This window comes from Lytechinus variegatus, chromosome 17 (assembly GCF_018143015.1).
Source record: "Lytechinus variegatus isolate NC3 chromosome 17, Lvar_3.0, whole genome shotgun sequence".
Taxonomy (NCBI): Eukaryota; Metazoa; Echinodermata; class Echinoidea; order Temnopleuroida; family Toxopneustidae; genus Lytechinus; species Lytechinus variegatus.
Window position 1 is genome coordinate 12,284,981 of NC_054756.1, and position 72,089 is coordinate 12,357,069.

The following is a 72,089-nucleotide window of genomic DNA, read 5'->3' on the forward strand; positions in this document are numbered from 1 at the left end:
GATAAACTTATCTTGTTCTAATCACAGAGATTCAAGGTTCAAAACCTCTTTCAGCAAGATAGGTGCATTGAAATTTGACGGTCAAAATATTTTCAAATCATTCGAGTTCGAGAATATTGTTTGATTTTTTTTTAATTATTTTGTTTCACATAATATCAGGATCGCCTTATAATGATTTAGATCATTGTCGATTATCATAATTATAACCTGGGGACGGGGGGGGGGGGGGGGGGGGTGGAACAACATTTTTTATAAATCTTTTTTCTCTCTTATCATGTCATATATTTTGTTAATATTTCATTTTGTAATTGCTGAAACGCATTAGAATTAATTTCTAGTATTTTTTAAGTTTGATGTATAAATGGATTTATTGTATGATTTATAATTATGTTTCAAATAGTTTGTACAAATTGCTTATGGAATGTGATTGTGTATTTTGATTTGAGAGAATACAATAAAACAACCTTTAAAAAATAGCTTTCTTGAAATGGGAGAATTAATGGACTCTAGTACAAGCAATCCAAGCCCCCCCCCTGTCCCTCCCGAAAGTGATATGGGTATTGTCTTGATATATATACATACAAATAAAGCTAATCCAAATCTAGAGGGCTGGAACTTATCAAAGATATATTGTAATTAGGCCGATACAGTTTCCGCGTTCACCATGCGGCATGAGAAGATAATAATAATTTACAAATAGCAACCACTCGTCTTTTGATCAATATACGGGCCCCGCACGTGACCGTTCCACTATAATGGATAATCTGAACGAGAAAATGAAGAATACATTTTTTTATTAGCTTTTATTAAAATTGGTTAAGTGAATAGAAACTGAATCAGTCAAGAGATACCACTGTTTCAGTTTTTATTAATTGCCATATATAGGCCTATAAAAGCCTATATGGCAAATAAAAGAAAATTTTGAGTAGGAATGTACAAAAGAAATCACTCGGCAATTGTCAGCTGAGCCATGCATCAACAAGAGTTTGACCAAATTTTCAAACCTAATCATGTTAAATTCATATTATTATCTACAATCACCTCAGGAATAGATTTATTGAGTGAGCGCTCAAGAATATAAACCTATATAGTGTGGCTTATTGGAATTAGCTTAGATTTAGATTATGATTTCATGAAATACAATAAAACAGTCTAAAATCTATTTCATTTTCATTCTTTATTTTGCACAATTAACAGGGGCCGCGAAACGGTTTTCAAGGGGGGGGGGGCTGAGCCAAAAGTGGGGGCTAACCTTGCTAAAAATCACAATAATAATATGGTCATTTTTACGTGTTTGGACACGGTTTTGGAAAAAAGTGGGGGCTGAAGCCCCCAAGCCCCCCCCCCCTGGTTCCGCGGACCCTGATTAACACTTCTAAAGTCCAATTAGACCAAATAGTGGCTAAAGCTAGTGCACCAATTAACTGGTTATTAGACGAAATGGTGAGTGGATGGACAAACTGCATGATAGACCAAAATGATAGTAGACGAGTTAGTTCATTGGCATTTGTCCAATTGGAAATAGACCATATCACAGTAAAGCAGAAAATATTTTAATATAGAAAAACGTACACAGTCCTACCATTCGGCCTCGTGGACTCTATCCAATTACATCTTTTAAGATGTATATATTTTTCAAATGAATAAATTGTATAAGTCTCATTTTTTCGAAATATTTTTGTGGTCTGATCTGTCGATTTGATATAATCTCAGATTGCATTTGCAAAAAAAAGTAGCTGTATTTATAGCGAAGATCCTCATTCTGGCAAGGTGCATTGGCGTGCAAAAGGAGGGTGGCTTTTGGGAGCATTGGGAGTGATACCCCCCCCAAAAAAAAAAAAGAAAGAGAAACCAAGAAAAGGGATAGGGTCAATATGTTAATGTTCTGAATAATGTCTGAAGTTCTATCCACATTTTTTTTTCTTTCAGAAAGTCCCGGGGGGGGGGGGGCTCGCTCGCAGCTTTTTAGAGATTTTACCCCATATATTCGCCATCTGCCCCCTCAACATTTTTCGTCCATTATACGCTACAGTCAAAGGGTCCGACTGGCCTCAAATTTTAAAGGAATGGTATACTTCTCAAAATTTAATTATTATGGAAACAAATCCTTCTTTCTAACAAAGGTTCCATTTTTTATTATTATTTCGTCACAAGTAATTGGAAATCTATACATGTCAAAGCTCTGTTTAAATTGTAAAATTATAACACCGTTTATCAATTTCACAGTATAAACAACAAAGTCTAATACTTAATATATAATCGTTAAAGTATGGAGCATGCTGTTTGTTTAAAATTTAAAACAAAGTAAAAGATGGTGTTTTGAATTTTGAACGGCGTCTTAACTTTGTAAATGAAGTAGACTGGGTTTGATTTTTCCTCATTCGCTCGATTTGCGTACTGGTCGATCTGGAGAATATTTCTAGAGAAATATGGCACAAAATATACTGTCCATAATGTATTATACTTATTATTAAGTCGAGAAACATGTCGGCCCCTCCCCCATCAACGCTTATACGAGAAAGTCATAAGGTATTCAAGGAAGATTAAATTTTGTTTGACGAAAGTGCAATGGTATACAATATTCTTTGGAAATTAGTAGCTGATAACCACAGTTAAAGATAAATCATTTTCACATTTTGACTTACAAAATGAATCGCTGTCAGGAGAATGAATACGTATACTCCTTGTATCCCTGCCATACTGCAAACCCAGTTCGTTTTCCCTCTTCCAATAATGAGCTGTAAATTTCACATCGGAGATGAAACACAACAAATGGAAACTATTCGAGTGATGAACTCCACTTTGAAGTATGATTCTGTACGCCAGAAAATAGTAATATGTCTGCTTGCTTGTGTTTTCCCGAAGTGAAAAATTATAATATTGCCATGAGAGCAAAGAGTCAGAGTTGTTATTGGCTAGGAGGCAAGGAAGCATCGGACTGACATCTCTATATCGCCCATCATCACGTACTCTTTATTTTCTATATTATATTATTTAGAGTACTTTGTTGGATCCCGAACGATCTCGTAAATGCAGCAAAGTGGGGAAGGTTATTATCAGGGGCCATTGGCGACGGAAGCCAATTTTTTTTTTTAAAGCATAAGAAAAATCAACCAAAAATTTTAGGGGGACACAGGAAACAAAATTGACAAGCAAAAAAGAAAAAAAAAGGTTATCAACGTAAAATTTAGGGGGGATCGGCTTCCGACGCCTATGTCAGGGGCCCGTTTCATAAAGAGTTGCAAATGTTGTAAATTTGTCATTATGGCAACTACTGGAAAACTTGATTATGATTGGCTGAGCCCTGTTACCATGGTAGTTGCCATTATGGCAAAGTTACAATAATTGCAAGTCCTTTATGAAACGAGCCCCAGATTTGTAACTTATTTTGATCATTGATCACTTCGTCAGTATGTTCCTCTTGACACAAAGAAAATCGGCTTATTGATCATTTTTAATTTCCTGAAAATATACAGAGGTCCATTATTGCAAAGGTCCTAAACAACAAAAGCTTGTATTGTAATCATATGGATTAAAAAACACATCCACGAAGAAAATATTTCAAATTCGTACGTAGAGACCGTCACTTTCAGGATATCTGCTAACTTTAGAATTGACGGTGGGGCTATCAAGTGAAATATATACTGTAGAAAGAACACATGATCTATGGATAGATGTGATAAAAGAGGCAATTCAAGTGAAATATATATACTGAGGTATAAAGGGGAGAGTTGTTCACAAGTGACATCACACATCTTTGTCGCATTGCCAATGTGAGGATCTCCATAGAATAGTGATCACAATATTCAAATGCTCATAACTTTCTCATTATTTGTCCAATTTTTCTCAAACTTTTGATGATCTGTTTCTTTGATTTTTCTGTTTTCACACAAGCTATCTTGTTCCAATGGTTTCATTCTCCTTTAATCTCCCTCTTTTCGTAAGTTTGCGGGAATAACTAGTTTCAGTGCTTGATATTCACATCATTATGGGGAACCTTTGATTACAAACTTGTTTTCAAGTTAGAGGTTACTTTTCATTTCATTATGTTTTCTTCTCCTAAAGATTCTTTGTAATTTGTGTTGCTGAAATACTTGAAATGAAAGAAATTCTTCAAACAGTCAATAACAAAACCAAACAAACAATGACTAAAGACCTTATATTCTGTTAAATCCGATTCATTATTAATCAAAGCCTTTAACTTATACTGTTTTTTTTTTTTATTATTGCAGTTCCTTGCTTGTACACATTTGAAATTTTGCACCAAGGTAAATAATTATATTTTATTATTATCAATAGCGTACACTGAATAAAACTATAATCGTATGGCGATTCATTTTGTAAGTCAGTGTGAAAATGATTTATCTTTACCTGTGGTTTTCAGTAACTAATTTCCAAAGTATCTGTATGAAAAACACCCAAATTATTGACATAAAAAAGCCTATATACGCATTAAAAGGCTGAAAATATTCATTTATTGATAAATAGAGTAAATTTCACAAAGCAAAATGCTGAAAATTTCATCAAAATCAGATAACAAATAACAAAGTTATTGAATTTCAAAATTTATAGATATTTTGTGAAAACAGTTATCTACAAATCGTCATGAATATGACCCCCCCAAAAAGAGGTGCTTTACATTTCAAAACGATTTTTTCCAGATTGGGAAATTTGCTTACTTGCAGAGAATTAAAGGAACGAAATCTTATCTTTGAAGGCTCTAGGAAGTCACAGACCTCAATGGTTAAGTCCACCCCTGAATTTTAAAGAGAAAAATCAAACAAGTCTAACACTAAAAATTTCTGTGTGTGTGTGTGTGTGTGTATTTGAGTTGTGTCAGACGTGTATCAATCAGATTATTTACGTCTGGACCGACCTTTCACGTCACCATCCGAAAGACGTGACCAGGGGGGCGTTTCATGAAAGGACGTTTTATCCGACAAGTCCCATTTTATCCGACACTCACCATAGAAACAGTATACCTCTCAGCCAATCAACATCAGAGAAAGATGTCAGATCTGACGACTATAATTGTCGGATGAAAATGTTGATGAAACACTCCCCAGGGCTCGAACGAACCTCTGCATCAATTCCACACAGCTTGGATTACAGGCGCACGCCACAACGCCCAGTTAAAAATAAGATACCGGTAAGAAAGGCATGCATTTTAAAGTTTCGCTCATTTTTCCAAAACAGTTATATATGCAAATCTTAGCATATAAGCAATGAGACAATTGATGGTGTCCACTACTCACTATTTCTTTTGTTATTTTTTATTGTTTGAATGATAATTTTTTTCATTTTATCAAGTCGATGATGTCACCAGTCTGGTCATTTGCATCTATTGCCAGGATCGATGTGCATATACCTGTTTTGTGAAATTAAGCGAAACTTTATAAAATGTCACAGCTTTCTTATTTTACATCTGATTTAGATGAAGTTTTCAGTGATTTTCTTTTCTTATTTAAATCAATTTTTTTTTGGGTGGACTTGTCCTTTAAGAGAGTAGCTTACCATGTGTGTGTGTGTGTGTGGGGGGGGGGTGTGGTGTGGAATGACTTACACATGTATATCTAACTGTCTAAGGGGCGTCGATGTGTAGGGTCTGATCTCGCAGACTAACTAATTTATTTACAACGTGATTGCGCAATTCGCAAGCGAATTAGCCGCATGCAATTTTGGCTAGGGCCTACATCGGTTCCCACTGTATCAATCGGGTAAGCTGCATGCACTCCTCCGAACCAGACTCCAAAGGCAAAGCCAAAGACCGAGGAGGGATACAAAGTTTCGGTACTAGATTTAACGTTAGCATCCTAGCGCTACGTTAAAGATGGCTGATGGTCAATTTGAGGACGCAGATGAAGCGATATCGGTCGTACAAGTGTGAGTAAACTGGGGGAGATATATTAGTCTCACATAGTTAGTAGTCCCATTCGTTCATTTTGTTGTTTTTTGTTTTGACTCGGGGGGGGGGGGGGCCCACTCTAGGCGACACCGCTATACTTACCCACTCACACAACATGCGAGGTTAGTAATACTAAACTCGCACAACGCATGTGATTTCATAGTGGACTTTGACGTTTTCATTCATCACACGAATGTGAGGGAATGAAACACGACAAAGTCCAAACCTTTCAGTATTTCTCCACTATGGAAATCTTTATTAAATGATTTAATTTCGTTTTAAAATAATATTATAAAAAGGAATTGGAAATTATTTATAAAAGTGTTTTTATCGCTTACTTCCAAGTCTCAACCAGGATACTCCGTTCGATCTGTCCTTAGTTACCCTTGATACTGCGGTGGAAAGTACGCAAACAACAATCGAAAAGCAATTTTTCCTATCGAACATTCTCGATTCAAAATCAACAGGTTGCATCTCATGTATATACTTATTGGTAAAGTACGCCATCTTTTGACAAGATGATGAAAGTGGATTGAACGAGCAAGAAAATAATGCTGATCGCCTAGAATGCAGCTAGCAGTACAAGTTGCAAAACCGTAAACAAACGGTAGGCACTTAAGAACCAAGTTTGAAAGGACACTCGTAAAATTACGTCACTCTCGCCGATGAATATTCATTAGATCGTGGTCGTGCGTGTTCAATACAAACTCTCTGCATGCATGCACTCAGTGTGTATTGAACACGCAGGACCACGATCTAATGAATATTCATCGGTGAGAGTGACGTAATTTTACGAGTATCCTTTCAAACTTGGTTCTTAAGTGCCTACCGGCTTGTGAATAATATCGCGCGCCCTCTTTAGGCAAAAATTGATATCCGCGCTGAGCAGGAGGTATCTACGTGAAGATCACGAAAAATGCTCTTATTTTATTTAAAAAAACAGCAAAGAGAAGTCAACAAACGATCCATATGGTTCGGAAAGTGTCATAGCACAATTAGAATTCTTAGCTATGATGTAAAAGTCATAGTTATTTTAGTAAAAAGGGTGTGAAAGATTCTCGTGTACCAGGTGCAGATGAATCCTTTGCATGCAAGATGATTTGAAACCATGGGTGATACTTACCTAGCCTGGAGGCATTTGGGGAATGAAGTCTTCTACCTACGTAGTCACTCCCTTAACGCCTGGCGCTCGAATACATAGGCTCCCACATGCTAAGGGAAAAGGCAACTATACAAATGCACCAGTGGCAGTGCTATTTATGTTTAGAATCTGAGGTTAACACTTCTGTACATGGGTAAAAATATCGGTTGGCAACGTTTGGCAAAAAATGGATAGTTATGGTGAAAAAATATATCAGAAATGTGATAGAAAAATAAAAGTAGAAGAGAGTTTACTCACATTTGTTTTCATCGCCATCTTTGAGTTTGATAACCTAGTTACGTGACGCGTATAGAGGGCGGCAAAATCATGAGCGATGCTAGATTAAAAAGTGCTAAAATGTCCCGCCTCAACCACTGAACTGAAAATACGTATTTCTAGTTCAGTGGTTGAAGTGAGACATTTTAGCACTTTTTAATCTAGCACCGCTTATGATTTTGCCTCCCTCTACAGTGCGTATCAAAAAAAAGTTTACACTTTGAAAAAGCTCTGGGAATTAAAAAATATACAACATGTGGGTAATTTTTTCACATGTAATTTTGGGTTTGGGTCTCATCTATCCAATGAAAGTAAAAGTTTTGACAGAATGTTACACTTGAGTGAGCACTGTCCATTTTTGTAAAGCTCGCAGAAATCTGTTTGCGCAGAAATGCTCGTTTTCACGCAGTGTCAAGGGGGAAAGGGCGAAATCAAACTTACCCTGCGAAACATTTTTCCTACATTTCCCTAGCACTTTTAGTCAATTAAGATAAAACAGATACATCCAAGCATTTTTAAACAAATTTGCCACCCAAATTGACATTTCGAACACTTAGTAAGCACAACTTTTACCCTTTTTGTGCCAGCTGGATCTGAGGACATAACTGAATCTAAACCAAAGTTTACATCAGACATCTCCAGCACTTTTTCACTAAATTTTTGTTATTTAAAGTGAGTTGACATTTAATTGTTCATTTAATACTTGTTTCTCCACACTTTTCCTAAGCTTGACAATGATTAACAAAATGAAAATCAAGCCTAATTCATTTTATGTAAATCACAGCTCAGTGTAAATCAAATATCGTCTTGATGGCCTTGGTGAGTGGGGGAGTGGGGCGGGGCGCAATGCACTCTTCGAAGTGTATTGGGCAAGGAAACAAGTTAAAAGAGGTCAAAGATATCTTCAAATCAATTTTACTTGCTAAATTCTACGTGTTCTTCATGATAAAGGTTTACTTTAATTCGCATAGCTATTTCAAAGTTCTGCGCAAATCATTTTTCACTAACTTTTCAAAAGTAAGTGGTGCTCACTCAAGCGGAAATATTTTTCGATAGTTATATCGTCATTTGCTTAAATGGATCTGTACCAATGTTAAAATGTGGAAAAATCTACAGGATATTACAAATTTATAATTTTACAGGATTTTTTCATAGTGTAAACTTTTTTTTGATATGCACTGTATATGCGTCACGTAACTAGGTTGCATTAATAATGCAACCAATAATGCTGGGATCCACAGCACTCTTCCAGAAGTTCGGGTAAAGGTAAAGGTAAAATAATGGATCAAAGATGGCGATGACAACAAATGTGAGTGTGAGTAAACTCTCTTCTACTTTTATTTTTTAACCATTACTATCCATTTTTTGCCAAACGTTGCCAACCGATATTTTTACCCATGTACAGAAGTGTTAACCTCAGATTCTGAACATAACTAGCAGTTTGGTGCATTTGTTTAGTTGCCTTTTCCCTTGGTATGTGGGAGCCTAAGTATTCGAGCGCCAGGCGTTAGGGGAGTGACTACGTAGGTAGAAGACTTCACTCCCCAAACGCCTCCAGGCTATACTTACCCTAGACAGGAATAGCCGTCGTTTCTTATGATTTATTCAACAATTTCTAACATTTTACTATCATCCCCATTCACCGACGGTAGAGTGTTAGTGTGAGCTCGCATGTGTTATCACACCCTCCCTTCTGTAGATTGACTATCCAGATTTCGATGTGCTTTTTTTACATCGAATTTACACTAAGGATTTATCAACTACAATATTTCAATATTGGTTTCTAATCAATGAAAAAATGTAAAAGATTTATATTAAAAGGTATGAAAATGGTACTTTACCGATGTTTTCTTGCGTCTTGGAAGCCAGAATTAGCCAGGCGGCTTCTAGAGAGTTAAAATCATTTACTGACGTACGGTTACTTTCAATGAAGCCAGGTATTCCTATATATTCACGTGTGTATAGGCCGCAAAAACCTGAAACTTTCACCCCGAGATTTCTACTTCTAAAAGATCTAGCCCTAAATCATGTACATGCATGACATGGAATAAAACTTCATTCCCGACGTTTCTACGCTCTCGTTGTTATTTTTGAACAAGAATTCATCCAAAAAATTTGAAAAATATTGTGAAAAGAGGGAAGGGACTTGCCCTATGTTTACGCTGCCATCTTGTTTCCTATTGTTCTTCGCCAACGTTACTGGACGCAGGGGTCTGTAACCAAATTCACTATATATTCATCTCTTTCCCTGAATCTGATTTTAATTTAAACTCGGTAAATATTGCAGTCCCATGTGTAGATTTTCATGGCAACACCATGGAAGTCTACATGTGGGACTACAATATTTATAGTGGTAAGTTCAAATCAGAGTCGGGGAAAGAGGTGAAAACTCTTCATTTTTCTGATAGTTTTCAACTAAATCAAAGTAATTTCAAGGAATATGGATAAAAGAAGGCCATTTTATGGATTTAAAGACGTAAAATGTGAAATTTTAGCAATTTTATTTTTCAATTTTTTTTTTTTTTAGCAGGAGCGCATGCGACATCTTGTAAACTAATTGACCCATGCCTAGTTTCACCACAGATTAATAGCTAACACAGCTATTGCATGTATACAATGTTAAGAAAAATCTACAATTTATCATACATGTATTGTATTATGGATTGATTTGAGCTCCTCACGGAGAGCGATTCTGAGGAGCTCAATTGAGCTATTAAAAAAAAAAAGAAGGAGAGCAATTTATTGAGCTCCATGAAATTATAAACGTGAAGGACTGATATACATGTAGAGGACAACAATATCATGAGCAGTGCTAACATAGATAAAAAAGAATACTTGCATCGGCCGATAAATATGAATTTACCTGGAATTTAGGTAACATTCATGATATTTATTGGCCGTAGCTTATATTCCTTGCGGGACTTTCCTCCACCTTGCTGACATACTGGGCTGAGAGTGCAAGACTAACCACAATCCGTGCATATGAAGAACACTTCGCACGGCTTAGCCTTGAGGACTCCATGATGATGTTTTTTAAAAAATATTTTGACATTAATACTTCTTCATCATGGAGCCTTGACACTCTTCCCATAGATGCAGAGGCGAGACCTAGATAGCGGATTGGTTTTTAAGGGTGAATTTTATTGATATTTGAACCTTCAAACGCCAAATGCGTATTAACATTCCAAATATTGGTTAATAAAAAAGTGAAAATTTTTAGGTTTCTTACCAGACCGATCTCGTGTAGATCCCTCGATCCGTTTGTCAACAAAGCAAATACGATAGGTCTGATTCTTGAACCTCTTCGTTATGACGTACATTCGATTAGCGATGTTAAAAAATGCTGTTTTGACGAACAATTTATAGATTCAAATTATTATTTGACAGATACTAAAATTTAATATGTGATTATAAATTATTATTGTAATTATGATTATTTTATAATCATGTATTATATTTCAATATTTGCTCACTTTCGTAAATATCTGTATATGTTTATAGCTGGTTTGTGAACAGTTTTCTATAACCTTTCTCTTGTATGCTTATCTCATTTTAGGGTGCACCCACTAAGAAATCAGATGTCTCTTCCTACAGCTCAGATTGAGGAAGGAGATCTCACCCAAAAAGGTTCTAACTTATTCTGATTTTTCTAAGAGAAATATTTAACAATCTTTGGCAAGACTTCCATCATTATGTTCCCTCCATTATATTTGAAAACAAAAAAAATTATTGAAAATGGAAAGGGTTTATACAGATATATGACATATAAAAAGAGATTTAGCAAAGAAAAGTTGGATACCTACCAAAATATATATGGCAAGTTTTGGTCTGTGTGGCATTATGTTCACGCATGGGAATAGTAATATAGTCACTGCATTGGTACAGCAAAGCACAAATAGCACAGATCCGGTATTGCAATTTATCCAAGCTAGGAAGACAATGTACAATACAAGATAGACCTGGAAATTTGACTGCAGAAATTGCTGTATATTTCAGTAGATGCGGTATAAAGGTATTCCAGCAATGTTTTGTGCAGGATTGAGTGTGTGTATTTAATTCCCAATCTCATTCTATTTAGTCAGAAAAATATATTCACTTCACTCTTGGAGGCTAGACTAGTCGCAATATCGGCGTATAATAATCACTGTGAAACCCATTGCTTTTAGCAATTCCTGCTACGTGTAGCTCAGTGAGTTAGGCGACAGACTCACTGGAGATACATCAGTTGTGATCGAGAGGTTCAAATGCAGCTTGAAGTACATGTATTTGTACATGTAGAAAAGAAGAGGAAGAAATAAAGAACAAGAGAGGGGATGTTGTAGGAATTGTTTTAATAATGATATAGGGTATTTATATTGCGCACATATCCACCTTGTTAGGTGCTCAAGGCGCTCCTATATTACCCGGCTAAGCTAGGCGTTCATAGCGCACACAACTTTTTAAGGAATTACTTCCTACCGGTACCCATTTACCTCACCTGGGTTGAGTGCAGCACATTGTGGATCAGTTTCTTGCTGAAGGAAAATACGCCATGACTGGGATTCTAACCCACGACCCTCTGTTTCAAAGTCCGAAGACTAATCCACTGGGCCACAACGCTTTTAGTTTATTAGTGGAGGGGACATGATGGGAGTCTTTCCTAATCTTTCTCATATTCTGTCTTTATGTACAATTTAATCTGTCTATTTAGTTTCTCTATTATATTTTTTTTTTATTTATTATTATTATTATTTTTTTTTGGGGGGGGCAAATTAACTAATTCATGATTAATGATGATGTTGTACAGTGTATGTGATTACAAGTGTCTCTTTTGCAGGAAAGCTGTCCCGTGCTCTCCTCTGATAAAGTAAGAATCCACGTACCTCAAAACCCAAAACTGTTTTTTTTTATATATACTTCTAGTAGGATTCAATTCTGATACACCTTTTTTAACCTTGGATGTATATGTATGTACTGCATGTAAGAGTTACATGTATGTTATCGAAGGAAGCAGTCTCAAACTGAAAAGACACGACAAGGAGAAGACTGCACATATGAGGGATTTTATGACACAATTGTTTTACATATGGAAGGGCGCCCAACAGCTTTGAGTACAAAGTAGACTCTTGCATAATATTGGCATGCGGTTGAATATAATACATTTGGAGAAAAATGATCGGTGGGGTATTATGGAGAGTGCACAGGGGCGACATATTGGAATAATTCTACCCACTTTTCCCTGAAATCTCTCAGATACGGTATATTCTAATTTTGTTTTAGCATAAAAAAACCCTTCTTTTTTTGGCAAAATTACCCCTCGTTATTCCTCTACGATTTCCCTACAATTTCCCCCATATGTTTTATACACAACCCCAAATGACAATATGTGAAATGCTGCTGGGCGCTCTTCGTGTGTTTCCTTGTATATGTTCTTTTGACTTTCCAGTTTTCCCTTGTAGTATAGTTTATATTTATAACTTGATTTTGCAAGAAGTGTTGCATCAAAGCTACCTGTGGATTTATTTTTGTTTGACTCGATAAACCAATGCCATTGGCTATTGCATGCACTAGATAATTTGATGGAATAAGACAGATTTAGAATATCAAAAATACTTGCAAATTATGCTATTTTCAAAGAAAATAGTGGACCAAATAAACAAAATTGGAATTCCAGTTTGATTTTGTATCAATTCAAATGTTTTGCAGTTCAGAATCATCAACAAAAAAGTCACGAACACATGCTAACAACAAAATGTGAAAACCCAGGCATACCAATTGTCGTACTATTATTATGATAATGATTTTTCTTTGTTTTTGGTTAGCATTATTATTATTATTTACTAAATATGGTAATGCCAATGATGTTGTTGTACAATGTTATAGTTTCTATTTCCATTGTTTTCATTATTGTTTCATTTTCTCTATCGCTTGATGAATTCCTAGTGCTTGAGGCATCTTTAGATGAGGCGGAATGGGATGAAGATGATGAAGGAGAAGACGATGATGACTATTATGACTGGGAAGATGAAAGCACAGGTTAGTCAGACTGGACGAGTTTGAAGTAAAAAAATGTGCATCTTTGTGTGGAAGTTTAATTTTATTGTTTGATCTTCTTTGACTCTTACTCTTTTGCTTGGAACCATGTATTGCTGTGAACTTGGCCAAACAAATACATACATGTGCATGTTTTTATGGTGATACCGATGGTTAGTGATATTATTGACAATCGATTATGATTTTCTAGTGATCTCACGATGGTGTGATTTTACTGTACATCTATTATATAAGTTCATGTCCATCTTCTTTTCCTCCTCCTCCTCTTCCATCTCTTCCACCTCCTCCTCTTCCCCCTCCTGCTTCTCCTCTCCTTCCTCTTCCTCCTCCTCCCCTTCCCCTCCTCTTACACCTCCTCCCCCTCTCCTTCCTCTTCCTCCTCCTCCCCTTCCTCCTCCTCTTCCACCTCCTCCTTTTCCCCCTCCTCCTCCCCTACCTCCTCCTCCTCCCCTTCCTTCTCTTCCCTCTCCTCTTCCCCCTCCTGCTTCTCCTCTCCTTCCTCTTCCTCCTCCCTTCCCCTCCTCTTCCACCTCCTGCTTCTCCTCTCCTTCCTCTTCCTCCTCCTCTTCCTCCCCCTCCTCTCCTTCCTCTTCCTCCTCCTCCCTTCCCCTCCTCCTCTTCCACCTCCTCCCCGTCCTCCTGCTTCTCCTCCTCCCCTTCCTCTTCCTCCTCCTCCCCCTCCTCCTCTTCCCCCTCCTCCTGCTCTTCCTCCCCTTCCCCTTGTCCTCCTCTTCCACCTCCTCCTCCTCTTCCTCCTCCGTCTCCGTCTCCTTCTCCTCCCCTTCCTCTTCCTCCTCCTCCACCTCCCCTTCCTCCTCCCTTCCTTCTCTCCCTTTCCCTCCTTCCCTCCTCCTCCCCCTCTTCCTCCCCCTCCTCCCCTTCCTCCTCTCCATCCTCTTCCTCCTCCTCCCCTTCCCCCTCCCCCTCCGTCTCCTCCTCTTCTTCCTCCCTTTCCCCACTTCTGTCTTTTTCTTTTCTTTTTCTGATAATACTTCTACTTGTTCTTCTTCTACGACATGCTCATTCTCTCTTAATCACTATTGTAAGTTAAATACATTTAAAAAAATGTTCAATATCTTTCAGATTTTACAAAGAAGTTCAATGCTGTAAGAGCGTGTAACCCTCAGGTAAAGTAAATACTGTTACTATAAATTGATTGTACACTTTTTTGTTGTTGAAATGCCGAATAAAATAATAATAATATGATTATTTGTCAGGTACTTCAAAGTCATAAGTCATAAGCCTAAAAAACGGACATACTGAAGATTTTTGACATGCACTCATCGGAGTAAAATCACAAGAATGGCCAGAATGCTAGAGCGAAATAATATATGATAGAACCAAGTGACAAGTTTGTCACTAGACAGTTTTATTTTTGCTCCAGCGATCTGGTCATTTATGCGATTTTACTTTGATGAATACATGTTGAAAAGCTTCATTATCATTATGTCCATTTTTTAAAGCTATTTTATAAATACTGGTATCATGTAATAATTTACTAGTGAATACTGGAAGCAGGTGGTCCTTGTACATAGCCTGTCAAAATCATGGAATTTAATACTGTAGCCAATGGGTTTGTCAACTAGGGCCACAAGATATTAATTTTGTATTGGGAGGCTCAGAATGGGATACTAGAAATCTTCCAAGTGTGAGGGCCAATATTGTCAGAATAGTAGATGCCAGCTGATGTCCTTATTATTAAACCAATCCCTATAAAGTGATTGAGTAAGTCATGCCATTTATCACAATCAGTTGTCTTTTATTAAGTATCTTCTCGTTTTTATTGTGTCATTCTTCACCCTATCTCCTCTATCTATTCTTTCATACTTAAGATATTTACTGTTCCAGGGCCCTGTTGCATAAAAATACTATTATTGTAACTTTGCCATCCTATACAATGGTTATGATTTTAAAAACTCTAAACAGCCAATCAGAATAAAGGATTTATGGAAGTTAGCCTGATAAGACGGCTAAGTGTATACCATTATCATTTCTGTGTTAACAGCTCCTAGATCTTTACATTCTTTTTTCACATTCCAATTGTGTGGTCATTCCTGGTGCGTATTTCATAAAACTGTTCATAAAGTTAAGCAAGACTTAATGTATGGCTGGAACATGTTGCTTTTGGAGTCAGCTGCAGAGGGATGTTAAAACCATTTAGCACAAGAAAGGGTCATCAGTCGTGCGTTAAGGCATCATATTTTACAAACAACTACATGAAACACCCATATGCATATTCATCAACTTGCTTCTTCCCATATTTCCTTGTCACACAGCCTAAACCTGGAGTGAACTCAGCCAGTCATAAAGAGGCCTCTTCATTTCAGGTCAGTTTACGAATTCTTTGGTTTTTGTAAATGTTTTTTTTTTGTATGTGTTTTTTTTTTATGGGGGGGGGGGTAACTTTTGCTAGGAATGAGTTCCATCCTCCATTTTTCTCTGATAATCTGTACCCCTTTATACTCTGTTTTTTTTCTTTCCTAGCCCCATGAAAAGTCAATGCACCGATTCGCCAGCAAGATAACGGTTGATAAATACTCCGGTCCACGCTCTCTTTCCAACGCTGCCACCAACTCTCTGATGAAGACGAACAAGAAAGTGGAATCAGACAGGTATTTCAACCATTAATGGCATGGGCTATAAAAACAAATATGACAAGATGTCATGCGTGTAAACATTTACTTGTGTGTTCAAATGGCACTTTTTGAAAAATTCATATAAAATGAATGTGAAATTAGAGGTTGGAATGTTTACTACCATTGGATAGGATATATATCTGACATTCCATATCTGACCAGGAAAGGGTACCGAGCCAGCTCATTTAAAAAAAAAAACGCCATTTATGAAGATAAATATGAATGGATCAACTTCATCAAATGAAACAGTAAAATAGCCCTAATTATTCCGCCAGTCAAAAAATAGTTCCAAGTCACTTATTTAGCTTCCCAATTTGTGCGAAGGAAGTTCAGTAGTTACCATTTCTAGAATCAGTGTTAGATTTCGAGTCATATTCATACATTTTTGTCAGTCAGCAATATTAAATTGAAAAAATTCCGGTTGAACAAATATCTTTAGCCCTCCTGATGTAATTAGGCTCGTGGCACCACAAAGGTCTTGAAGCAGATACAAACCAATAGCGCCATCTCGAGTCCTCAACTACTCATACCTGGCCAGTTTCCTGACCCATAATGCTAGTGCAGTCTAGTAATATAGACCCACTTGAATGATGAAATGCTAAATAACTACTCAATACATTTTTACCGCAATATTTTGGTTACCAAGTAACAAAACAATTACTTTTCTTTTCAAAACATTTTAGGTTCTCTATAGAAATACAATTCTAGGTCACTTTATTCTCTGTAGTATTAGTAGATACATGTGTCTGAAAACGTATATTTTACTTTAATAACAATACCAACATGCTTATATAGCGCATATCACTGCCAAATGCGTCCCTATGCGCTCCATTGGATATTATTACCCTGCCTTTAGCCCCGCAGCCTTTTACAGCGTGGTGGCATTTCAAGGAATAAATTCCTGCCAGGTACCCACTTACCTTACCTGGGTCGAGTGCAGCACAACGTGGACAAATTTCTTGCTGAAGGAAATTATGCCATGGCTGGGATTCGAACCCACGACCCTCTGTTTCAAAGTCCGAAGACTAATCCACTGGGCCACAACGCTCCACATTTATTTATAACACACAGTCAATGAGTCAAATATGAAAACAAAAATACTGAACTTCAATTCATGTTGTATGTAATACTATTAATGAAAAAACACCCATGGTAAAAAAAAAAGCAATTCGTGCAGACAGTTTCAAGACATCTGTAATTGTAAAATCATTTACCAATCTCCTAGAAATTAATATAACACATGTTAGTGTATGGGATGAAATTAAGGGGCTTGATTCTGGTGTTGTAAATTTGTAAAGCAATCTGCTTATATTGTCAATCCTCCTGCTAACAAATCATTTTGTTTGGATTGATGGGTTAGCACAGTTTATCCTGATTCATGCTTAAACATTTGATAATTACTTTGTTGTGTTATGTGAATGTATGAATGCCGAGGAAAACAAAATCAAATCGATATTATAAAAATCAGAATTAAATTTGCTCTTGTGTCTTTTTCAGAGTAAGAATGAAAGATAAAGCTGATAGAGCTACAATGGAGCAGGTAAACCTTTGATATTCCAATACATGATATCATGTCTTTAATTTTTTTTCTTTTTGAATTAGGTTTAGCTGTGAGATACCATAACTCATTGAGTCCTATACATGATTTAACTTGACTAGGGTTATAATAAAACTTGTCCGTAATATTCATATTGTGTTCAACGATTTAACAAAATTAACAAAATAAATGACCATCAACTTTACCCCGCATAGGATTCCTCAGTGGATTTCCTGTTGTCGTATTGTTTAACTTTACAGACTAGTATAGAAGTCAATTCAATCAAACGTTTCTAGGAATGGTGCTGTGTGAATTGCACATTTTTGCAAACAGACCCTGAAAACGGACACTTGAGTTTTCATCATAGCTGGATTGCCAAATCTCTCCTTGATGTTTTGAAGATTGTTATACCCCTGTTTAACCAAGTTTGATTTGGGTGCATAGGAATCTACTTACAGTTTGGCGGTCTGATGTTTGGTCCATTGCAAATCATGTAGATCAAACTACTTCCTCACTTTTTATCCAATGCTCACAAGCCTCAGCAGGCATTTGTCTTGGATGGGACATGTGCAGGACAGATTTCGTTACAGTAATGACTTGGGTATTTGTGTTACCATGCTTACGTAATCTGGCAGTAAATCATGAAAAGTGTTATTTTCATTTGTTTGTATTTCTCACATAAGTCCCCCATGATTCAAAAGATAGGCTATTAATCACCTTAATTGATATTTTTAATTTATTCTTAAATCCCGTAGGTTCTTGACCCTAGAACTAGGATGATTGTGTTTAAGATGTTGAGTAGGCATGTTATTAGTGAAATCAATGGATGTATCAGTACTGGAAAGGAAGCTAACGTCTACCATGCTACGACAAAACTAGGAGAACATAGAGCTATCAAGGTAGGTGGAATATTGTTATGATTAAACTTTATTGAAAATGATGATAATAATATTAATTACATTTATACACAGTATAGTGCTTACTACTAAATTGCTTTACATTGTAGAGGTGTTGTGGCTCAGTTGATAAGTCTGCAGACTTTGAACCACAAGATCCGGGGTTCAAATCCCACCACAGCACTTTTATTCTTTGGCAAGGCTTTAATCTATATGTACGTTTGCCACTCTCCACCCAGGTGTAGTAAATGAGTAGCAAGTAGGAAAAAATACCTTGAATGCTCGAGCATCCAATTAGGCTAGCCATGCTAAAGCCGGGGTAATAGTATGCAGCGCGAATAAACATTTGTATTAAGAGCTATATGAATGTTGCCTGTTATCGTTATTATTGTAATAGCTATTACCCCGGTCATCGGATCCTGGCATGTGCACTCACAATGAATGCACTTCCCCACTCACTGAGGAGCATTCCAACAAGAGTTCCATGACTCAATTCCTAGGTATACTACATGTACATAGGCTTTTGCATCCTACTGGGTATCTTTTTACCCCTGGATGGAGAGTGGCAGAGTGTGGATCTTTGCCCTGTCCAAGGATGCTAGGCCGTAGCAGGATTCGAACACACAAAAATGAGCTTTGTGAATTTATCAAGTTAGAGAAAAGCAGATCTTAAGCTTTAAAATGATATTTAGCCTGTCTGAATTCATAACAGTAAACTACACAGGTACTTGATTGAATGTATAAGAAATTCTGTGAGAATAAGGAAATAACAAGGTTTGCCATTTGATGTTCACTGAGGCAAAGGATATGCATGATTTAATTGCAATCTCAGTGAAATTATAGAAATTGCATCAAGAAGAATTACTCTTTCAAATCATCTAATTATATAAACTGTATAAGTAGTTTCCAGCATTAAGAAGCATTCGTCAAGATACATGCATGTATATTAAAAGATATCCTGGATTGAATATTTAACAAAAAAGAAAATAAAACCAAATTATTCAAAATTTTGGTTGTGATATTTTGATGTTTATTTATTTATTTATCTTTCTTTTTTTTAGATCTATAAGACATCGATTCTGACTTTCAAAGATCGGGATAAATATGTGACAGGAGAGTTTCGTTTCCGACACGGCTACTGCAAGAGCAATCCTCGCAAGATGGTACGAACGTGGGCAGAGAAAGAGATGCGCAATCTCCTCAGGTAATCACCTTCACTTCTTTATCTTACTACATGTATGAGATAAATCTTGCTATTTGTTCTTTTTTTCTGATGTTTCATTTTTAGAATTATTTGTATTTTAGTTTTGCTGTATATAATTACATGTATTTCTAATTACATGTATTTGTAATCTTACCTTTTAAAATTTGTATATTTTCTTTATGCAGGACCATTATGTGAAACAGCCTGCGAGCTGATTAATGTTTCATCCTGTTGAAAGTCGTTTAATAAATAAATATATGAATAAATAATTTATCTTTATTTTACATGTTAATGCTTGTATAAAAACTCCAATATCGTCCTTAAGATACTTGTACCTTTGTATCGCTAATTCAGACAAATTGATGTCGGCTCTGAATAAAGTTCTGCTGTAGAATCATGAGGATGTGGACAACATGTTTTATTTAAAAAAAAAATTACTAATTCCTGTTGAGAACCCCTTCTAGGTAAAAGAAGGTGGCAACCAATGGCATTAGAAATAGACATGTAGACCTTTTTTGAGCCATCCTCAAATTTGTTAGATTTTTTGATACACGATTTCACCTTCCCACTTGGTTTCATTATTTGGGACTTGCAAAACACTACACACATCAATCCACATGTTTTGGCAACTCAGAACTAAATTTGAAGTCATTTCCAAGACTGTAAATATGAATGGACTGATGGTTAGGCAATCACAAAATTAACAGTTTTGAAAACTCTTTGGGCTTTTATATGTACAATGTTAGTCGACCTGCTGTGTGGGAAAATGTTTCAGATTGCCAATGTTTGAATAGAGGAAGACACTAAATTTCCAAGTCGATCTAGATTTCATTGCAAAGTTGCTGTTGATCCTTCAAATTTGAGTATGCATGTATTTATATTGTAGGATATTTGTTATCTGTTTCATCTCTTTTACAGGTTACATAACGCTGGAGTTACTTGCCCTGAACCACACCTTCTTAGGAGCCATGTCCTAGTGATGGACTTTATTGGGACTGATGGATGGTAAGTAATGATAAGATTTATTCATCCTTCCCTCGTGTTCTCCTTCCCTGTGTTCTTTGTCTAATAATAATAATAATGATAATAGGCATTTATATAGCGCCATCTATCTAGAAATATTCTATTCCGAGGCGCGTTGTTATCATTATTACCCCGGCTTTAGCTCGAGCTGCCTTTCAGCGCTCATGCATTCAAGGAATCAATCCTGCCGGGTACCTATTCACCTCACCTGGGTCGAGTGCAGCACGATGTGGATAAATTTCTTGCTGAAGGAAATTACGCCATGGCTGTCTACCATTCTCATGTCTTTTTCTGCATTCTGCTCCTCAATGTTTCTTGTCTATCTCTCCACCTTTGTCCATTTCTCTATAACTCTGCATCCCATCTCATTCTCAACCCCTTCCTCTCACCTCTGTCCATCCCCCTCCCCTTGCTCTCTCACTCTCTCCACCATCCTTGTAATAATAAGATTTTTTCATCCCTCCCTCGCGTTCTCATTTCTGATTTTTTCTGTCTTCCTTTCTCATCATGCCGTTTCTGCTCCTGTCTTTTTCATGTATAACTCTGCATCCCTTCTCATTCTCTACCCCTTCCTCTGTCCATCCCCCTCCCCTTTTCTCTCACTCTCTGACTTTTTCTTTTGCTCTTTGCTTTTACTCTTTTTTTCTCGTTCTCTCTCTTTCTCTCTTTGCGTCTTCATGTTCTTCAATCCATCGCTCTCCATATTTGACGTACATTTAGTTCTGGTATCAGTAGTTCTGTATTACATGTAATGGGCTCACTATTGCATATACAGTGGAAGTAGTATAGCAGTAGCAGTAATTGGTAGTAGCGGAAGTGGCAGCAGTAGCAAAAGTAGATGAAGTGGTAGTCCTACCAAGGGCCCGTTGCATAAAGCTTTTTACCTGAGAATACTGCGGTTGTTTTTACCAGAGTTTTTGCCCTGTGTTAAAGTCAATGGCAGAAATCAGACTAACCTTAGTTTCCAGTTTTTACCAGAGTTTTCTCAGGTAAAAAGTTTTATGCAACAGGCCCCAGGAGAATAAATTCAATTAATATTTAGAACCTTCTTTCAGCACAAGGCTATTCTGTCATAACGTCCATTGCTGCGAATGCTTGTTAAAATCACGTACTTGGCATGTTTATTTTTGTTGACCAGGCCGGCTCCGTTGTTGAAGGACGTGAATCTAAGCGAAGGGAAAGCGAGGGAGCTCTACTTGGAATGTATTCAACAGGTCCGCAAGATATACCAACAAGCCAAACTTGTCCATGCTGATCTCAGTGAATTCAACATGCTGTAAGTGTATCATGGTGGAGAGTGGTACAGCCGTCTTGGCAAATTTATTGAGTTCGTTATTAATATTGTATAGAGAAACAAAATTCTTTATCGTAATGGAGATGATCATGATGGTAGCTAAATGGTGGTGTTTGTTGTTGTTGATTTAGATTTTTATGATAATGATGATATTGAGGTTACATCAAAATCCATTTCAAAACACCTTTTCAGTAATTAACATGAATTCTTTTTAACAAAAACTCTTTTAGTGTCAATTCTCAAGTTAATTTCATTGAATAGACGGTTGAAAGTATGTTTACTAACTCGTGGGATTATGACGTCATTGGCATCTGGACTCATTTATTGTAGCCATGACTTTGGCGCAAATCAAAGTTTACATCATAGTAAAAATACATCCCGATTATCCATGTGTTAAGACATACCACATAAATATGATATCCGATGAATTGGGAAAAGATAATGTTTCAGGCCATATATGTATATGATAATTATGTCTTCATGAAATATTTTTCCTTACATTCATGATTTGTGAGGTGTCAAGTTTTTTTTATGCACACAGTATATCTGACAAGGCTTAGAGTGAATTCAGACAATCTCACCATCATATGTTTATCTTGACAGGTATTGTGCAGACAAGCTGTATATCATAGATGTATCTCAATCTGTTGAGCATGACCATCCCAGTGCCTTGGAATTCCTTCGCAAAGATTGTACCAATGTCACAGGTAATTATATTATAGACAAAAAATAATATAGAACATAACATTTTAATGAATGGGACATCTTACAAGGTAATCAGTCCAAATCCTCAGCTTGATAATTATGTCCTGATGTCCAAAGTGTATAGATACAAATGACTGTTTGTAATTTCTGGCTGAGAATGAGATACATGGCCTGTTCATTGAAGTGTTTTGTTCCATTCATTGTATTTGTCTTCAAATTGATGTCATTCTTTTGGTAAATATATTATCTGTCTTTGCTTCTGTTGGTGTTATATTGTGACATTTTTTCGTAAATTGACAAAAGGCCTATACCCACTTAATCTAATTTCTGTTAATCATGTTTCTCTACAACCGCATTGTCTACATCCCATTTGATCTGCTTAGATTCCTTTTGCCATTGTGTGTAGGTTTAGTTGGGCCTTTTGATTTGATGAACTGTGCCTGAAACAGTTCTCATTGATATACATCTTTGTTCTACACACTACACTCTCAACAGAATATTAACCCCTAATTCTCCGGGGGGGGGGGGGGCATAATGGCCCCCTCGACAATTTTCGCAATATATCTGCCGCGCAAAATTTTTTGACCTCGCCACTCACTGACTTTTAACTTTCAAGTCTCGCGCAAATTTTGAGACCAAATTTGTGACGCCCGGGTACGCGGTTACTACATTACGCAACATTATGTAAGTGCATGCCAGACCCAAAATTGCTCATAAATGTGATTTCATGTATAAATTCAATGCAAATTGTGTATTTAGCCAAAATTCATAAATGTATCATTATTTCTACTTTTACTGATCACACTTAATTAATTTTGCATTGCTTTATGATCAGAATTACGTCTGGAACGATTTCCATCGAAAAAACAATAAAAAGCAAAAAGTAAAAAACAGAGAAATACATAAGAAATTTAAAAATCAATGAAATACATAAGAAATCGGTCTTGAAACCAGAATACTTTTCATTCACAATTGTTAGGAGTGCTGTAAAGAATATTTTCACCCAAAAATAGCATTCTAGGAGCTTTATTAAGTGAATCAGAGCAAAAAGTATGATTTTATGAAAAAATTAGCATTATTAATTCATATATAATAAAAATATATGAATTCAGTGAAATTTACCAATGCGTCTGCGTAGATAACGTCATTCTCTACCATCATGCCAATTTTTGTTGTGATCGCGCAATCCGCGGCTGAGATCTTAAGGGGGGCCATAATGCCCCCCCCCCTTGGAATGACAAGAATCAAAATACCCCGGGAGATTTAGGGTTAAGGAAGACAAGTTTGTGCTTGGAATTATGTTTCTGGATTCTTGTCGCCGTCTTTCGGAAAGCCATACACTCAAACACTATATGATATATATATTTTTTTTATTCCTGTTTAATGACCACTGGTTTTGTCTTTTATGGCCAAGTCGTTTGGCAGGTTTTTTTTCAAGATGGTGGTGTGTAATTGACCGTACTTTTTTACGACTTCCTTTTCGTTTTTTTATCAGAGTACTTCAGAAGGAATGGCGTGTGTACAATGACCATGAGAGAACTCTTTGAATTTGTGACCGATCCCAATATCAACGATGACAACATAGAGCAATATCTGGATAAGGTAATTTCATGAAGACATCTAATCCAGTGCCTTTTCACAGACCTGCCAACCAGTACGTTTTAGGCGTTTTTAGTATGTTTTTGCAACCAAAATACGGCAGTACGTTTTTTTCTTTCAAAAAATGAGTTTTTGTAAAAAAGAAATATATATATATTTTTTCTATTTTTATTTTTGTACAAAATCGTAATTTATTGAGAAAAAATAATCTCTATATGTTTCTATTTCATAAAAAGTACACAAATATGGTTATTAGACCAATGTAATTTCAGGTAACTTTTTTTTTTTGATCATTTTTTTTAAAACCAGGGTGAGATATACACATGTTTCAATGTTGTTTTTTTTTTCATCTGCAAGAGCAGTGCGCATTTTAGCTTGCATTTTACTATTGAATACACTTTTTTTGGGAAAAACAGTTTTTTTTCTTCACAGAATACCGTTTTTCATTCCCAGAGGTTGTCAGGTCTGTTTCAGCCAATCAGAACCAAGTTGTCGGATCTGATAACTTCTTGGACAAAAATGTTGATGAAATGCTCCTCGGGTATTGGGGGAGCATCAAGGAGATCTGAGAGGAGAGTCTAATTGCTGGTTGCCTTGACAACAGCACACCATAATTTTATGATACAGATAATTTGGTAATAATTGCTCGTTGATGGCCACTTAAGAATTGTTATGAATAGTTCTGGGCCCCATCTTGCAAAGAGTTACAATTGATATTGTACAATGGCTAGGATATTTTCAAGGTGTAAATATTTTTTTGATAAGCACCATATTTCACCTTAGAATTAGAGTGCGTTGGAAGAATTTCTATTCCCAAATGATCAGAAATACATTTTTTTGTTGTTGTTGGTAGTCACTGGTAATGGATGCAGAAAAGCATGTATAGGACTACACACAAGTGTGACTGATTGATTGAATGAACAAATGAGTGAATGGATGAATGAATGAATGAACAAATGAATGAATGAGTGAATGGATGAATGAATGAACGAATGAATGAATGAGTGAATGAATTATTAAATGAATGAGTGGATGTATTAATATATGGGCAGATGAATGATGAATAATTTAATGAATGGGTGAATGAATGAGTGAGTGAATTATTGAATGAATGAATGAATTATTGAATGAGTGGATGTACTGATACATGTATATGGATGGATGAATGAATGAGTGAAAGAATGATTGATTGATTGAATGAATGAATGTATGAATGAATGAGTAAATGGGTGAATGAATTATTAAATGAATGAGTGGATGTATTAATATATGGGCAGATGAATGATGAATAATTTAATGAATGGGTGAATGAATGAGTGAATTATTGAATGAATGAATGAATTATTGAGTGAGTGGATGTACTGATACATGTATATGGATGGATGAATGAATGAGTGAAAGAATGATTGATTGAATGAATGAATGTATGAATGAATGAGTAAATGGGTGAATGAATTATTAAATGAATGAGTGGATGTATTAATATATGGGCAGATGAATGATGAATAATTTAATGAATGGGTGAATGAATGAGTGAATTATTGAATGAATGAATGAATTATTGAGTGAGTGGATGTACTGATACATGTATATGGATGGATGAATGAATGAGTGAAAGAATGATTGAGTAAAAGAATGAATGATTGATTGATTGAATGAATGAATGCATGAATGAATGAATGAAGAAATGAGTGAGTGAGTGAATGGATGAATGAATGAGTGGATGTATTAATATATGGGCAGATGAATGATGAATAATTTAATGAATGGGTGAATGAATGAGTGAATTATTGAATGAATGAATGAATTATTGAGTGAGTGGATGTACTGATACATGTATATTGATGGATGAATAATGAATAGTTGAATGAATGAGTAAAAGAATGAATGATTGATTGATTGAATGAATGAATGAATTAATAAATGAATGAATGAAGAAATGAGTGAGTGAATGGATGAATGAATGAGTGAATGAATGAATGAGTGGATGTATTAATATATGGGCAGATGAATGATAAATAGTTTAATGAATGAGTGAATTATTGAATGAATGAGTGAATGAATGAATGAGTGGATGTATTGATACATGTATATGGAGCGATGAATAATGAATAGTTGAAGGAATGAATTATTGAATAAATAGATGAATGAATGAATTGATTAATTAATTACATGTAGTTCATTAATTAAATGAAAAAATAAATCGGCGATGAATGAATAGTCGAATCTGTTGCTACTAAATAAATTTCATTGATTTCACACAGGCCATGGAGATTGCATCAAGCAAGTCCTCTGAAGAGGTCTCGGCACAGGATAAAGTGAATGAAGAGGTAAGAAGCATGGTCTATAACAGAAACATGATACTAGTATTATTATACACCAGGAACATGATAGTCTATATTAGGGCACCCTGGTTAGTCTGCTGGGCAAACCCTTCACTCGAAATAAGGGTCTGAATGTGCAGCCTACTCATGCCTTGTGTACTGAAGGCTCTCTCGCGAACAGCAAGTTTTGTATGTGCTAGTCTTTGTGTGGAGGCACACTTGTTGATCAATGTTCCAATAAGGGTCTGTGCCTGCAGACTACACCCTGGTTTGCTGTGCAAACTCGTCACCTATGGGAACGTGGTCTGGATATGCAGCCTAAGGTCACTGCCAAGGACTTGAGTGCACAAGGTCCTCCTGAAGTTGAAACAGCAAGTTGTATTTGTGCTAGTCTTGTGTGAAGACCCACGTGCGGAAAAAAGTTACAGTCAGGGTCTGTGCCTGTAGACTAATAGCCCCCTATTCAAACACTTTCAGATAATTTTACCATTTGCATTATCAATCATGAATTGTGATCAGTAACATTATTAACACATCACTATGATTTCAATAGGCAGGTTTGTTTAAATGTAAATTTTAACCAAGTAGGCCTGTCACAATTCCATGTTGTTGTGATGATCTTGAACAAGGCAGTTTTAAGTACAGTACAAACGTGTGCAAGTTCATTTAAATAAAATTGAAAAATGGTTGATTTAGAACACTTAAAAGGCACTTAAAAGGATTTTTCAATGTCATCATTTGACCCAGAAAGTGGATTGCCTATTCTGGTCTGAAATGATTCTTCTATGAAATAAGATGATTATTCAACTGATGGACGATGGACTCGTGCATGCATGTTGTCTACTTATATGATATTGAATTAGCTTGATGGGAATATCAAATATATTGCCTGCAACAGAATCATATACATGTGTAGGCCCAAGTCTTTAGACAAGGGCAATATTGTTCTTTTAAGGGCAATATATTTGATTTTAACCAGTCATGGTTTTTGTTGTAATCCAAATTAGACATTTAGAGCAAATATCATGATAATGGAGATATTTCTTTTAAGAATAGAGTTCTATGTTGCCATTTTTATATCGGGATAGGTTCTGCACTTTACCATTAAGACGTACTTGTAATTTTATTTTTAAGATCTCGTGACTCGTTTCCAGCGCCCGGATCCAGCGTTTTTATTATGGCGTATATTGTTGCTGTGCGGATCATTATGAAGCATATCTCTTCCTACGCATCCTCAAGTGCCTGGATGTGGGACGGAAAATGCAAAGGTATATTTTGTGTCATCTCTGCGTAGAGACTGAGCAAAATACAAATGGGATACCTATCCCTTCCAGATATTCTTAAAATCTAGGGCAACATGATTGTTTAAATGACCAGCGCAGATGTCTGGTTCGGGTAATGATGTATTATATTTCTTTGTTTATTCAGGTGTTTCGACAAGCGTTCATTCCTCAGAAACTTGAGCAGGTTAATCACTATATGAAGGAAATAATCAAAGCACAAGAAAACAAGGAACATGAGGTAAGGGGAACCTTTAATTTCATTTGTTTTGTTTGTACATGTAGCTCACATTTGCTGCTTGAATAAAACTTTGATTATTTTTTTTATTTATTTTGATTTATTTATTAAAATATCTTTATACAGGACAACAAGCTCAGACTGACCGTTTTTCAGCATGGTTGTGTTAACATTAAATAACAATATATACATAAAAGATAAAAGTGAAAGTTAGGTTCTGTACAAGTAATTGTCACTAATACAAAAATTGTTCAAAGATAACATATTCATTTTTTTTAGGAATTGAAATGAGAATAGTCATCCTGTAGACAACACAATAACAGTAAAATATAAACTAAGGTGTGTGATATCGTTAGCATAGTAAATAATTCAACAAAATTTATGAAGGAAATTAGGAATCTATCATTGAGTATACAACCTTTGATGTAATACTCAATACGTTTAGCAAAAAAATTGACCTGGTAAACTTTTCTGGTTTGTTGGTAATGCTATACTTAATCTGATTGTATTCAAAACTTCATGGATGTTACGTTTCATATTAATAATAGTGATAAGAAAAGTTATAGAGCGCAGCTAGATATCCACTTGATGATACATCATATCAAGTGGATATCTAGCTGCGCTCTTTAACTTTTTTAACATTATCAATAAAATCAGGGAAAACTATTTTACTTTTTTCCAGTCGAGGAAAAATATGGGAATTTTATTAAAAAATACCCCAAATCGGAAAAATGCCTGAAATGAGGGGAAAATGGGGATTTAGATCAGCCCAAAAGTCGAAAGCACGGTTGTCTCTCTGTTATATTTTGTTGCATATATGGTGGTACTGATTAGTTTTCTACATTATTGTTTTTATACTGAAAATGCATGTAATTCACTGCAACAACGTAGAAAACTTGCGAAGCTGGAAATGGGTTTCAATAATTATCAAGGAATTTTAAACTTCATCAGGGAATTTTGTTTTGAAAAGCTGGGAACCCTGGATGTAACAGAGCTCATATATAAAATTTTACTCTTTATTCACACAGAGAATTTGTTTAATAGATGTGCAAGGAATTTTCAAAATTTTATTTGGGTGGGGGGAGGGGAGGGGTCGGCGTAATCTACACTCTTTGTCTAGTGAGTGATAATTACTCAGCATGCATAGTTAAAAAAATATATTGTTTATAGGGATGAAAAATAATTTCAAATCTTATCATTGACACTTTCTTATTTTGTAAAAGCCCAATATGATCAATGTTGCAGTATCTGTAGCAGTATTTGTTTTCTAGCCTTTTTTTTAGCATTCAGCATTTATTTCCAAATTCATTCAAAAGAACAAAATGAGAACAAAAGTATACATACACAAAGAAAAAATAAATAACATAACAAATAACATAACATTGAGACTGGGTGGTCCTATTCAGAACCAACACGTGCCCAAGAAAGATACATGGTGTACCGTGGAACCTACTACACTATTCTTCTTCGCCATGGAAACCTTCAGAAGTTAAATAACATAAAACTAAGCAAAGGTATCAACAGAACATAACTGAAACAAATAGTTGTGATAATAAAATTATGGTTGGCACATAATTGTAAAAATATAGATACATAGAGTATGTGTTTATACACATTTATGTATGAAAATAGGATTTCTCCAGTCGTGTAGAAAATACACTTTTTTCTACAATAGTTCAATTGATATCAGTTGTAATTATTACAGAAAGTACCTGTATTTGACACAGGGCTTAAATTGTTTGATTTTGTTTACTTTCTCCAGATGTATTACAAGACGATAACAGGACTCAAACAAGATTTGAGTGGTGTACAAGAGGTATGGTCAAATGCATTCTTTAATGAACTTATTAGCCTAATGTCAATTCATCCAATTGCCAACTCGTCTATCATTTGGTCTACCATCGGTTTGTCCACTATCCACATGGTCTAATTGCCAATTTGTCCACTCACCATTTCATCTTATATCCAGTTGGTCCAATAGCCATTTAGTCCATGTAGCATTTGGTCTAATTGGACTAAGTGTTAATTGTGCAAAATGAATGAAAATGAATTGGATATTAGACCAACTGGTTATTAGACAAAATGGTGTTTAGACGAAGTGATGATAGGACCAAATGGTTAGACGAAATGTTGATGGATGGAATGGCATGAGACTTAATGAAAGTACTGTAGACCATGTGATAAGTAGAAGTGTTGGCAGTAGACAATTTGGCAATGTAGAGTCAAATGCTGTGATTAACTTATTTGTTGTTGAACAACTTCTCTTTTTATGTGCCAATACCTGCACTGAACTGAAATCATATAGCATTCAGCGGAGATAGAAACTGCTATTTATATTTCTACTCAGGAGCATTTTGTATTTTATTTGACTTAATCGCAAATCAAACTCGTCTGAACTTTTACAGAGTTGCATGCAGTTAAAGGACAAGTCCACCTCATCAAAAAGTTGATTTGAATAAAAAGGAGAAAAATCCAACAAGCAAAACACTGAAAATTTCATCAAAATCGGATGCAAAATTAGAAAGTTAGGACATTTAAAGTTTTGCTTAATTTCACAAAACATGGACATCATCGACTCTCTCATTTGCATATCGCTGTTTTGTGATTAATATAAGGGAAATTTAAAAATGTCACAACTTTCTTATTTTACATCCGATTTTGATGAAATTTGCAGTTATGCTGTTTGATTTTTCTCTATCGATTCAAATCAACAATTTTCTGGGGGAGACTTGACCTTTAAGCGAGGTGATGCGAGGTAAATTGAGGGGTAACCAAGGGTAACTCTGCATTGGCCTGTGTATAAGCTGCTTCTATTTTTTATGCTGTTTATGATTGCAGAAGGGTCCCTGACAAAGTTCATTGGAAAAAACAATAAAAAACAAAGGTTTGAAAAAATAAATACATAAGAATTTAAAAACAATAAAATACATAACAAATTAATTATATTTTTGCAATTGTTTGCAGATATTTGTTAGAAATGTAATAATTGATACTCCATCAAAAATAGCATTCTTCTAGCTATGTAAATTGATTTAAAGGCAAAAACATACACCAAAAACAAAATTTAGGGCAAATTTCATATGCTTATTTACATAATTAATTAAAAATATAAAGAATGAATTAAAAAAAAAATTATCATACAGTCTTGTAGTTTACATCCGGCTCTACTTGTGTGCAAATTGAACCATTGAAGAGTATGTTTTATATGCCTTGATTTTAGTGATTCCCAGTTTGAGAGTTGTTTTTCCTTTGGCTGCAGCTTTCTGTGTTTGGGCAAAATGCTGGTGTGAGCCAATCTTTAGAGTTTAGTATAGACATTTGATGTGAATGTTATTGCAAAGAAAATTTGTCAAAGCAATCTTCAAGCCCCTCTTATCAAATTCACACTACTAATACTTTATCTGTTCAGGATCCTGCCCTACTTGAAAATAGGCTGGCAGATGAGAAAGTAGAAACAGAGGAGGAGGAGGAAGAGGATATGGAGGAAGGAGAGGAGGAGGAGGAAAGCGGGGAAGAGATGGAAGAGGAGAAGACTGCAGAACGACAACATCACAGACCGAGAGATGAATCACCAACATCTAAAAGAGTAAGAGGGTATTTCATCTCGGCTTTTGTAGAAAGGATTACGAGTATTTTTAGCAATATTGCTGTATGCTGATGATGTTGATGATGCTGATGATGGTGATGATGACCACAATGATAACGATCAAGATGGTAATGCTGAACAAAGAGAATAACTTTCACTAATGAGGAAAATCAAGACAGCAGTATTATTCTACAGTTACACCAATGAACGATGAAAACGTCTTGAGACCGGTTTGAGTTATTGCATTGAATTGAATAAATTGGTTGGGTTTCAGTTTCGTTATTGCGACTGTGGTCTGAATAAAATTTTGTGGAGGTTTCGTGTTGTAGTGGTTCTGTCACTTGACTCTTAAACCAAGTGTTGAGGGTTCGAATCCCACCTGGCACTAATGTCCTTTGGCAAGGCACTTATCCACGCATGTCACTCTCCACCCAGCTGTTAAATGTGTACCCGCTAGGATGTGAACGTCAATGTGATTAGATTGGCACGTGTGCACCGATTAACGGTTGCCTGGCCGGGATACTCCCCAGGGAGTGGATATGGTGCACTTTATGTGTGGAACAGTGATGGATCCTACATGATTGGGGTAATTATTATTACAATGTAAAGCGCTTAGAAACTGAAGTATGAAGTTCTATCTAAATTTAACTATTATTTTTTCATTACTATTAACCGTACAGAAAAGTCACAAAGTATGATTTTTTTATTATTGTTTATATCTTTATGTTCTTCTTTTGCAGGAGAGGAAGAAGGCAATCAAGGAAGAGAAGAGAGAGAATAGGAAAAACAAGATTCCTAAGCATGTGAAGAAGAGAAAGGAGAAGATAGCCAAGGTTCACAGAGGCACCAAGAAATGATCAATCTCAAAAGGATTCCTAACATGAACCCTTTTAATAGCATTGACAGTGACACTTATTCATATTTCCATCAGATGTTTGGATCCCATGCCATCCGTCTACAGCAAGATACATGTACTCATCTACATTTGCTCCTGTCTACTCAAGTCCTAAAAGGTCGCTTTAAGTATTGTGTTGGCATTGAGAACATCAAAAGTAGGTCTTCGGCAAGACATTCATTCCCGTGCGGAAAAGTTGCTCGTCATGTATTGTGTCAAGCATTAGGAAAGCTGCTGAGTTGAGCTAATATACACCAAGCCGAGTTCATAAAGACGATCATGTTCACAGTATTGATTCTTATTAATACACATCAGTCCTGTAGAGCTACAGTTCATCAGGGGGTATTTCACAAAGATGTGAGTATGGCTTAGAGTCGCACTTACAAAGCTTTATAGTTGCATGCTGTATAAAAGGGATGACCACATTGGTCAGATCGTGCCAAGAGGATGCGCGCTACTGCACGTTGATCAATAAGATTGCATGTTTCGTATATATGTACGAAACGGCATCTAGTGCAACTCATACTCATATCTTTGTGAACCCCCCCCCCCTGGTAGATTAAGGGTACTATTGGGATAACGGAACTTGCATTTCATTGTATAGAATGCAAAATATAAAGTCATGTTAAGAAATTAAGAGAGCCAATTTTGTTATCCCTCTTATTGCCATGTTGTTATGAACATTCTAAAAAAAGAAGTCTTTCTTTGCTCGGGAAGTAGGGAAAGCTAAAACTATCTCATGTCACTCAAAACTCTTGAATTTATTCAAATTCAGGAATAGCTGAAACATTTCAATTGGAAATATTGTGAATTTTTGTTTAAAAAAATGTACGATCTTCAGAATGCATGGAATATGTCCTCAAATCTTATCAACATGGCTGTTGTTATAAGTAGTGGATTGATAATGCCAGTGGGCATATTCAATAACCAGATATTGAATTCTTGCTAAGAATGCTGTATTGATAGTGTAGTTGGGAGCGTTTCATGAAAGAACTTGTCAGACGTTTTATCCGACAAGTCCCATTTTATCCGACAGTTACCATAGTAACATTGCTTATCAGCCAATCAAAATTAAGGAAAGATGTCAGATCTGACAACATGTCGGACGAAAATGTTGATGAAACACTCCCCAGGGTAGTATTTCATAAACATTTTCATTCAAGTTGTCAGATCTGTCAACTTGATTTTGATTGGCTAACAAGCAATGTTACTATGGCAACTATTGGGTATAAAACTGGAGTAATTGGATATCTGACATTTACTATTAATAGTAACATTGCTTCTCAGTCAAATCAAGGAAAGATGTCGGGTCCAACATGTCAGACTATACATTACATACTAATGAAACATGCGGGGGGGGGGGATGTTTTCTATGAAAGTTGTCATCACTGACAAGTCCTCTATTTCCAAGTTTTTATGATTACAATCAGACACATTACGTCTCAGAGCCAATCAAAAACCCTGTGATAGAAAACGACTTATATATATTTATATCAATATTAAATATGTTTTCATAAGTAGCCTTGTACAGAAATTGATCTGTTTGTATTTTTTCACCATTTCCGTTTGAGTGAAGATCTTTTTTCTCAATTGGAAACTGCCATCTTTAATGGAAAGGAAGGGAGAGGGGGTAAGAGGGTAAAATGGGAATCAAGAAAGGCGTGAGGTAGAGAGAAAGAGAGAGAGAGTAGGGATAGAAAGGTGTGAGAGGAAATGAAATAAATCAGATACGAGGAAGATTAAGAAAGAAGAGGTGTGATTACAGAGAGTTGCAATTATAGAAAAAATGAACAAAGTGTAAATAGGTAAAGATACAAATCTTTTTGTTAAATGTGCTGTGAAACGCAGTTCAGTACCACCCTTCCATGTCATGAAAATTACCGGGATTTGAATAAAAGTGAGTAGAAGGGGCAATTATTCATTATTTTGTCAACTACAGGAAAAAGAAATAAAGTGGCATCACAATATGTAGATATCGGGAGGATTGATATACATAGTATAGACTGTTTTCACATCACTCTTCTGTCAAAACTAGTTCTAAAACTCAACAAAGTTATATGAATACACTTCAAGTCTTGAAATCATATTTACATGTTTATTAATTTTAAGACACAATAATGTTCCAATGACAGTAAAACGGGAGACGGTGTTCAAATTGGATTGTTTAAGAAAAGGCATGATTTCACAATACCATCCCCTTTCCTAAAAATTTCACATAATAAAAAATGTGTTGCTTTGAGCTTTACAAAGATTTGATCTCATATTGACAGATGAATCATAGTTGACATTGACAAATAAATACATAAATTGGTGGAAAATGATAAATTATGAATGAGAAGTAATCATCACTTCCTAGATGAGTTTCTTGATTTCGTCGTAGAGTACGAGCACCAGGGCACCTCCGGTACCACGGAGAACGTTCGAGAAGGCTCCCTTGAAGAAAGCCTGCGGGCCCTCCTGTCGAGCGATCTTCTTCCAGCAATCAATGGTGCTCTTGTAGAGGATCTCCTTGCGGCCGCTCTGCATCATCATCCGCCTTCGAACCTGCAAATGACAATAGGAATGTTGGCATCAGATACATGTATGTGACGAATGCTGCAACGCACCTGCCAGAACGGCGGCAATGTGTGCACTTGCCTCTGATATCTTAAAAACCTTCATTGTATATTCTCTCACTTATTTTCATTGAATCTACCCCCTTGTAAAAATATTTCCGCCTTCCATGACCCACCCCTCCACCTCTTATATCAAGATGAAATTAATCTATTGTATGTGATTCATGTATAGTATTCTATTTTGGTTGTTTTAGGTGAGCCCAAAATGACCATATTGGAAGTGTTTACCTTTTTGGCATTTCAAAGTATTGTTACCAAACAAAATAATTTGGTTATCCATATCCCCCCTCACCAGCCTCAATAATTTGTATTTTCACCCTTGTGGCAGCAGATATTACAAAATGGGTATGCCAAATGTATTGCCATTGCAATATTTTGTAGCCCTTTCTCAAGTCAAGTCAAGCTAGAAGCAACAAAACCCTATCAAGCTAGAAGCAGCAAAACCCTAGGTGAAGTCCTATGCGTTACTTACGGTATCAAATGGATACGAGACGACGCCCGAGAGAGTGGTGACAACCTGGGCGATCATCCACGAGAGGAAGAAGTTCTGATATTCCTTGGGAACCATGCCCTTGACGGTATCGTATGTACCAAAGTAAGCAGCACGGTAGATGATGATGCCTTGAACAGACACACCGAAACCTCGATACAGGCCGCCGAACCCATCCGCCCTGGATGAGGAGGAAGAGAGAATAGTTTAATCAGCAAACATTTATCGTAACGTGTCAGTCACGACCCAGTTGAAGTAATAGGCACCACCACCACCTTGTACAAAGTATTGAGTGACAAAATCAGAAGCCTTGTCAGGACCAGAGATCGTTTGTGATGCACATACTGTAGAAATTATCCTCCATCTATTCCTCTTTTCTCAAATTACCTTGTCAAGGCTGTTAATTTTAAGTTGGAATTATTTCTAAAACCTGATATGCATTACTTTAACTTCATTTTCATTTGTTCCATTTGTTTATTTTATTTACTTACATACTTAAGTAATGTTTTATTTATGTATTTGTTTATTTACTTACTTTATATGTACATGTATGTTCATTTTATTTTGTTAACTTATCACCATAAATATATATGGAAGAACAAGGTCTATGTATTTCTATAGCAATTCCGGTCATTCCTTCGAATTGTGACCTCATTATACTTACTTGACAATTTTCTTCAAACAGTCTCCGAGGCCGTTGAACTCCCTGCTGCCTCCGCTCTTTCCGACGTCGGCCGCGAGACGCGTACGAGCGAAGTCAAGAGGATAGACGAAACAGAGAGACGTCGCACCTGCGGCTCCACCGGACGCCAGATTTCCTGCGAAGTATCGCCAGAAGTTCTCGTTCTTGTTGACTCCACTGAGGAAGAGCTGCTTGTACTTGTCCTTGAAGGCGAAGTTTAGAGCCTGGGTTGGGAAGTATCGGATGACATTGGCGAGATTTCCTCTCCAGAGGGATAGTGTCCCCTGCTCTTTGGTGACTCGAACGAAACAGTCGACGATGCCCTTGTATTGCTTGTCTGCGGCAATCTGCTTGGAGACGGCTTGGACCTAGTCAATTAAAACAGGAGTGATCGAAGAACAGAAATTGAAATGTAACGAAAGAAATAATCGTGAACAAGACTTAATATTTCAGGATGAGAGTCTTATGTCATGACACATAATTACATACCTCTGCATTTAATATAACTTAACGCCAATATTCAAATATTAAGTTTGACAATTACGAATGAAATGTCTTCAATTTGATGTTTCTAATCTTTCCAGACAAACAGCATCAGGGTAGATGTTGGAGGTCGTCAAAGTATTTCAATATTTCACAAGAACCATCCTTAAATTACAACCTGTGATATTTACATTTTTTGTTCATAGGCCCCGCTTTCTGAAAGTGATGTTTCAAATTTCCCACCCGGAGTCCGACCATCATGTTACCTGCCGCGACACCAGTATGAGAATTGATTTGAGAACCACTCCGCTCCCCGATCCCAATTTCACTAGCATCCTCTTAATGGTCTATTTTCATGCTTTGAACAAAATACCGTAGATCTAGGAAACTTATTTTTTATGGAATACCCTACGACGTCTTCATATCGTCATCATCCTTATCTTCCCCCTCTTTTTTTATTTCTTTCTTTCTTTTTCTTTTTTTCTTTCTTTCTTTCTTTCTTTTCTTCCTTCCTTCCTTCCTTCCTTCCTTTCTTCCTTCCTCAGTCCTTCCTTCTTTCTTTCTTCCTTCTTTCTCTTTACATAATCTTCCCACTCTTCCGCCCATCCTTATCCTTTCTCTCTTCCCTTTCTTTTGAGCTTAGACACTCACCTGCAGAAGCAGTTTGACTCTTTCGATAGGTGCCACTGCCGTCTTTGAAACAGCCGCCGACACTCCTCCAGCCAGTAAATCCTTGCCAAATCCCACAGCGTCAAAGCTCTTCTGTGCCATGATGTTAAATCAGATGCCTAATTCCAACAAAGATTGGTATTTATTTGGTCAGTTTTCCTTTATTCACATGTTCTGTAACATTTATTTTGATGTTTCCCTTGTTCCCGTGTGAAGATTAAAAAAGAGCGGGAGCTGAGAAAAGAATTCAAACAAAATATGCGTGCATAATGGGTCGCTATGGAGTTGCTAGGCGTTGCTTGCCGCGCATCGATGAATTTCCAGCTTATTGCGCATAATATAAAAGAAAGCCACAGTGCGCATTTAAAATCGTTACGTCAGACGCACGCAAGGAGCAAAAAATCTTTACGCGGCCTATCTAGGTGAGGTCACTGACCGATGAGTCATAATTCATTGCATCATGTGATCAAGTAAGGATTTTTCTGGGGAGATGCTATAGGGGCTTGTGTGTAGGCCTACATCAGCCAAAACACAGCGCAATAATAAACTAATTAAGGCATTCGCCTGATAAAGATCGAAATGTCCCGGACGGACGGTCAAGTGTGTGTGTGGGGCCACCACCACCCGCACACACACACACAAGACCAATTTGCAAGTGCAATCTTTCTGCATCTTTTTTTCAGACGTTATGTCGTCGTGAAAAATAAAATATATCAAACAGATTCTTTATTCACTATTATCGTGAATCAATGCCATCATTGTTATCGAAAAAAAAAACTTTTTTCCGGATAATTCAATAGTGACATCAGTTTTAGTCAAATATATTTTTTCTCGAACTTACCATGTTTGGACTCGATAAAACCAATCTATCTTTGATCGATTTGGTATTCCTCATCTGAATTCATTCCATCTCGTTCGACCATAATAATTTTCTCCATGGTTCCAGCAAATGAGAGAGATTGTTCCCTTTAGAACAGCAATTGCTGGCTGTAATTATCATCCAATCCTTATGCAAAGCCATGTCGATGTCACTCCTGTCGTTTTAAGAAAAGAAAGTAAATTGATTTTTTTCCAAGAATTTCGAACATGAATATAACTTGTCTATTGTTTAAACTTGCTAATGTTATGTTAGATGGAACTTTAGGATTTATTTCATTTGCCGCAACCATAAACACGATAATGGCTTCATCGATTGTAGCCCCCAGATCAAGGCACGATTTTCAACCATTGTTTATTTATTTATTCATGCAGTGTTCACAATGTACAATGTAAAAGAATACACAGATAATATATATAAAACACAAGTAAATAATGAAGATACAAAGGTGTTGCAACATAAGCTAAAAGCTTGATTGGTTGAAGCACCTTTAAACTGGTTTTGCATCCAGGAAAGCAACATAAAAAATGTAAGAATAAGGAAGGGAGGAAAGAAGAGAAAAATATAAAAGTGATAGACATAACAATTAAGTTTCAAGTTGTTATGAATATTTATGGTAATAGTAACTCAGCGAAGTTCGATTCTTAATCTTCAGTTACGAAGAAAAGAAAGAAAACAAAATTGTAAATAACACCCCCTTCGTCGGTGAACAATACACGCATTTGCATATATGCCATTCATTGTATTTGTATATTTCGTTCAGTCCTGCATAGCTCCAGTCAGAAGATGAAAATGGCATCTCTGATTGGTTGAAAGTCGAGTGACGCATAATGTGTCGTCAGGCAAGGGACGTGTCATCGACTTAATTCACCAGCAAGCATTTTAGTTGGCGAGCAGATTGGATTTTTTTTATGCCTATAGCACAAAGAGATATATCTCTATGGCCTAGCACGACTGCCATTGTTTCTTTACCACGTTTACGTAGGCCAATACTTTTCAAATTCTTATACAGGGGCCGCGGAAACGGGGAATGGGGAGGGAGGGGGAAAATGAAATATCGTATAATTCAAACAACGGCATATAAAAGAAGTAATGAGTGACTAGCATCATCGACTCTCTCATTTGCATATCAATGTTTTGTGCATCTTTCAAAAAAAAATTTCGAGAAATATAATCGAATATTTAAAATGACATAACTTTGTTATTTCACATCCAATTTCGATGTTTTATTCAGTGTTGCGCTTATTGGATTTTTCTCTTTTTTTTAAATCAAAACTCACATTCAGGGTGTTAATAAGTGAAGGAACGTGATCATGATTACCGTACGCAGCGGAGGAGGGGGGGGGGGCAGTTCACCCCTCCCCCAGAAATTTCGAATACTTACATTTTGTACAAAAGTCAAGTATGCACAAAATTCTACAATTTCCTTTCTCGAGGTTTTTTTTTGAAAAAAAATATGCGTCACGCCGCCCCCCCCCCCCCCCCCTCTCCGCCAGCAAAAAAAAATGTGTACCTCCATGATGATTTCGGTCTAGAGTATTTTAAAGCTAATAAATGCGGGTTGACTTTATTTGTAAGCTTTATCGCCGCTTGAAATTCACGTGGGCAACAAAATACGGTTCCCTAATTGAGAATTTTCGGTATTGCGTGGCGCCAATTATTTCTCCAAATTTGGACAATCTGTATTACCATTACGACTTCATCCTTATAGTCAGCACTCTGCACTATATTGAGAAGAACGATATTACAATTCTTACCCAAGAAACAACCCCCCCCCCAAAAAAAAAGGAAAAAAGAAAGACATCGGTCAATCTGCGATAAGTACATGAAATACACACCTTCCTGAATTCACAACTTTCCAGATAATACGGTTATGCATTTTTATATTGATAGAACGACACCAACGTCAAAAGAATAATTCCGAGTAAAATTTCCCCGAGGATCACTCTCGATGATAGGTCCCTGTGTGAAATTACGACACCAACGTTTCATCTTCGGAAAAAACGGAATAATTATATTCCCAGCTCACTCTGAGGATAATGGCTGGAGCACGACACCAACTTTGGAAATGAGAAAATATTCCTTGACTTGACTTTTGTATCCCTGTGACATCGGATGAGCGTGGGTTCATGGTTGATGGTATCGTCTGATTACTGGACTTTGGCCCCTATTATCGAGATAAGACCTATTGTAGTGGTTTGTTTGTGACCATTAATGGGAAATGACATTATAATCAATGGCAAGATCTTTTTGAAGGTAAATATGATAAGAGTATTCCAAATATTAGCACGACTGAGTAAACGTTTGGGGGTGTGTACGAGGTTGGAACTTACGGTTGCGTTTGAAAATCCTATGTTAAAGGATTCACGCAAAAAAAACACCAAACAACACTGCATGAAGAAGACGAATATTTGACAATTTTACATTTATATTGGAAAATACATCTTGTTGAGATAAGGTAATTGGATTTATAAATCTATTATCTGATTTAATTTTCTTCATGGGTTCAATGTTAAATCAAAATGATGCTAAAAGAAAATTTCGCGCATACACACACACCCGCTCACACAATTCCCTTCCTCTCTTTCCTCTACTCCTCCTTTTGTTTTGGTATATTTCTCTTCTCATTTTCTTCTTATGTTTCTTCTATTTTTTTCTTTTTTCTTCTTCTTTACTTCAATCCTCTTCTTCCTCGCAGTCTCCTCCTCCTCTTAATTTTCTTCTTCTTCTTCTTCTTCTTTTTTTAAATCTTCTTCTTCATCATCTTCTTCCTCTTCTTCTTCTCCTTTTTCTTCTTCTTCTTCTTCTCCTTTTTCTTTTTCTTCTTCCTCTTCTTCTTTTCATTTTCTTCTTAATTTTCTTCTATTCTCTTTTTCCGACTTCTTCTTTCTTTTTCTTCCTCTTATTCTGTTTCTTCTTCTTTTTCTTCTTCCTCTTCCTTTTCTTCCTCTTCTTCTTCTCCTTTTTCTTTTTCTTCTTCTTCTCCTTTTTCTTTTTCTTCTTCTTCCTCTTCTTCTTTTCATTTTCTTCTTAATTTTCTTCTATTCTCTTTTTCCGACTTCTTCTGTTCTTCAATCTTCTTCCTCCTCTTTCTTCTTCTTCTTCTTTCTTTTTCTTCCTCTTATTCTGTTTCTTCTTCTTTTTCTTCTTCCTCTTCCTTTTCTTCCTCTTCTTTTCTTAAATCTTCTTCTTCTTCGTCATTGCAATAATAGCACAGAAAAAGTTCTCAATTCATTAATCAATGTGATCAATATAACAGGGAATTCTAAGTACATTCCGATTAATCAATATTTGTTTTTGGTTCTGTACTTTGGCCATAAGTTTGCATTGTCTTGTGAAGCAAATTGTTTTGACCCAGAGACATGTCTAACCAGAGTTAAAAGAAAACACGCAGTAAAAATACTGTTTATTGAAAGCAATTCATCGCATTGGAACATTGCAGAAACTGGAAATAAATACATGAAATACAATGACATTTTATTTACGAACAAGATACTCGTATGACACACGCAGACAGGAGGTATGGAGGGCGACCATCGGTTATCAAAAAAAAAAAAAATAAGCGGATAAACATGAAACAATATGAAGGGAGAGAGAAAGGGCCGGGGGGGGTATAACAAAATAACAAAGAGCGAGATCGTATACCTAAATGATATATATGTATATATATATTTTTTTTATTTGAGAAACAAGATTGTGTTCTCTTGTGGACTTGTCCCGTATCCTGGCATGCGCGACCCGGCCCAACAACATTGACATGATCGAGGAAGCTTTTAGTGAAATATTACAGTAATTGGTCGACAAACTTTCCCTTTCACTTACCATGAGTGCTGAATATTTGAATGATCACAACACCATGCAAATATTGATTTTTCATAGTATTATTATTATTAGTAGTAGTAGTGGTGTTAGTAGTAGTGATAGTAGTAGTAGTAGTAATAATAATAGTAGTAGTAGTAGTTGTAGTAGTAGTAGTAATAGCAGCAGTAGTAGTAGCAGCAGTAGTGGTAGTAGTGGTGGTGGTGGTGGTGGTGGTAGTAGTAGTAGTAGTAGTAGTAGCAGTAGTAGTAGTAGTAGTAATAGTAGTAGTAGCATAGTTTATGTCGTATCCTTATTTTGTTACAAATAACAGATACATCAGCTTCAAGCTGTAACCATGAATATTTTTCAATGAAAATACTTGAAATTGCTGGGATATGAGAAATGAGTGATACAGCAACAAAGGACAAAAGTAGAATTAGGAGTGCACTCTAAAAAAACATATTGGGTACAAATGCTCCATGAGGGTAATTATTGCGTCCAACCAACATTTGGCATTTCTTTTGGGCATTTTAATTCAAACAGTGTGATTAAAATTTTGCCCATTCTAAAGTAATTGCACACCTTACTGGACAATATGCTTCCCGCATATTGGCTAAAATACTGCCGAAACTAGGTTAACCACATAATTACCCTCGTGCTTGTTAAAATTTTACCAAATATCTTTAGTGTGAGAGCGATAGAAAAAGAATAGGTGGGCTTATACGTGTACATGTATATAAATTTATATTCGAGAGTTCTACTTCCGAGCATGGAGCAATAGCTTCATGTTCCGGGTATTAAAACATTTATTTTGATATATTCAAATGCAGACGAATATATCACCATTCAAATGACTATTTATCAATCTAAGCCGAAAACAAAATAAATAGGTAAATATAAAATGAATATGTAGGTGAAAGAATATTTGCTAGTCGCTAGATGACATTTACTGAGTAACTGGGCCAAATGAAAAGAAAACAAATAACTTTTGTTTGCCACCAACAAACAATGAAACTTGCGGAGTGGTTAAAAGAAGTGCTGAATCGACTAGAATTTATAACAACATCGGTCAAATTTTAAATCTTGAACATTGAAGTTGTACTCTAAATATTAAAGCACGAATAGAAAAGGTCTACATCAGAAACAATGGATGCACAAGTATATAGGCCTATAATTTTTTTATTATACTCGTTGGGTCAAAAAATCCTTTAGATTCTCAACTTTTATGAAAGCCGTTATTGACTGTGTCATCGTGACGATGATGTACTGATGATGATTATGATGATGATAATGGTGATGATGTTGGTGACGACGATAATGATGATGGTAATGATGATAATGATGCTGACGATGATGGTGATGATGATGATGACGACGACGATACTGATGATGGTGATGATGATGATGACGACGATAATGATGATGGTGATGATGATGATGAAGATGATGCTGATAATAATCACAGCGATATATAACATTATTGTCACTGCTTTTGCTGCATGCTTGAACTAATAAAAGGTCTAAACACTCAAAATCAATACGATAGCTGAGATATGGTTTAAGTGATCATAATTATGTTCAAATTACAAATTTGTGAATCTCGAATTACTGACCATATATCAGCCTTTCGGGATGATTACTACTACCATGATTAGGAGCTATCTTTAAAGTCAATATCATTTTCCTCAGTACCTTTAAAATTTGCATACAATAAAAATTCTGTTTTGCTATATGCCTATGCACAAGCTAAAGCCTGTAAGGTTTCCTCTTGTTATACCGTCATGATTGATTGTATGAAACAAAGTTCAAGTATGTTTCTTCTCCTTGTATAGCAGTATTATAAAACCATGTTATGTGCAAGATTTTTTTTTCAGATTTGACTTACCATGATATATATAGGCATATTATGAATGAAATATGCTCATCGTCAAGGATACAAATAATCAACAAAATAAACGAATAATAGCCGAAGTAATATTCCACTTTCACGAGTTTCTTTTAATCTTTATAAAGTGATTCAAGCTTTATCTTATCTTAAAAGCCATCGAGCAAACTAGAAATAGGCCTATATGTCTTTGCTAGAGGTTTAAAAACAATGTAAAGTAGGTTGCGGTCCCGTTCCGTGTTCATAATAAGTATGCAAATCCATCAGGTCCATTAATTCTCAGTGTTATACGATTTGAATTTTGCATTTGAGCATGATTGAAAAGCGTCGCTCGGTAAAGTACTTTTCATTTCGAAGTTGGCCATTTACAATTAACTATTATAGATTTAATGACTGCATATCAGAGAGCGATAAAAAAAATTAGGCCTCTGTGCCATATTTTCCTGTCACATACACTTGACTTACTTGAGAAATGGTTTATACCAAACTACAAATTATTCAGCTATTGATCGGGATATATCAACGAAAACCCAACTTTTTAGAGCAGCAATGGTGACTTTCATTTTCTAGTTTAATGAATAAAAATGACAAAAACGGAAACAAGATCTTATGCACAATAATTCATAATGTGTGTATAAATAAAATGGAAAATTAGAAGAAATATTGTATTGTGAAGGGAGAAAAATATTTAAAAAAAATCACTGCCGAAACCCGGGACAGTTCAGAACTCATGCGAGTTCTCCGGGCGGTTTCGAACCAGGGACCTTTAGATCTTCAGTCTAACGCTCTCCCAACTGAGCTATTTCGGCAGATGAACGAGGAAACGTACTTCTGCAGGTCGTTCATAACAGGACGGTGTCTGCGATGCTTGAGAATGAGATTAAAAAGACCACAAAGCAAATATATACCATGACACCGTTCTATCTGATTGACGAGAATCCTACCTACATGACCGACATTTAATTTATTTATTTAATAATATGTTAAGTTATGAATTAATTTATGGATGTACGTATTGTTATTCATCATTCATTTAATATATGTTAATGGTAAAGGAATTTGGAGGGTAGTCCGGTTCAGTTAGAAAAAAAAAACGTTGCAAAGGAGCCCTTCACCTTATTCATTAACTCATGTTATCTAGATTTACGCTGATCAGCCATCAATAATAATTATATTTCATGATCCCCTTTCTGCATGCATTTTTTTATATTAAAAACATGAAGCATGCGCAACTATTTAGCTGTCAAATTAAAACATGATACGATTTTTTTGTGTTTATAATGGAATTTCAACGGCCACGAAAAAGACCTAAACAAACAAGTAAAATGACTGCCGAAACCCGGGACAGTTCAGAACACGTGCGAGTTCTCCGGGTGGTTTCGAATCAGGGACCTATAGATCTTTAGTCTAACGCTCTCCCAACCATGCCAACTGGGCTATCGGGCAGATGAAAGGTAAACAGTATTTTTGTTCATAAGTAACATGGCAGGTTTCAACAATGGTTGAAAATGAGAGGAACAGAGCTATATGATTATGTTGGGGGTGTTATATAATTATGCTATAATTCATCGTTATTACCGGAAATATAAAAATCAGCTTCACTGTAAAAACTGTGGTGTTAAAACTGACTTCAATTGGTGTTAATAGAGGACCACACCCTGAGGTGTTAAAATTACACCCTAGAGATTGAACATAACACCAAAGAGTGTAAATGTAACAACCAAAGGTGTTGTAATTACACCTGTAGGTGTAAAACTAACACCACCAATTTAACACCGGTGTAAAATAATTGGTGTGGTCCTCTATGTACACCGGATAACACCACAGTTTTTGCTGTGTTCAAACTGCATTACTATAGACCTAATTTTTCGGAATGTGTTCAAAAGCTCATAGAGTCCAAAATCTTTCCCCGCTGCAGATTCTGTCATAACAAATAAGTTATAAAAAAATGTAATCCTGCATTTCCATGGCTTTTGGAAGCGGGGGTGCTACGATGCACCCCCTGGAATTCTGGTAGATGTGTCAATTTGGAGAAATGTATGGAAAATGACCAGCACTTTGTGTAGAAACTTTTTTTTATCTTGTTCAAATTTTTCGGACCAAACTAATTTTTGTAGCGACCCGCCTTTTTTGTCTTGTCAAATTTCTTCGGACCGAAAACGACATTTATTTTTCTTCATTACTTCAGCAGATTCGTCATTCCGAAGGTTCGTTAGTCCGAAAACAAAATAAGGTACGTTAATCCGAAGGTTCGTTAGTCCGAAAACGAAATAAGGTACGTTAATCCGAAGGTTCGTTAGTCCGAAAACGAAATAAGGTACGTTAATCCGAAGGTTCGTTAGTCCGAAAACGGAATAAGGTGCGTTTTCCGAAAATTAAATTGTATTTTTTTTTCGGAACAAAAATGGTGTTGTAATTAAAACTAACAGGATATGCAATAGTATGCAGTAATAGTTTCAACAAAAGATTATACTTGTGTATGTTGTGCTCAAAGCATGTATTCATCAAGAATTGGCGTTTATTTTTATTTCAGTTTCTGAGCAATATCGAGCGAATACATTAAGAATGCGGGACTGTGTGTTGGTTACATGTGAATAAACTCAAGATAGGGGGATTTTTTTTTAGCGGAGAGGGTGTCATTATCAACTTCTGCTCGTTATGATGAAAAAAAAATCGTAAAAAATCCCCTTTTTTTCACAAGGGAAATGCCTTTTTTTTAATGAAATGTGCTCTTTTTCGAAATTTGATACTTTTCTTAAATAAAAAAAAAATACATTCCAGGGGCCCATAACACAAAGCCTAGCAATTAATCGCTGATATGAAAGAATATTTCTCATTGGTTCCTAATCAGTATATTGAGCAAATTGCACATGCAACGATGATCCTGATAGGCCAGTTCATTTAGCTAATAATCGCTAACATTTATGCTACGGAGCCCAGGTTAGAAAATCATTTAATTTTGCTTACCCTTTTTCTGGTTATAAAAATGTTTAAATGTTCAGTTTTCTGGTTAAATATAAATTTTCAGCTCGCGTCTCGTGCTCGCGTTAATTCTTTGGTTACATGTTTTTCATGATTATGATAACTGCTCTGGATGTTTAATTTTCATTTTTTATTGAAATGTCCAAAAGTTTGAGCTGGTGATTAGCGTTCGGAACATCTTGCGCGGGATGCCCTTTTAACAGAATGGCTAAATTATTGACCAAAGGGCGAGTTTTAGAACTTCAGATTAAAACAAAAATCAGAACCGCGTAAAAAAGCCTTACTATACATTGTGTCCCACGAAAAAAGAAACCTGTTTTCAGAGACAGATTTCACAATTATTAAAATGTGTTCATTATAAATTTGATATTTATGGTAAGAATGCAATCCCATCTTTGATATGGGACCAACATCTCAGCAAACCGTTCACGGATTGCAAATTACAAGCAATAAATATTGAGGCATGTCAAAAGTGATTTGTGCAGAAACTCATGTAAGAATCTGAATCCACTCTCATTTCAGGGATCAGTGAGAAAAACTTTAAGCATACAAAATAAATGCTAATGTCATGAGCCAATCGTACAAGCACGGTCGTCGTATCTATGGTCGGAAATCCAAGGGGAGAGGGGACACGTCCCCCTAAAGAAATACATCATTCGAAATCGAAATAAAACATGTACTTTGGACGAGATGACCTTACATTTTGGGTGATTACCCTTTTTTTTTTGCTTGTCAAATTTATTTTGGTCGAAATTAACGAATTTTTTTAGTGATTACTTTTTTTTTGCTTGTCAAATTTTCCAATCCCTGGTCCCCACCCCCTACCTTTGCGAAGAGATTTCCGCCCTTGGTCATATCACTCACCAATCTTCTTCAACTTTTCTCTGCAACCTGATTTTGACAATAAAATTTCTAACCCGTCTTGCTCATTAATGCGTGAAGTGTTATTAGGTATCAAAATATAGAGAAATAATTGAATTGTATGATGGTGTAAATGAAATATCATAATTCATTTTCTTTTGGGACGTACTGTAATAATAATCGGAAATCACTTTAAAAGAGGCTTAAACTTGCTCAACATAAATTACTACAAAACACACAACGACATGACACAGATGATATCATGGTTAAAATATCACCGAAAGCAATTAAGTTTTACATTATATAAGTGCCACTTTTCGGCTTTGCCCCCCCCCCACGAAAATAAGTTCGGCCGCGCCCCTGCCTGCCCATCCCCCCAACAATTGAGAATGAAACGGTGTTCCTATCCCACCCCCCTCCCTCCACCACGCTTATATACCCTTTCCGGTTTTTCCGGCTTCTCCACAGTTCATTTTTCGGATTAACGAACTTTATTTCATTTTCGGATTATCGAACCTCCTGGATAATAAAGTTTCGGACTAAACAACACAATATCCGGGGTCCTGAAATGTATTGCTGTACATAATGCATGACCAAATTCCAAACACCCCCTAAACAATTTTTTTTTCGCGGGATTTTTTTTACACATTTTGGCCCCTTCGCAAGTTGTCGCCGGAAAAAGCTATAGACACGTCCGAAACAAGCTTTGGCAAAAAAACGGTTACACTTCGTAATTCCGAAGCTTCGTAATTCCGAAGGTTCTTTATTCCGAAGGTTCGTAATTCCGAAACACGTAAATTGCCTATACCTCGATGTTCGTTAATCCGAAAACGAAAAAGGGTTCGTTAATCCGAACATTTGTGGCGTAATTCCGACGATTCGTTATTCCGAAGGTTCGATAATCCGAAAACGAAATAAGGTTCGTTGTTCCGAAGGCTCGTTAATCCGAAAACGAAATAAGGTTCGTTGTTCCGAAGGTTCGTTAATCCGAAAACGGAAAAAGGTTCGTTATTCCGAAGGTTCGTTGATCCGAAAACGAAATAAGGTTCGTTTTTCCGAAGGTTCGTTAATCCGAAAGCAAAATAAGGTTCGTTTTTCCGAAGGTTCGTTAATCCGAAAACGAAATAAGGTTCGTTAATCCGAAAACAAAATAAGGTTCGTTAATCCGAAAACAAAATAAGGTTCGTTAATCCGAAAACAAAATAAGGTTCGTTAATCCGAAAACAAAATAAGGTTCGTTAATCCGAAAAATGAAAACCGGGAAAGCAGAGTCAGAGGCAAGGGGAGGGGGCGGGGGACACTGTTGCCATTCAATTATCATATGAGGATGGGAAGGCAAGGGCGGCCGAACGAATTTTTGTTGGGGGTAAAGCCAAAAAATGAAACTCATACGTCAAAATGGGCACTTTGGTGATATTTTCACCTTAAGATTATCATCTGCTTGAAGTCATTGTGTGTTTGATAGTGATTAAGTAGAGAAAAACTTTTTTGAAGTGACTTCTTATTATGGCAAAATGTATATTTAGGCTTTATTTTTCGGGAGAGAATATAATGAGCGAGCGGCTTGGTAAAACAAATTCAAAGGTGAAGTTGTATAACGTTTTTTGTGGTCAATTATTCTTAAAATGGCATTATTGCGAGGTGTTGCGAGCGTGAATCACAAGCTAAAACTTTAGGTTATTTAAATAAAAAATGAAAATTAGTTTTTAAAAATCCGAGCAGATTTCTGCTGTCATTAAAAAGATGTGCATCTAACTAAAGAATTAACACGAGCGCAAAACGCAAGCTTAAACATACTGACCAGAAAAGGAACCTGTTAAAAAAGCATTTAGTGACCTCTTTAGGATGCATATTTCACCAATCGAATGAGAGTGCGAAGCGCAAGCTGAAAATTTTCAATATTCCAGCCTGAAAACTTAACTTGTATACTTTAAAAAGAGTATTTTATTTCGAAAAAACATGAAAAACGGCATATTTATTTTTGAAAAAGGAACTTTCCCATTTTGGAAAATATTAATTCCCCTGATTTTTATTTCATTTTTGATGCCCCCTGCCTCCCTCCCGGCGGATCCAACTTTCGTCAAATAGAGGGGGGGGGGGCAATTTGTTTTAGCCATATTTTCCTTGATCGGCAGTTTAAAGTTGATTTTTTTTTGTTTCTTTGAAAGGGTAGTCCTAACAGTCAATAATTAGCTTTATCCTTATAAAATAAAGTAAATATGTAATAACATGATAAACCCTTTTTAAATAATGCGAGCGCGAGCTATATATTTTTGTTAATATGATGGGCAATATGTTTGTGATCTTCAAAGCGAGATGCCTATATGTAACTAAATTTAGATAATAACTGCTAGCAAGAAGCGCGAACAGAATTTTTAAATATATAAGCTCTGACCTGATCTAAAGGGGACATTTTAAGAACTTTTTGCAGTTAGCCGTGAAGACGATGCGTGTTTTAACCAATGGCGGCGGAACGTTTTTTTTTTTTTGGGGGGGGGGGGCAAAGCAAAAAAAAAGGGGGGCCAATAGGGGCAATTTGGTGCAAACGGATATTTTCACCATTAGATTATCATCTGTGTAAAGAGGTTGTGTGTTTTGTAGTAACTAAATTGAGCACAATTTTTAAGTGATCACTAAAGTTATATATTTACGTTTCATTTCTGCGAGCGTAGAGAGCAAGCGGTTTGGGGGAAAAAGTCAAATCTGAAGATGTCAATTCATCTTTTTGGTCAATTACTGTTAAAAGGGCATCCTTGTGAGATGTTGCGAGCGAATCACGTGCTCAAACTTTTGGAAATTTCATGTGGGCCTAGAATGATAATATTGATATAGATATCATTTACCCAGGGAAGCCACTTCAGTTCTGAAAACTATTCTCCCAGCTATTATTATTTTTTTTACAAGAATGCTTAGAACACGTAGAATGTCCAGTTTCCAGGTTGGAAAATCGGAAAAATTTGGCTCACGTTTTTCGCCCGAATCAATTATTTTTTATTGAGCAACTCATTCTATTCCTGGTTACAAAAAAAAAGTATGAAATGTCCAGTTTTCAGGTTGGAATATCACAAATTTTAAGCTTGCGGTTCGCGCTCTCATTATTTAGTTCGTGAGATATACATTCTATTCATGAGTCACTAAATGCAGTCCTTAAAAGATTACTTTCTGAAGCCTGTTGCATAAAACTTTTTACCTGAGAAAACTCTGGTAAAAACTGAAAACTAAGGTTAGTCTGATTTCCGCCATTGACTTTAGCACAGGGCAAAAACTCCTGTAAAAACAACCTGAGTTTTTTCAGGTAAAAAGTTTCATGCAACGGGCCCCAGGTCAGTATATAAACAAATTACAGCTCGCCCTCGCATTAATTCTTTAGAAAGATACACATCTTTCTCACGATTACAAAAAAAGGCTCCGAATGCTCACTTCACGTCTTGTTACATGAAATGTCTACTAGTTTCAGCTTGCGATTCGCGCTTTCAACATCTCACAAGGATCATTATTAGTATTATTTTTATTACCAGCAGAAGCTGTTATTAAAAATGACATCCCCTCCAATACAAATCCTATTATCTAGAGGTTGCTCGCACGCTTCCAACACACTTGATCCCCTGCATCTTCAATTAAACCATTTGCTTATAGGCAGCAATTGCTCAGATAAAATCGAAATTAGCCTATGCTTGATCAGGGCACCATTCTTAATGAAATACATGCTTTGGCCCAACACACGCATGTATCATCGATCGTTATTACTATCATTGCATAATATCGTGTAATCTTGTAATGACAACATCGTTTTTGTTACCAAAATGAATTATTTTCATTTTCGGAAATACGAACCTTATTTAATTTTCGGATTAACGAACCTTATTTCGTTTTCGGATTAACGAACCTTATTTCGTTTTCGGATTAACGAACCTTATTTCGTTTTCGGATTAACGAACCTTCGGAATTACGAACCTTATTTCGTTTTCGGATTAACGAACCTTCGGAATTACGAACCTTATTTCGTTTTCGGATTAACGAACCTTCGGAATTACGAACCTTATTTTGTTTTCGGATTAACGAACCTTCGGAATTACGAACCTTATTTCGTTTTCGGATTAACGAACCTTCGGAATTACGAACCTTATTTCGTTTTCGGATTGACGAACCTTCGGAATTACGAACCTTCGGAATTACGAACCTTCGGAAATACGAACCTTCGGAATAACCGAACCTTCGGAATTACGAAGCTTCGGAATTACGAATGTATGCGAAAAAAACCTACAAACGTTTGACCCCGCGATTGACCATTGACCAGTCTTTCAAAAGCATATAGAATTCCGAAACTTCGGAATAAAGAATCTTCGGAATTACGAAATGTAACCCTTAAAGGTCAAGTCCACCCAAGAAAAATGTTGAATTGAATAAATAGAGATAATCAAAATAGCATATCGTTGAAAATTTCATCAAAATCGGATGTAAAATAAGAAGGTTATGACATTTTTAAGTTCCACTTATTTTTCACAAAATAGTGATATGCACAACTCAGTGACATGCAAAGGAGACAGTCGATGATGTCCCTCACTCACTATTTCTTTTGTTTTTTATTGTTTGAATAATATAATATTTCATTTTTTACAGATTAAGGACCGACTTGACTGAACAATATTGTATTGAACAATGCTTATTCCACATGTTGCAGGGGGAATAACTCATTGTTTCATTTGGCAATCGGGAGAAAATTAGAATATTTCATGTTTCATACAATAAATACAAAAGAAATAGTGAGTGGATGACGTCATCAGTCTCCTAATTTGCATACCGATCAAGATGTGCATAAATTATAAATGTTTTATGAAATCAAGCAAAACTTTAAAATGTCATAACTTTCTTAATTTCATCCGATTTTGATGAAATTTTCAGTGTTGTTTGTTGGATTTTTCTCTTTTTATTCAAATCATTTTTTTTGTTGGGGTGGACTTGTCCTTTAAGAGCATGACCCTTGGAAGCGGGGGTGCTGCGTTGCTATACAGAGTAAAAACGCTGTTTAAGATTTTATACAACGCTGTTTACCATATCAACCTTACAGTATTTGTTTAACCGTTTAAACAATCATGTTTAATTCATTGAAGATTAGATATTGAAAATTAAACTTTGTTGCTTAAGACTTAAACACTTGTTTAAACTGTTTAAACAATTACTGTAAGGTTCATATATAGTAAACAGCGTTGTATATTTTTTTACTGTGTACACGGTTGGTATTACCCCCTGAAATCGAGGGGGGGGGGTAGTAAAAAGAATATCCGTTATATAAATCTCATTTTATCCGACAGTTACCATAGAAACATTGCCTCTCAGCCAATCAAAATCAGGGAAAGATGTCGAATCTGACAATGTGTCGGATGAAATTTGATGAAATGCCCCTCAGGTTAGTACGCTAAAAATAGAAATGAACAAAATCACCTTCATTTTGAAGCGAAAACCTTTTTTTGGCTTGTCATCAAATTTTTTTTTTCAAAAATCACTTTCATTGTTAAGCTATAACTTTTTTTTGGTGGGCTTGTCACTTTCATTTTCCAAAACCAGCACCCGCTTCTTTCAAAATCGCCCTTGGTGCTCTGTTTAGGAGAGAGATAATAATATAGGATATTTATATTGCGCACATATCCACCTTGTTAGGTGCTCAAGGCGATCCTATATTACCCGGCTAAGCTAGGCGTTCATAGCGCACACAGCCTCTTAAGGAATTACTTCCTACCGGTACCCATTTACCTCACCTGGGTTGAGTGCAGCACATTGTGGATCAGTTTCTTGCTGAAGGAAATTACGCCATGGCTGGGATTCGAACCCACGACCCTCTGTTTCAAAGTCCGAAGACTAATCCACTGGGCCACAACGCTCCACATTATTATACTGAGATAATACAGGTTTTTGTTTTTTAATTTGATTTATTCAGTCCTAGCTATAGAGAAACCACATGCACAGATTTCTTTTTTAAAAATAGAGTGAATTAAGACACAAATATTCTCTATGCATATTACAAAAAAGGCAATATTGCATAATACAAATTAACATCAAGGAGAAAAAAAAGAAAACGATGGAATCTCTCTGTTCCGTTTACTAACAAAATGAAGCAATTCTGTGGAATGAATGACGTATAGATGAATATTTTATGTGGAAAAAATAAAGAGTTACTTGCTTTTGGAACTGAGAAAGTTTGGGACTATGCGACACTAATTCCTTTAGTATCATGTAGAGGAAATATCCCAAATCAAGGGGGGGGGGGAGAAATGTCAATTGCTTTCTTTTGTCATTAGGCGGCCAATCATGGCAATGCGAGGTGGCTGCAATCCCATGCATTTAATCATGTTAATGTTCATTGAAAGGGTGCGATATCCCTGTAAACTATAATTTTCTCATGTTTTTCATGTAATGGGAAATCTTGAAAAAGAAGTGTGATTTTCGTCATGATTATGATGTTGTTAAAAAAAGGAAAAAAAAGACTGCCGAAACCCGGGACAGTTCAGAACTCATGCGAGTTCTCCGGGTGGTTTCGAACCAGGGACCTTTAGATCTTCAGTCTAACGCTCTCCCAACTGAGCTATTTCGGCAGATGATTCTGCTGGTGGTTAATAATCGATAGATTCGCTCTACGAGCGCGCGCCCACGTGGGGAACTCGTCTGTATGCATTGTCCATGGACATTACAATGGAACCTCGGCGCTCAACGGACATTTTAAGTTAGTCTATTTTGCAGACCCACTTATCCAGCGATTTGAGTGTCGGCCGTCTATCCGGGTCGTTTACATGTACATGTACATAGGAGGCAAAATTAATGTGTTGTTTTTCATGAATATTTCAGTCAGAGTTTCCTCCGTTTTTAGCATTTGTAACGTGTGTGTGTGGGTGGGGGAGGGGGGGGGGGTGCGTTGTGCGTGTTCACGACGGGTGTCATACAAATAACAGCGAGTAATCGAATCGAATTCGATGGTAGATTCCACAGTTATAGTGCATGAAATGCCCCGAATGCCTTGATAATTATATTAATCACATTCATTTTTGTTTCTTGTGTTGTCAGCCCTGATCATCTAAATCAGGATAAAGTGGAAATCGTAGAAAGTTTAGAGTTTTAATTGTTAATCTTAACTGATGAACATGAAAACAGAGAATGGAATTAAATGAATCAACACAATGTCAATGGATCTTTGAAAATAGACTAACATCTGAGTTCTCTAGGCTGTATTTTCAGACCACTTTCTGAAACTTATATCGTAAGGGTTGCACAAAATATTCAGGATTGGGTTAATAATTTTCAATATTGCTGTGTTATCACAACTAGTTTGGGAATGTTCCAGCCAACCAGATCTACAATAGCAGTTTGACTTATAATTATTTTCATCGGTAATTTTAGTTCACATCTTATTGTTCCCTTGTCCAGAGCTAGATAGAAGAATGAATTCGGCGTTTTCATGATATTGCTTATTCGGGGGGGGGGGGGGGGAGGTAACCCTCCCCCAAAGCCTGCTGTACGAATTCGAGGCGAAGGCGCCCTGGGATCGCCGCCAGTGGTTCCTACAAATTCAATATTCAGGAATATCATTCCATGCCCTTCAACAAAATAAATAATAACAAAAAGCAAAACAAAATAATTATTCAGATTGGTATTGCACAAAATAATTTATAAGCCTACATCGAAATCGTTTAAAAAATAAGTTATGTATAATTATGAAAATGAAGGGGGTCAATATCATAGCCCGAAAGCAAATCAGGTAGAATGTAGTTCTCCTGCTAGTAATTTTTTATTGTTACATTAAACAAAAAAGGCAAAATAAAATGCAAATATTCAAAAGGTTAAATGATTTAAGGATAATAATTACGCCTTAATATAATTTTCATCCAATAAGTTACAACTGAAAACGGATATCTGCACATTTTATGTTTATATTATTTGGTTAGCATTAAAATGCATCCCAAATAAAAATTACATAGTAGCCCTCTTCTAACATGTTTAGGGATTTTCATTCTTTTCAAACAGTCATTCTTACAATGTTATTTTTTTTCTCATCAACGAGGCTTCAGACCGTTAGCACGGAACTTATTTTGTGAATATCCGCCGTTTATTCATAAACGGCGGAAGCTAAATTTTTGGTTGAGAACCTTTTTTTTTGCTTGTCAATTTTTTCTCCATCCCAAAATTTCAGGTGGACGCCGCATAAATTTTTTGACTTCCGTCGCCAATAGATTTATTTGATAATTTTGGGGACACAACCAGAGCTGGCGTGAGACTGATTTTATATCAGACCATAGATGGGTGTTTTAGACCTTTATTTTGCTGAAATTTGAAAAGCAGCCTACACCACACTGTCAACCTTTCCTTTCAACTGCAAAGAGCAAAATGTAGTATACGGTTCAAAACGCCCCCTTTGTGCAAATATTTTATTGAACAGAAGGACATGGTGGGCTGTTTATCTTCTTTCTGCTAGAATTTCTTTTCTTTTCCCTATTTTTATTCCAAGGGTAGCAATCATCGAATTCGATGATAAAAATGGCACGATTTCTAATCAAGTTACATCGAGTGGTGGCGCTATCTCCGTCTTTGAACATGATTTCTGGTCAAGAGAAAGAGCAGACGCTCGCCTTTATAAAGCCCTCAGTAGACGGAGCGATTGTCCATTCGGAGGTCGAGTACTGATCAGGCAAAAACGTCGTCTGCTAGAGATCGGTTGTTTGCCCACGCCCGCTCGTAGGTCGAGTATTGATCAGGCAAAACGTCGTCTGCTAGAGATCGGTTGTCTGCCCACTTCTCCCTTCTATAATTGGTAAGATCATGCTTGTTTTTACTATAATAATTATGCAAGATGTGGTTTAGCATTATTCCTTTCTTGTGATAAATAAATCGCTTAATTCCGCTCACAACCAGATTACCTTGATGTTATTGCAAGTAATAACGATTTTATTTCTAATCAGTAAATGCATATTTTTTTACAGATACTATAATATTTGCATTTGCATAGGATGATTCCAGTACGGTTTTCAGTTAATAACACTGTCGACAGGAGTATGGGAACTACTTTGAATACAATTTTGAAAGTTTTTTTTTTTTTTTTTTTTTGGGGGGGGGAATTCATATTAATTCCGCGGCCCTATATTCGGGGTGTGATAAAGGCTGCCAAAGGGAGCTCAGATACGAGCTGTAAGTGGGGGGGGGGGGGTGAGATGAAAGTGGATGAATAGTACCAAGCAAACACGAATTACAATACCCAATAAGGAGTATAGTATAATTCAGTCAAATATTATAGAAGCATATATTTTTTTCCTGTTTGAAAATACTTTGCTATGATTCACTGACAATGACCGAAGCCATCCAGTCAAGGTTTCATATCAGGCTACATTATTTTGATATGTTTGAGTTGATTGTTAAAAGCCCATTTATGTTTAGCTGAACACCGTCCAGTGGGTTGTATGATTATAATGAGTGCATTCTGCATGTAAGGCTTAAATCTTCCCACCGCAGCTTCCACAAATGGTTTATACCTTTTTTTTAGTATTTCAACATTCTTTCTCTATTTTTAAGTCGAGTAATGAAATCATAAAAGGCATGGTAAGGGCGTAATTGACCTCACTGAACTAATCATTGGAGGATTACTAACAAAATTGGAGAAAAGGGGTGAGAGATTGGAAAAATAGAGGAAAAGGGAGATCAGGAATAAAGAAATGGAAATAGAGATGATAGGAGATAGAGGGGGGGGGGTATGGGCGGCAAATGAATTTTGGACCTTTTTTTTACTTAATCATGTTGAAACTTTGAACCGGGGATACAGGAAATTCAAAGAAACTTCAAGAATGATCTCTTATCATGATTATAATGAGTAAACTCATTTATCAATTATTAATAATGCTAATCATCAAGTTATGAACACAATGGGCTTATCATATTGAAATCTTAGATGAAGAGGGGAGTGGCGCTGTCGCTATGCAGAGGGGTCCGGTGGATGAGGATTCGAGGAGAAAATTGGTGAACCAAACTATAGGAAGAAAATTGATTAAAAAGGAGTATCAAATCGACACTGCGTCGTATATCAATATCCCCTCGGCATATGAAGCAATTCTGAAACTAAATTGCTAAACCTGCTGAAATCTGGTGTATGAAAGTGATGTGGGAATGACCAATGCAATGTACGTAAAAAGAAGAGAAATAAACGTTAGAGAGAAAAGATGACAATCTTGTCATTATTATCTATTCTCTTCTCCTTGATCTCTGTCGTATTTTCTTAAGTTTAAGAGTTACTTAACGAAGTATGTACATTCGCACCGGAAGAGCATGAAGTTTAACGTGAATGGGAAAACAGAGAAGACAATTACTCGTCAAATTCACTTCAGTCCATCGATTAGAGAACATTTTTTTTTCTTTTAAACTTTTTATTGATCAAACAATCGGTATGTACAACAATAATCATGATATCAATCACATTTACAATGATATAGGATACACTCACAAACAAAACGATACAAAAACATACATCCGATTAGAGAACATTGATTGTTGTTGCCATCTACCCGAAAAGACAATATGAGACATGATGATACAAAATGAGACAAGTTTTTGATAGACTTCTCGGGATGAAAACAACTACCAGTACCCATGATAATCGTATCATGTTGATTTCACCTTCTACGTTTCAGGGAACACCAATGGGGGAAACTCGCATGTTGACAAAAGATAGAAATATGACCAAAGTACGGTCAAATCGATTTAACCTTTTGTGAAACAATTTTCGGTTGACTTAGAGGCATTTGACTAGAGGTATAAATATGACTTTGTCATGGTTGACTAGAGGTATATATATTATGACTTTGCCACAACGTCCCATTTTTTTCAATTTAACTGTTTGCGTCAACAAACACATCAATGTGGAACACAAATGTGTGTCTTCCAATAAAAGGTATAAGTTTCGATTATTATGAGGAAGTAACTTAATACCATACAAAGCCCTGTACATGCTATAATAGGCCCACGCTCTTGCGTTCCCCGTTGAATGTTACGTCCATTTCAATTTGAATTTTGTGGAACATTTTGCAAAATAGGCCTACATATCGCAAACGTTGAAAGCTTTCTTTGAAAAAAAAATCCACCGGCCGTCACCCCGAGGGAGCGTTTCATGAAAGGAATAATATTTGAAGGTGATTATCCGATAGTAATTTTTGTATCTCAGTTGTAAGAAATTACTACAATTTGTCGGGCGACAAATTTTGATGAAATTCCTAGATTCGGATGGGATGCCAAATTTCCTAGAACGTATATATATTCCTTCTCAGCGGCGTACCCAGGATTTTCCAAAAGGGGGGCAAATCTTTTGGAGGATATTTCGTCTGCGAAAAAAAAATGACAAGCAAAAAAAAAGGTCTTCAACCACATATGAAGGATTTCGCACTAGAAAAAAAATGACAAGCAAAAAAAAAGGAGAGAATTTTTAAAGCTTCAAAAGAGGGGGCACACGTCTGTTTCCATTGCATTTTTACATTACAAATTAATAATTTTGCTTCTCGAGGGGGGGGGGGGGGGGCACGTTCCCTGATCAGTTGTGACTCGTCAGGGGGATTAGGGGTACGTCCCCTGCATCAGTTGTGACTCGTCAGGGGGCAGTCTGCCCCCTGCCCCCCCCCTCCCTCTAGGTATACGTTAGTGTTCCTTCTGACACAGGAGAAGTAAGAAATGCTTCGTTTGAATAAGTCATACCAGAGACATCCATGACCTTGTATTGATAAACTGCACCCATTGACATGATTGACCCGTATTCGGAAGTACCTTTTCATAAACCCATCCTCCAATTAGCCGCCTAAAAGAGTAATGCGGATAATTCAATAAAAATTGCGTTCACAAACTCCGAAAATAAGCCGCATTATTTTTAAGAGCGCCCGTCCTGAAAAAGGCGGATAATCGTCATGATAACTGGACACGCCCCCTCCGATGCGGTTGTGTTGGAAAAGGGTGACCTTGTGACCGCACCATGGCAATTATCCGCATTATTTGGAAATGCGTTCATAAACTCAAAATCTTGTCCCGATGCTGCTATTATGCGGATAATAGCAGCATCAAAATAATGCGGATAACTCTGGTCCTCCTCCAATTTTACAACCAAATTATGCTGCTATTAGCCGCATAATTGGGTTTATGAAAGGGGTATCGCGTCGTTCTACTCTGCGCGAAGTCAAAATGTTAACATACTGTTTATCATTGTATTCGTATGTTTTTCTTCTATCGCATTTTTTAATGAAGAAGAGAAAAAAAAAACAATTTCATTTTATTATTCCCAGAAAGTTATGAATGATTTGAGTGACAACAGAGTTGATAGATTTGAATCTGTACTGAGTTATGATTTGCTATCTATAAACCCAAGTTCAGAATACGGGTCATTGCCTCTAAATTCGATAAAAAGAAGTTTTAAGGCAATGCTGCTCTATTTGTTTTGATGCCATTGTACATTAATAAAGTCAACTGGCTACAAAAAATGTGTCCTTGTATATCGAAAGTGTATCTTCGTTAATGATGCAATTAAGGTACACATATATTGCATCATGTCATTCAAACAGAATGCTAGAACACTTGATATCGTTGTATTCAATATTTGATTTTTCTTTCCATCTAGAAACAAAGTGCATCACCATGACGGTCGAGGTGTACCTCAAGGATATGGGCTATCTCCTAGAAGGCCCTCACTGGGATGACGTCAACAATAAACTCTATTACGTCGATATCTTCGGGAACGCCATCCATCGATACGATGTCGCCTCGCAGAAGGATGAGAAGGTCGATATAGGTAAGGAAACCAAAATTAATGGGGATAATGATTGAGCTATTATTGTTAAAGCTCAAGTCCACCCCAAAAAGTGTTGATTTGAATAAATAGAGAAAAATCAAACTAGCATAACGTTGAAAATGTAATCAAAATCGGATGTAAAATAAGAAAGCTATATGACATTTTTAAGTTCACCTTATTTTTTCACAAAATAGTGATATGCACAACACATTTACATGCAAATAAGACAGTCGAAGATGCCCCCCACTCACTATTTCTTGATTTTTATTGTTTGAATTATATAACATTTTATTGTTTACAGATTCAACAATAAGGACCAACTTGACTGAATCATATAGTATTAAACAATGTTAATTCCTCATGTTCAGGGAGGAATTAATCGTTGTTTCATTTGACATGTTTGATAATGAGAAGAAAATTAGAAAAATGTCATATTTCAGATAATATATCAAAAAATAGTGAGTGGATGATGTCATCAGTCCTTTCATTGCATACCGACCAGGAGGTGCATATAACTGTTTTGTGAAATTAAGCAAAATTTTAAAATGGCATAACTTTCTTATTTTGCATCCGATTTTAATGAAATTTCCAATATTATTTTTATTGATTTTTTTTCAAATCAACTTTTTGTTGGGGTGGACATGTCCTTTAACGTTGGTGTGCACGACGACGACGACGACAATGGCAATAATGATTATGATAACAAGGATGATTTTACCGATGCTGATCACCCGCAGATCCAGGATTGGTTTTAAGGGGAAGGGGGGGGGCTGGTTGTCCCCAAAAGATTGATAAGAAAAAAAATGCAATTAGTACAGTCGAAAATGAATGTCATTAATTTTGGACACCCCCTCCCTCGGATAGATTGACGAGGAATAAAAAAGATTAGAATGTCTCCCGAAAAACGTGATAATCTAAACAAAAACAAAAAGAAGAAAAATGTAATTCCTTCGGCCCTGGATCCGAGCGTGTAAATAACTACAACTGTTGGTACTGATGCTGGTGACTATATTATATATATTTTTATGGTTAAGATTTATTAGTTTAGTAATACACCTAATTATTAACATTATCATGATTATTGCAGAATCTAACTACTAGTAAACTGCTTGTCACAGTACTGTTGTATACACAAACTCACTATTATGGTTACGATGGTCGTGGCAATATAGAATAGAATGACAACGAAAGTTGTGATGAACACAATAATCAAGATGAGAGTCTTAAAATCACACTTAACACTAAATTAAAATGTAAGTTGATTTCATTATTCATTTATCATGTTTTAAAAACTTATCTTTTACCTTAAACAATATTACAGGTGAGAGCGTAGGGGCCTCTGTCCCGACTCGCAGCGGGAAGACTCTGGTCGCTGCCAAGCATAAGATGGGCTATTGTGATTGGAGAACGGGTAACTTCGAGACCGTTGCTATGGTGGACGAAGACAAGCCGACGACGAGATTTAACGACGGAAAGTGCGACCCCGCCGGTAGATTATGGGCAGGTAATGAGCTTGCTTTACTCACGCATGATCTGAAAATTACGATGCACAAGTTAGATTTTTCTAAATAAAAAAAAAATGTATGTTTATAGGGGTTCTAATCTTGAGGTGTCGATGGGACGCTTTCTGAAGTAAAACAATGCATGGTTCTATATAGGACAATTACCCCCCCCCGGACAACTACCCCGGACAATTATAATAATTATACTTGCTTACATAGCGCTTAATACTTACTTTGTCAGAAGTCTCTAAGCGCTCTACAGTATATGCAACAATTATTTCCGACGATAATTATCCCGAGGTCATTTACCCTCGGAAAATTACCCCCCCCCTCCATCGTCTCACAGATGGCACAGATTTTTGAAATATTTTCTACTTTATCTAGTCTTATAACTTTTCTTTTTGACTTTGTCTTAGTTTATATTGCTCTTCCCCCTTTTCTTTCTCTCTCTCTCACACACTCTCTTTTTTTTCCTTTCCCCCTTTTCTTCCCTTTTGTTTTGTTTAGCGGCGCCTTCTGAGTCATGAAAAAAGGGGGGCCCCGGGCTTGCGCCCAAAACCTCCCGCTGGGCTACGCATTGTATACATCAGAAAATATGTAAACTGGCCTTCATACTACCTTTTATTTTCAAGTTTTCATAGAACAATGGACGATTCATGAAATGACACGGTTACACAAATGCTAAATTCGAACTGATCTGATTTTGTATTTATTTTTGGTTTAATTTCAAGAAAAATGAGGCAAATAGATAAACCATTAAAAAGACACCTTCATAGGTAGACATATTGAAAGCCGCTAAGCAAACATCAACACCAACACTGACAAGTATGAGAATGCTTTCTTAAAAGAATTCAACTAACAAAAGCTACGAATTATGAATCAATTGGCTTTATAACTTAATACAGTAAGCTTGATAACTTTAAAGCTAACTTAATGTACACACAAGAGCACCTTGTAATTTTACCATTTAGGGTGAAAGCAATTGAAATTTAATGAAGGAAATTAAGTATCAGAATTGCTAAATTGTAAACGATATGACATAATCAAATACATTGGCTTTCCATACAAATTTCCAATTATGGTAGTATTAAGAATATACAATTCGTTTACTTTAACGTATCGAACACTTGGTAAAAAAATACAGGTCTTGCCAATTTTAAGAAGAAGAGTTTATCTCAATTCCCCTGAACAACTACTGTCATGAATGGCTTAAAAAAGAAACTACAATTATATAAAATGACGCTTGAACTAAGACCAATCTAATCAAACGTACGGTCGTTATATGACTTTGTGCTCTCCCTTCCCTTTGTCTGGGGAGGGAGGGGGTAATTGTCCTCGGGGGTAATTGTCTAGGGGTAAATTCCCTTAGGGGTATCCGGGATTATTGTCCTCGGAGGTAAAATTGTCGGGGGGGGGGGCAAATGTCCTCAGGGTCAGGGGGTAATTGTCTGGGGATAGTTGTCCGAGGGGGGGGCAGTAGTCCGGGGTGATTGTCCAGGGGGTAGTTGTCCTGATACGGTATTACATAAAAACAAGTACATCATAAACTTTATGAAGATCTGAGCAAAAGGAGGGATCAACTAAGTGCTGAACATTTTGATTAAAAAAGGAAAATTTTTGTAAAAGGTTATTTATATTCATTTTGACGAGAAATTATTCATGCAATAATCATTTTTGTGACCTTGCCACAGGTACAATGGGCGCAGAGGAAGTATTGGCTGGTGTTGAGAAAGGAAAGGGCTCCCTCTTTTGTCTTCATTCTAACATGAGGGTCACCAAACATGTTGATAATGTAAGTTCGAAATAAAGTTATTCAATATCCATTGCTCTATCTCAGCAGTGTTGGTTACGAATCTCCACTTGTACTCCTAGATACGTCAGTGATTCTGGCTTAATGACCACAAGGCCTAATATTTCTTCTTCCTCTGTTTTAACTGGAGATCGTCAGCAAAATGTTTCAAGACGAGATAGCTTTTTACAATGGAAGAAATCGAAGTCTTTATTCTAGTTTGGTTGTTTTATTTTTTTCGAATATGATTTTACTTTGTTCTGTTTACTTTATGTTATTTAGTTACTTTTGGATGGGGGATGGCTATAAACTTGTAGGTCTGGGGGTTTTGAAGCAAGTCCTGACCAGCCTTTCTCATTCGACGTACCCATAGCTAGTTATTTAAAATTTGTATTTTATCTTTTATCTTATTATTTTTTTTTTATTTAAAAAAAACAAGTGCACACCTAGTTACCAATGATACATAGCATTTCCACTTATTTGAAAGCAAGATAAAAGAGCTTTGTAGATTAAATGCTTTGCTCACGGGTATAGGTGCCATGGCCGGGAATCGAACCCTGGACTTTCCATGTATTACCAGGCGCCTTAGACCACTCGGCCACGGCACCTCATCAACCTGGATTGACGATGAGAACTTCTATCTGCCCCTCCGTCACAATCACCATCCAATGTGCACATTATACAAAATTTATTTCTTTGTTCTTATTATTTTAATAAATCAATGATGTTTCCTTTAACATTCTAATTTATAAAGATTGACATTTCCAATGGCATGGCGTGGACTGCTGACCGAAAAACTTTGTACTACATTGATACACTGAGACATGGCGTCGATGCTTTCGACTATAACAACGAAACAGCTGAAATTGGTAAGAGTTTTATCAAATTTATTCATAATACCATAAACCTTTTAAAGATATATTTTCTGAAATTCACGAGCTTGAAACAATGTCTCTATATGATTCTTATTAACTTGAGAGTATAGCATGTTTACTACGAATCCGTATACAGCATATTCGACAGGCCTAAACTATAAGCGGAAAACGTATATTGTCTGTTCAGAGGTGGGGAGGGGGGGGGGGGGTGGTATAGGTGCATTTCCAGCGGGCCGAAGCGGCTGTCGGATTCCCCATCAGTCTGTGAGATTGAAGGCATGGCTTTGGCTTAAAAACATATAACGAGTTATTACATTTGAGGTGATCTTGTAGGCAATCTAATTATTGTAATCGATGGTTATTACAAAACAATATTTTTGTTTCAAATTTCGATGAAACCAGCCCTCTGACCGAAATCATGTATTTCTATCGTTAAAAATAATAATACACTCCCACAAAATAGAATACAGCATGATAATGTATTCTATAAGATTTGTTTAATATTTCGTACTGGATTTTATTGTCCTGCATTTTCTCGTTATAAAGACAATTGTCCTGGGCGTATTGTATTCCTTTAATGTGCAGATTTGCAAATAAAGTGATTAAAAAATCAAATAATTGAGGGACTCGCATTGATATCATCTCCTGTTGTTATAGGTAACCGTCGTCAAGTTGTGAAAGTTCCTGACGAAGAGGGCCTCCCTGACGGTATGTGTATCGATAGCGAGGATATGCTGTGGGTTGCACTCTTCAATGGTGACGTCATTAATAGATACAACCCCAAAACAGGTAATGACATCATACAATCAAAACCTTGAAAAACAAGAAATCCAATAAAAACCGCTATAGTGAATTTTATAAAATGTCTTAAAACATGTATTCCCCTCTATCTCTTCTGAAAATTGTCAAATTCTTTGATGAATATAGATCATCCTCGATGATGATAAAGATTTCTTATCATTGTAAATATCAATTATATTTGAATGAATTTATTATTGCATTATTAAGGTAATATTTAATATCACTTTAATGACAACCTTTATTCCCAGATTACACAATAATGATATATTACTTACAAAATTCAATCGCACCTTACTTTGGCCTCAGTTTGGTAAAAAAATATTAAAAAAAACGATAGAAAGAAAAAAAATGTGGATCACTTTTGTTGCCCGATAAATATTGAAGTAGTTAGGCTATCTGACCTTGGGAAGCGAGTGCGGCGTATGTTATCTACCATAGGGACCATCCCCTGGAAAATTTAACCCAAATCACATTCATTATGGACTTAAAAAACCTTTAACCCCCTTCATTTGCTTGTCAATTTTTTCACCTACATTTTGGAGTAGAAAACTTTTTTTTGCTGGTCATTTGTTTTGGTCAAAACCAGCAACCATCTTTAAAAATCGTTCCCAGTTCTACACTAGTTGGTTACTTGAGTACTAGAAGGGGGGGGGGGTATATTTTTTGTTATTTATTACCATGAAATCCACTTTCTTTCTTTTTTTTAAAATCAAGGTGAAAAGTTGCAAACGATCCGCTTCCCGACCACGAACATTACAAGCTGCTGCTGGGGAGGACCCAACCTGGATGAACTCTACGTCACCAGCGCCAAACATTTCCTCACCGACGAACAAAAGAGAACACAACCATTGGCTGGATCTGTCTTTCGGGTCACCGGCCTCGGGGTCAAAGGGGTCAAGTGTGAACCATTTAATGATAATTAGACGCATCAAGAATTAATACGCATTGCTTAGAATTACTTTGTAATTTCAATTTTGTTCTTCACTGTCGCATAAAGTATGAGAAAATTAACTTTGTTATAGTAAATAGATGTGATAACATAATATATTATCAGAATATATAAGGACAATATATTACAGTACCCACGGTAACGCAAAATATATACAGTACGCCCCACAAAAAAGGGAAATCCGTTTTCAGAGATAGGTTTCACATTAATCAAATATGTTTTTACTATAAATTTGATACTAATGGCAAGAGTGGAATCAATCTCGAATTTCATACCAACAGCTATTAAGCAAATCAATCACGCATGGCAGATAACAAACAATAAATATTGAGGCATATCAGAAACGATTTGCGCAGGAACTCGCGTGTTCAAATCCCACCGCAGCCGTGGCAGCACTAGCGTCCTTTGGCAAGGCGTTTATCTCCATTTGCCACTCTCAACCCAGGTGTAGTAGGAAGGAATTCCTTGAATGATTGATGCGCCCGATCAGGGTAGCCATGCTAAAGCCGGAGTAATGCTGCGCTTAAAAACATTTGTATTAAGCGCTAAATGTTGCACATTATTAACAGTCTTCAGCAGTGCATTCATGTAATATAGACCCCTTGAATGATAGCATACTATTTACTAATCACTACACTGATCATGTAACTTACCAAGTAACAAGTACTTTTCCTCTTTTCTACTGAAGTTTCTCTGCAAAAAAAAATAATCTGCGGATTTACTCTCTTGAATACAAAAAGTTATCTTAAAAGGCATTTTAAAACTAGCTATGGAAAACAAATTCAATGGAAGACACTATTGGTCAGTTCGCTCCCCCTTTGAAGTGCCTAAAAGTATATCAATGTAGTTGATATTATAGTATCCTACAAATGCATCTGTTTGTATATATTGATAATGTATGGATGTCTTGTAAATATGCAGCAATAAATCATTATGATCTTTGAGTGAAAATCAATGAATAGACATTTATTTTGCGTAGTATTTGAATTATGATGGCGCTATTCAGTCTCTCTAGATTATTACATAGTCATGATAGTATAGTGTGAGTGTCTGAGGAGAGAGATGAGGGGGTATGGACGTTTTAGGCAAATAATCTTCCTCTAATTAACTTTTCAAATAATCTTTTCTCTTTCTTTTCTTGTACAATTATGGGCAAAGAGATTACTTCGATTCTGTTCAGGAAAAAAATTCATCTTTTACAAAGTCTGTTTTTTGTTTGTCGATTGATATGTTTTTTCCCCTCTGCTTTCACATTGCTATGGAAGAAACATTGAGCAGTTAACTTCATTTGTAATAATTCTGCAAATTTATAATCTCACTGATATTAACATATTTATTTGTTCCGTATACATGTACAAAATCTTGATTTATATGAATCGTGATTGTAAACTTATTAATATGAAAGAGGAAGAAAATAAAATATTATTAAAAAAATAGTAGACCGGCCAAACGTCAAAAAGGCTGTATAAAGATTAAACTACAAAATTTGTTAATGCTCGGCATCCCAGCTAAAAGCTTTGCTAAAATACCCAAGATTATCGTACTGCCGGATGCCAAGCGCACTCTTGAGCGAAAGTGTCATTTTAGCGTGAAATGTGAAAGGATGTAATTTTTTTTTTAATATTTGACGGAATAGGTTAAAATTTGCCACGTTTGATACGCGATCCTTTTTATTTAGATTTTAAAATTATAAGTCTAATAGATAAACATTTCAAATCAGAACATTACACAACACACGCATGGCACAGTGAAACATTAATCCGCGATTTCCTCAAAATAAAAGTTTGTGAAAACTGTCAATAGATTGAAGTTTTTTTACACGTTAAATTCTTTGATTTAAATGCGTACCCATTGAATGTATAATAAATGTCCTAATATCACAAATATCAAAAGAATTTTCAAATAAGATGGAAGATATCTCATTTTATGTTATCCGAAACGGGTTAATGTTTACCAGGTGCGCATTCTGAAGGAGAGCGAAGCTCAGATTGAAAATCTATTCGACAATTTTCGTCATCCTGAATAGGATGCCTAATTTCGCTAAACTCAAACTGAATAAACACAGAATAAACTATAGAATATTTTTGGTACCGATTATTTTGAAAACGAAATATTTTCAGCCCAATGCAATCCTTTCGAGAACTACACATGACCTTATTCAGCGGGGGGGGGGGGGGGGGGTATGGCCCTGGGAAGCGGGGATGCTGGGGCTGCTGCAAGTATTATTCTCCATTGGCAGCACCCCCTGGGATTCTATTATAGGTGTGAGAAAATGATAAATGTAACACCAAAGTGCCCCTCCCTCCTTTCTCAGGACTAAAACGACCTTCATTTTTCAGTGAAAGTTTTTTTGTTGTTGATTGCTTGTAAAATTTATATCAGCGCCCCCAATCAAAATATCGTTCCTAGGGCCCTGCCCAACCCCCGTGTATTTTTTCTCGTTCTCTAATCTTATATAGGGACTCTGAGAGCATAATGCAGCACAATCATGACAATAGGCCCCATCAGCTGATCATGATAGATTCTGAGCTCAAGAACCAGTGACTAAACAGATATTTTTTTATTCGGATCGAATAATTTAACAGAATGTTCTCGATTGCATAATGCTAGTCTATAGGGGCCTGTTGCAGGAAGAGTTGCGTTTTGAAGAGTTGCGCGTGGGGGCGTCGTGGTCTATTGGTTCTGACTCTCGCCTTTCAAACAGAGGGTCGTGAATTGGAATCCTAGCCATGGCGTGTTTTCCTTCAGCAAGAAATTTATCCACACTGTGCTTCACTCGACCCAGGTGAGGTAAATGGGTACCGACAGGAAGTAATTCCTCAAAAAGCTGTGCGCACCAGAATCGAACTACTAGTATCTTAGCCGGGGTAATAGGAGCGCCTTGAGCAACTAGCAAGGTGGATACGTGCGCTATACAAATCCTATATTATTGTTTATTTTATTAAAATCAACTAAAAATCAATCGCAAGTCACTACACTGTAAAACATGAAGTGCTAATTTAGCACTAACAGTGCTTGTATAGTGACTGCACTACGAGTGCTGATTTTGTAGTTCAAATTTAAACTAGAAAATCAGCACTCGTAGTGCAGTCACTATACAAGCACTGTAAGTGCTAAATTAGCACTTCATTTTTTACAGTGTAACCGCATCCCATTGGTTCAAAGTCAATAACATGTTTGATTAACCATGTTTGATTAAAGATGTCATACCAATCTTCTTAAACCTTCATTTTCCTTTTAAATTGAATTATCGGCCGGCAAGTTGTGGGCCGAAAATCTAAAAAAGGAGAAAAGAAATGAAGACGTGATTGGGTGCGTACATTATTAAACACAATAACGAAACTTGGATTGAGAGGTTTTCTGAAGAAATCTGAAAGAATTAAGGCTCATCTCTTTTTGCTTAATGGAAATTCATCGCATGAAATTCAAGCAGTTGTATGAAAAACTGCTAATTTACGATTACATAAATTATATACAATAGGATTTAATAACTTCGCATTATATTCAATTAAAGTGCCACAAACATTTTTGTGGGACACGCTGTAGTGTACAATGCTTGGTATGATCAACTGCTTTAAACATCGGCGGTGTAGTTTTAACTACGGTGTTGATTTAACACCAGCCCGGAATCTATATGTGTCCCCACCAGAAAAGTGTTAAACAACACCAGTTTAGTTTTGGTCTAACACCAGCAAGGTGTTTATACAACGCCAATCATTAAAACAGCATCTGTTCGATTCCAAACTGGTGTTGTTTCAATACTTCTCTGGAGTGGAATATATAGATTTCGGGCTGGTGTTTAATCAACATCGGAGTTTTTGCAGTGTACTGTTTTTGAAAACAGCACGCAAAGAAATATTTCTTGTTATGGCCGTATGCTCATGATTGACAACACTCAAAATCTGAAGAACAGAAAATGGTTATAAACAAATTCCTAGATCATTGTGAAAACCAATTTAACTATAAATACAACAGTATAATGCACCCAAAATTCAAAAGTTCACAGCGAAATATTATCATGATTATATCACCATTGGTGTCAGTGTGAGCTTACAATGAGAACAAAGAGTTGAAATTGTTCAGTTTTCCCTAGATTGAGAATTGCAATTAAGTAATTGCAGTAGACACGGTAGAGCAAGGCATTGATATTCCAACAAGTCCAAGAAGTAATTCGGTGACAAAAGAAATCTCTTGTCACAGGCACACTATCATTTTAGAGCAATGTATGTGGACCATAATACATGCACTGTAAAAACTGCGGTGTCAAAACTGACACCAATTGGTGTTAATAGAGGACCACACCCTGAGGTGTTAAAATTACACCCTAGAGATTAAACATAACACCAATGAGTGTAAATGTAACATCAAAAGGTGTTGTAATAACACCTATAGGTGTAAAACTAACACCACCAATTTAACACCGGTGTAAAATAACTGGTGTGGTCCTCTATGTACACCGGTTAACACCACAGTTTTTGCTGTGTGGTATTTTGTTAAAAAGTTATTCATTTCCATAAAAATTCAAAGATGGCCGTCATAATTGCAAATTTTGAACGGTCTCCTGCAATGAAAAGTCCATTCGCTAGACATTTTAGTTATATATTTTTTTAATGGATAAAATGTAATGATACACCGAACTTTGTCTGATTATACTTATATGAACTTCTCTCTTGCAGTGGGTTGAAAATTGTTCTTATACGACTACATAGGCGGATTTATTTGGTGGTAGCAGCTGAATTCTGTCAACCATTTGAAAAATCCCTTTTCAAGTCTAATTGTCAAAACTCATAGCTCTACGTGCTCGCATTTTATGTATACTTTTATATTCATTCTAAAAACTACTAAAAAATTCTTTTCATATTAGTTTATAACACATTTCGACTCGCGTTTTGCGCGCGTATTAATGTTGAAATATTCATAAACACGCGCATTCTACGCTGTTTAGGATTATAAAAGGTGCTTAAAACATGTAAATTGTCCAATTTTCAGGCCTGAACATTATATTTAAAGGTCAAGTCCACCTCAAAAAATGTTGATTTGACTCAATAAAGAAAAATCAGACAAGCACAATGCTGAAAATTTCATCAAAATCGGATGTAAAATAAGAAAGTTATGACATTTCAAAGTTTCGCATATTTTCAACACAATAGTTATATGAACGAGCCAGTTACATCCAAATGAGAGAGTCGATGATGTCACTCACTCACTATTTCTTTTATTTTTTTATTGTTTGAATTATACAATATTTCAATTTTTATGAATTTGATTATTAGGACCTCCTTGCCTGAAGCACAAAATGTTAAACAATGGAATTCCACACGTTCAGTGAGGAATGAAACTTCATTTCACATGACAATGACGAGAAAACAAAATATTTCATATTTCATAATAAAATACAAAATAAATAGTGAGTGAGTGATGTCATCAGTTCCCTCATTTGCATACCGACCGAGATGTGCA

The 72,089-nt window shown here is 36.2% G+C and overlaps 3 protein-coding genes across 5 annotated transcripts; 2 read left to right on the forward strand and 1 right to left on the reverse strand.

Moving 5' to 3' along the window:
* The first annotated feature begins 5,687 nt into the window (after nt 1-5,687).
* LOC121430880 (serine/threonine-protein kinase RIO1-like) lies at nt 5,688-33,050 on the forward strand. Its single transcript, XM_041628305.1, has 18 exons — nt 5,688-5,883; nt 10,879-10,949; nt 13,245-13,337; nt 14,439-14,482; nt 15,632-15,682; nt 15,840-15,967; nt 17,489-17,531; nt 18,284-18,427; nt 19,486-19,628; nt 20,547-20,633; nt 21,790-21,927; nt 22,549-22,652; nt 24,146-24,252; nt 26,514-26,579; nt 28,002-28,094; nt 29,854-29,907; nt 31,501-31,677; nt 32,418-33,050. Exons 1-18 carry the CDS (start codon nt 5,831-5,833, stop codon nt 32,532-32,534), a joined length of 1,713 nt encoding a protein of 570 aa, XP_041484239.1. The 5' UTR covers nt 5,688-5,830; the 3' UTR covers nt 32,535-33,050.
* Nucleotides 33,051-33,735: 685 nt separating this feature from the next.
* LOC121431374 (ADP,ATP carrier protein-like) lies at nt 33,736-38,500 on the reverse strand. 3 transcript variants are annotated; one of them, XM_041628916.1, is made up of 5 exons: nt 38,353-38,500; nt 37,494-37,630; nt 36,342-36,727; nt 35,660-35,858; nt 33,736-35,116 (listed from the first exon to the last, which is right to left on the reverse strand). In XM_041628916.1, the coding sequence occupies exons 2-5, from the start codon at nt 37,611-37,613 to the stop codon at nt 34,925-34,927; spliced, it is 897 nt and encodes a 298-aa protein (XP_041484850.1). In that variant the 5' UTR covers nt 37,614-37,630; nt 38,353-38,500; the 3' UTR covers nt 33,736-34,924. The 3 variants fall into 3 exon arrangements, with proteins under 3 accessions (XP_041484850.1, XP_041484852.1, XP_041484851.1); XM_041628918.1 differs by having other exon boundaries at nt 37,494-37,745; XM_041628917.1 differs by lacking the exon at nt 38,353-38,500 and having other exon boundaries at nt 37,494-38,109.
* Nucleotides 38,501-56,542: 18,042 nt separating this feature from the next.
* LOC121431432 (regucalcin-like) lies at nt 56,543-66,763 on the forward strand. The gene is made up of 7 exons (XM_041629001.1): nt 56,543-56,714; nt 60,543-60,713; nt 62,035-62,217; nt 63,907-64,007; nt 64,759-64,873; nt 65,537-65,668; nt 66,395-66,763. The coding sequence occupies exons 2-7, from the start codon at nt 60,560-60,562 to the stop codon at nt 66,601-66,603; spliced, it is 894 nt and encodes a 297-aa protein (XP_041484935.1). The 5' UTR covers nt 56,543-56,714; nt 60,543-60,559; the 3' UTR covers nt 66,604-66,763.
* The last annotated feature ends 5,326 nt before the right edge of the window (nt 66,764-72,089 follow it).

Excerpts from the sequence above, each read along its gene's own strand:
- LOC121431432 (XM_041629001.1), top strand. The coding sequence starts at position 60,560 with ATGACGGTCGAGGTGTACCTCAAGGATATGGGCTATCTCCTAGAAGGC. Across the intron at positions 60,714-62,034 it reads GGATGAGAAGGTCGATATAG|GTGAGAGCGTAGGGGCCTCT; the intron begins GTAAGGAAACCA and ends ACAATATTACAG. Across the intron at positions 64,008-64,758 it reads TCACCAAACATGTTGATAAT|ATTGACATTTCCAATGGCAT; the intron begins GTAAGTTCGAAA and ends TAATTTATAAAG.
- LOC121430880 (XM_041628305.1), top strand. The coding sequence starts at position 5,831 with ATGGCTGATGGTCAATTTGAGGACGCAGATGAAGCGATATCGGTCGTA. Across the intron at positions 17,532-18,283 it reads ATAGAGCTACAATGGAGCAG|GTTCTTGACCCTAGAACTAG; the intron begins GTAAACCTTTGA and ends TAAATCCCGTAG. Across the intron at positions 18,428-19,485 it reads GAGAACATAGAGCTATCAAG|ATCTATAAGACATCGATTCT; the intron begins GTAGGTGGAATA and ends TCTTTTTTTTAG.
- LOC121431374 (XM_041628916.1), bottom strand. The coding sequence starts at position 37,613 with ATGGCACAGAAGAGCTTTGACGCTGTGGGATTTGGCAAGGATTTACTG. Across the intron at positions 35,859-36,341 it reads TGTTTGAAGAAAATTGTCAA|GGCGGATGGGTTCGGCGGCC; the intron begins GTAAGTATAATG and ends CTCCTCATCCAG. Across the intron at positions 35,117-35,659 it reads TCTCGTATCCATTTGATACC|GTTCGAAGGCGGATGATGAT; the intron begins GTAAGTAACGCA and ends TGTCATTTGCAG.